This window comes from Nicotiana tomentosiformis, chromosome 8 (assembly GCF_000390325.3).
Source record: "Nicotiana tomentosiformis chromosome 8, ASM39032v3, whole genome shotgun sequence".
Lineage (NCBI taxonomy): Eukaryota > Viridiplantae > Streptophyta > Magnoliopsida > Solanales > Solanaceae > Nicotiana > Nicotiana tomentosiformis.
In genome coordinates, this window is record NC_090819.1 from 123,332,181 (window position 1) to 123,393,128 (window position 60,948).

The 60,948-nt window shown below is 34.6% G+C and overlaps 3 protein-coding genes across 4 annotated transcripts; all 3 read left to right on the plus strand.

Annotated features, from left to right (window-relative positions):
- The first annotated feature begins 3,577 nt into the window (after window positions 1-3,577).
- Window positions 3,578-10,165, plus strand: LOC104117283 (probable trehalose-phosphate phosphatase F). Of its 2 annotated transcripts, XM_070182741.1 has the most exons (15): window positions 3,578-3,695; window positions 3,798-3,852; window positions 5,619-5,670; window positions 7,257-7,336; window positions 7,410-7,892; window positions 7,996-8,136; window positions 8,209-8,280; window positions 8,377-8,502; window positions 8,628-8,684; window positions 8,775-8,876; window positions 8,983-9,060; window positions 9,164-9,233; window positions 9,411-9,481; window positions 9,659-9,751; window positions 9,837-10,165. In XM_070182741.1, exons 5-15 carry the CDS (start codon window positions 7,602-7,604, stop codon window positions 9,888-9,890), a joined length of 1,155 nt encoding a protein of 384 aa, XP_070038842.1. In that variant the 5' UTR covers window positions 3,578-3,695; window positions 3,798-3,852; window positions 5,619-5,670; window positions 7,257-7,336; window positions 7,410-7,601; the 3' UTR covers window positions 9,891-10,165. The 2 variants fall into 2 exon arrangements, with proteins under 2 accessions (XP_070038842.1, XP_009626608.1); XM_009628313.4 differs by lacking the exon at window positions 5,619-5,670 and having other exon boundaries at window positions 3,798-3,856.
- A 12,645-nt stretch (window positions 10,166-22,810) lies between these two features.
- LOC104117284 (uncharacterized) lies at window positions 22,811-29,944 on the plus strand. The gene is made up of 13 exons (XM_009628319.4): window positions 22,811-22,969; window positions 23,054-23,168; window positions 23,277-23,355; window positions 23,450-23,525; window positions 23,910-23,993; window positions 24,082-24,186; window positions 26,777-26,857; window positions 26,994-27,058; window positions 27,664-27,733; window positions 27,816-27,893; window positions 28,401-28,498; window positions 28,585-28,720; window positions 29,563-29,944. Exons 1-13 carry the CDS (start codon window positions 22,910-22,912, stop codon window positions 29,707-29,709), a joined length of 1,194 nt encoding a protein of 397 aa, XP_009626614.1. The 5' UTR covers window positions 22,811-22,909; the 3' UTR covers window positions 29,710-29,944.
- A 24,491-nt stretch (window positions 29,945-54,435) lies between these two features.
- LOC104120469 (acid beta-fructofuranosidase 2, vacuolar) lies at window positions 54,436-60,691 on the plus strand. Its single transcript, XM_009632222.4, has 7 exons — window positions 54,436-55,002; window positions 55,496-55,504; window positions 57,670-58,526; window positions 58,870-59,031; window positions 59,170-59,405; window positions 60,098-60,185; window positions 60,299-60,691. The coding sequence occupies exons 1-7, from the start codon at window positions 54,582-54,584 to the stop codon at window positions 60,482-60,484; spliced, it is 1,959 nt and encodes a 652-aa protein (XP_009630517.1). The 5' UTR covers window positions 54,436-54,581; the 3' UTR covers window positions 60,485-60,691.
- Window positions 60,692-60,948: the final 257 nt, after the last annotated feature.

The following is a 60,948-nucleotide window of genomic DNA, read 5'->3' on the forward strand; positions in this document are numbered from 1 at the left end:
AATCAGTGGTGCTTCTTTTCTATTTTTATTAATTAATTATTTCATAACAAATATTATTTCATAACAAGCACCTCTGTTAAAATAGTGGTGTTTCTTTTATATTTTTATTAATTAATTATTTCATAACAAATATTATTTTATAACAAGCACCACTGAGAAAAATAAAAATAGATGGTAAAATAATTGAAGAAAACACAAACGAATTTGAATATTATATTATTAAAATAATAAATAAATATCAATTACTACTTTTAGTAGGATTACTTCCCGAAATGATGTATAAAAAAAAAAATCGATTATTAAATTACTCAAATAATAAATATGATTATCACACAATTTCTCAATCAAACAAAAATATTATATCAAAAAATATATTTGAAATAAGGGTGGGTCGGGTCCTAATGAATTGGGTCAGCAGATTTTGGTTGGGTTCGATTATTAATTATTTAAAAAAGACAAAATAGTGGTTCCGTTAAACTAAGGGCATGAATGAACAAGTATTGGACGGATTGAGCATATTTGTGCCAAACTATTAACGACGGGCATATCTGTCCTAATTCGCATAGTTCAATAGCATATATGATCCTTTTCTGTAGTATAAATTCGAGAAAAAATGACTTCTTACATTTTTGCAACATTATTTTTTAAAAAATACATTCAATAGTCAAAATTATTACTACTCATTATAAATCGTGGAATCTAAAGACATAAGAGTTGATCAAATAAACTATTCTGCTAATCTTAAATGGTCGAAGATCAAATTTATATTTTTTATTTTTAGAGATAGATGCATTATTAAGATACATACTAAAAAGTGAATTATATTTCAAGTTTAATCAAGAAAATTATAACCACAAGATCAACTTGAATCTTACGAAAAAATAAAATAAAATTAGATCTGGTTGACACGTGAGAATCAGGGATAGAGAGAGCTAAAATAAAAGGAGCATGACTTTTTTGTTTTTAGGAGGATGAGGCCAAAAACTGGGAAATAATTATAAAAAACAGTGGAATCCAACAGCGCGCCACATCATCAACCTCCACGTGTCATATATGCAGCATGGCACAGCCACGTGTCGTTGACGGCAATCCACGTGGCACAGCCGCGCATTCGGCCTTAAACTAAACGCTGTTGTGTGATCAAATCGTATGTCGACGTAACAATTGCGTATGTATTGACGTATCATTTTCGCGTATTTTTTTTTTTTCCTTCCCTCCATTTGTATGTTATAACATAATTATATTGTAATTACTATTTTTTTTTAATTATTTAGTTGTGTCTTCTAGAAAAGAAAAAGGAACCCTTAACTTATGGTTCTCGTCTTTCTTCTTTACTTTCTGTTTTGCCCAAATGATGTAATGGTACTTTCATAGTTTTCTATTTGTTGGATAAAAAGTCATGTATCAGACTTATTAATTTTAGGAAGTTACAAAGAAAATGAGTTTAATGTTACTTTTTCTCGGATGACACATTGTTGTATATTTTTCTTCCAGTTCTCTACCCTACTAGTCTTCATTTAAAAACCATTAAGTATTTACCATACCTTTCCATTGACATTATTTTAATAGTAATACAATTAGTAATAATAGCGACTGTCGACATTGACATAGTGACATTCAGAACAATAACAATACTATTATCCTCTGTACTTTTTGATTTTACGGTAATAGAGCAACATATTAATATCAATCAAAAGTATTAAAACCTGAAAAATTCAATAGAACTACGAGATTTGAGAACTGCGAGAGGCTATTCGAAGTAAAATTCAACATTCTTATTAAACTATAACGAGACAAGTTCTTGAATTTGAATTTCAATGACTCTTAATTACTACATTCTAATTAAACTTTCACAATATGTTGTTAATGTTGCAATAGAGTGTAATAGTCGACGGACTTGGTAAAAGGAAATAATCTCTAGAAGGTATACTTCAAATGAAAATAAATCTTAGTCAAACCAAAACTTAAGAAGAATTCTCACAACTCAACTGGCCTCCAACCAAAAACATCATTCGTTGCCTTTTATGGTAGACTTCAGATAGAAATTAAAGTAAGTTGTCTTCATCAAAAGAAAAGTTATAGTTCGCAACATTCACAACTCAATCATCCAACGAACAACTTACAAGTTATAATACCTATACAGTCAAATTCGAAGAAACATTAAATCACTAATTAATAAAATAATTTAGTACAACTTTCATAACTCGTCCTCTTATTAAATAACATCTCTATATTTAGTTGGTAAAATTCGAAGATAATTTAAAGAGTTCTAATCAACGCGAAATTAAGCACTATCTAACAACCCAATGATCAACGACATTCATTATCTATGGAAGGTATAATTCAAACAAAAATCATATCGTCTTAAGGAAAAGTTATGCACAACTTTTGGAACTCAACCTTCAAATGAACGACCGCCATTCACTTGCTTTGCACGATAAACTTATTTTAAAAAAATCAATTTAAGCACAATTCCACAACTCAACTCTCCAACAATATTAATCAATATCTAGATTATGAAGTCAAACAAACAATTAATTCAGTAACAATTAAACATACCCCTCTACAACTCATCAGTTCAACAAACAACAGTATTCATAACTTCATAGGTGAAATATATCTACGTACAGTTGATAGTGTAGCTAAGAATACGAGGAAATAAAATTAATTTCACTAGATGTTATATAAATATACAATTACGTTCACTAACTTTTGTGTATACATTAATAACTGTTTTGGAACAAAAAAAATAGATTTTAGAAAATCTAGGTTACTTTATTTTTTTTAATTTTTGGATACCAAATCTGTAATGATTGACATGGCATGTACGTGCAATGCACGTGCAACGTAACTAGTAATAGTAAATATTAAGTTGTCCGATAATTTCTTTTTTATTTTGGGCATTTTATAGATTTACTTATTGTAAAGTTCAATCAGAGTTGTGAGATTTGATAATCTTCAACGGACAACTGTATTTATTATTTTTGTGCGGTAAAACTTGAACAAAAGTAACTCATTTAATAAAATAAAGTTCAAGTTACATATTTATGACTCAACTTTCTAACGTACAACTGTATATGTATCTCGAGAGGATAGAAGTCAAACGAAAATTAATGTTCGTAATTCATACAAAAATAGGCAAAACTTTCACATTTCAACCGTTCAACAAACAACTATATTCGTACTTGGACAGTGAAATTCTAACAAAGTCAAAATCATATTAACTATATCTAAAACTTAATTTTCCCTTCAAAACATAAAAGGGGGGAATATAAAGAATATACTCCCAAGAAAAAGGTAAACTTAAAGGACTAATTCATCAAATCATATACTATTGAGGTAACTTAAAATAAGGGGATTTGGCTTTTGAAGTGTGGTGAGTGTTAGTGGTCGGAGGTACGAGTAAAATTTGGCGAAAAAAGAGAGTAAATGTTAGCAGCCTAATAATTCTATAATGGTAATTAATTAATTAATGGTGTAAAATTGTGTTTCCTGATTCAACAACCGAAGGAAGAGGTTTCCTTGTTTGGCACGTCTTTTTGGGGCTATCATAACTCTATATAAACTTAGGTTTCTCCACCTCTAATTCCCTCTTTTTCCCTTCATTTTTCTCTCTCTTTATCTTCCGTTACATTTCCTCCTCCATTTTTAGGGTTTTCTTTTTCAATTTTCTCCACCTGCCGTTTTTCCCAAAGGTAGATTATTCTTTTTCGCTTTTCTCCTCCATTTGCCGTTACTCTTTTTCTTCACTTCTTCTTTGAATCTGATGTGATATGTTTTGTGTACAATTCTTTTAGGCCTTTGAATTGGATTTTCAAGATTGGTTCTAAGGTCTAAGATATAAGTTCTCAGGCAGGTATTTTTTTGGCATTTTAGCTTGATTTTTGTTGATTCAAGATTGTCCTTTTTTCCCTCCTCATGCAATGCTGTTGGAATTTTATCTGTTTTTGGAAACTCTTATGGATACCCATTTTGATTCTATGGTTCTTTTCCATTGTGGAGCATGCAAAAGGTGTAAACTTTGGCCATTTTTTGTTTTGGGTTTTCTGCAAAGAATCATTTATGAGCTAAAAAGTTTGGTCCTTTCTGTAATTTTCTTTTCTTTTAGTATCTTTAAAACCTCCATGAAAGGTGTTTCTGGCTTTCTGCAGATTAGATTTGTGAGTCCTGTACAATCATAAATTTAGTTGTTGCTTTTATTGGTTAATAATTGATTTGACAGCACCAAATAAAAGTACTTAATTTAGCTTTGTCGTGTAATTTAAATTATTTTATTTTGTCGGTTGCTGTAAGATGTTGAAATGTATTGATTATGTGTCATTATCACTTTTCGTGGTTTACCCGCGGAAAATGGAACTAAGCAGTAAGCATACATTTTTTTAAAGTCAGCTGATTCCTTATGTAGTTATTAACGCCCTCGTATAAGTTACTTACTAACTGTTCATATTATTTTTTTTAAAATTTTGATTCAAGTCAACATGGCGTTTGGGGATCTTTTAGGCCAACTTATGGACAATCCTTAAGAATTTTTGGCTACTATTTTGCATGTTATTTTTCTTTTCTTTAGTTTTTCTTTTTTTCGAAAGACCTACAAATTCTTGAATAATCAATGTGTAGACTTATAAAGATGGGACACAATGAAAGAAAAAGATATATATATATATATATATATATATGTGTGTGTGTGTGTGTGTGTGTGTGAGAGAGAGAGAGAGAGAGAGAGAGAGAGAGAGAGAGAGAGAGATCTAATAGTTGGAATAGGTTTTTTCTGGCTAGAGAACTTCTAATATTATTGTTATTACTATTAATAATATATATTTAACCTTTTGTTCACTTTTATTTTATTTGGTATGATAATGACATGAGTTAAGTTTAAATGGAGAAATGATAAATCATATAGCCAAACTAGCTTGTTTGGGACTGGGTCATTGTAGTAGTAGTTGTAGTAATCTTTTCTCCTTTCTAGAATTTTATTATGCTATAAGGTTCAGTTATTTGTTGGGACTAAGGCTCACAAAAAATACCTTAAATTTGAAAGATTTGGCTTAAGATATGCCATTACATAGGTTTAATTAAGTACTCCCTCCATTTCAATTTATGTGAACCTATTTGACTGGGCACGAAGTTTAAGAAAAGAGAGAAAACTTTTGAACGTGTGACGTAAAATGAGGCACATATATTTTGTGTGGCTATAAATCATTGCATAAAGGTAAATTGTTTCCAAATAAGGAAAGTGGTCATTCTTTTTGGCACGGACTAAAAAGGAAATAGATTCACATAAATTGAAACGGAGGGACTATATTATAACAACAACAACAACAACCCAGTATAATCCCACTTGTGGGGTCTGGGGAGGGTAATGTGTACGCAGACCTTACCCCTACCCTGAGGTAGAGAGGCTGTTTCCGATAGACCCTCGGCTCCCTCCCTCCAAGAACTCCCCACCTTACTCTTGGGGTGACTGGAACTCACAACCTCTTGGTTGGAAGTGGAAGGTGCTTACCACTAGAGCAACACACTCTTGTCAAGGGAGTATATTATAAGTTCCTTATATTAGAGCTTTATATTTCACTTAATTTTTTTCATGGTAGGGCTAAAGTAGGTTGTCTTACATGTAGGTTGGGAAGTCATATCATTGCAAGTACAAAAATGGCGTTACTTGAATCAATAGTAAGACTTTTCTTATTTTCAACTTTTGGGTTGGCTTTCAGATCTGAGCTTTTAGTTGGAATAGGTAAAAATCATGCAGGGTACGTTGAGATGTTAAGTCTTTCAGCTTGTCATTGATTACTTGGGGGATGTACTATTGCTGAAAAAGGGTTTTGTTCTTTTCTGCTACAATGACAAAAAAGCAAAAATGAAAGAAAAGAAAAGTTTGGTAGCCCATAAGCTTTTCACTTAATACAGCAGCCTTATATCTCAGTTCCATCTAGTAGAAGTAATACTATGATAAACAAACTTTAAGCTTAGTAATAATTACGGAGTGCTTCATAATTAAGCCAGATCATACTATTTGCCTCTTTTGGTAGATAAATAACTAAGCCAGATCATACTAATTTGCCCTTTTGGTAGATAAAAGATATTAAACGAGGGTATATCGAAAATAGTCTTTCTTTCATTCCAGGGTAGGGGTAAGACTGCGTACATCCTACCCGGGAATCCACTGGGTTGTCGTTGTTGGTAGATAAAAAATAAAAGGGGTTCAAGATATAGTCGATGGTGTGACAAGATCTAGCCTTGTTGATACATCTTTTGTATATCTTGGCATTTATTTTGATATCAGTTCTCTTTTAAATTTTGACTGTCATCCCATAAGATTTACCAAAAGATAGTGATTTTTATATTCTCTTTTTTCCCCTTTCCTTTGAAGTGAAAGGTTTGAATGGAATGGTGACAGGAAAGTAAATGAAAACCACCTTCTAGCTGTTGGAAAAGAGTGAACAAATTTGGTGGTTTTCTTTTGGTCCCTTTTAGTGAGTACAAAGAGAGAGTTGGAAAGTTTTGTTTGTTATGTGTGAGCTGTAAGCTTAAAAAGTTGTAATGTACCTGTTTCTCTTCCATATTAACATTCACCAGAACTTAGGCTGAAACAGTAGGTCCTTTAATGTGTACTCATATATCCTTCCAAGAGGAAACTGTGGATCCTGAGTTTCTATTACCAAGAAGCCAATTGGGGAGGTCGATATCGAATTTTAAGTTAGCAGATGTAGAATACCACTTTATGCACTACTCTTTGGTGGTAATAGAAGCAAACTTAATATAAAGAGACGTATCTTAACAATTTTCGACTGCATATACATTTTTAGAGGTAAAGGCAGTTGGTGCACCCGCACCTGACTTCTCCCCACATGTCCGCCTCTAGCCAAATGTATGCTTTTTCTGGTCATGGTTGTTTTTACTACCTTTTTGTAGAAATTTATGGAAGATGAATTTGTTACTTGTTGAGAAATTCCAAAGAAGAGTCCTTGTTATTTTGGCTTTCACACCCTTCTCTGCAAAGAAAAAAATAACATTTTGATCTTAATGTAGAACGGCTTTTGTCCAAACTTTAGGGAGAATGGATTGTCGTAAGTGAGCGAAATAAGGTGTTGTATCTATCTTGGAGTCTACTGTTTTCTTCAAATGGAAATGCATTTAAATCCAACTTAATACATCAATCTGTAAGGATTCAAATTAAAATTTCTCCTGTTAACATTAAATGATTCCTTTTCTTTGTTTGCTCCACGTTGTTTTGATGCAAACGTAACTTGTTCCAGGTACACGTGAGATTAGACTAAATTGTGCGAGCCAAAATGTTCTGTTTCTAGTGTAAATGCAGTGTGGTTCAGGAGATGAGGTATAGATTTCTGTCATGGTCTAAATCAGACTACCAATTTCAGAATCTGCTTTGACACTTCCGACTTGTCCAGATTGCAGGAAGCCCGTACTTAATGGACTCTATTCCCAGCAGTAGTGATAAGAAAACTTTGAAGAGGTGGTTTTTCATTGACAAAAGGGTTGGTTAAAAGATTCGGCACTCTTATACATCCACTAGTAAAAAAAGTCCCAACTGCATTTCTGTCAATTGCAAAGTCAATATCAGCCAAATCCATATTGTTTCAATGGACTTGAATTCGACGAAAGCCTCTCCAGTTCTTACGGATCCTTCACCATTGAACAAGTCCAGATTGGGGATCCATTCTAGTTTGTTGCCTTACTCACAATCTGGGCCTTCATTCTCCACTAGCGTGCTAACAATTCCTAGAAAGAAGCCAGCGAAGCTTGATGATGTTCGATCCAATGGTTGGCTCGACGCAATGATGTCTTCTTCACCTCCTAGGAAGAAGATTCTGAAGGAAGTAAACATTGATGTTTCTTCCGATGATGCTGATGTTACTCACCTTTCTTGGATGGTATGTTAAACTTTCACGAATGCACACTGGTCTATTTGTTTAGATGCAATGAATTCTATATCTTTGCGTAATGATAATAATCGAAGCTTCTTTGTTTGTCCAGATCAAGTATCCGTCAGCTCTCAACTCCTTTCAGCAAATTATGAGGCAAGCAAGGAATAAACAGATAGTCATCTTCTTAGATTATGATGGGACTCTTTCTCCTATTGTTGATGACCCTGACCGTGCTTTTATGTCCAATGAGGTAAATCCAGCTTTCATATGAAATTAAGATGCTCATCTGTAGACATTCACACAAAAATAATATACTCTGCAGATGCGCTCCGCTGTCAGGAATGTTGCAAAGTATTTCCCAACAGCCATCATAAGTGGAAGAAGACGTGATAAGGTAAATTTTTAGTTAACTAGTAATTCAGGTTTTAACCATGTACTTTTTATATCTCTCTTCATTTGCAGAAGTGATTTCTGATCTTTATCATTTCAGGTTTATGAGCTGGTAGGTCTAACTGAACTTTATTATGCCGGTAGCCATGGTATGGACATCATGTTGCCAGTCAAAAATATGTCGTCTACTAACGATTCTAAGTGTATTAAATCTACTGATCAGCAGGTATTACATTAGATGCTTTATCAGATTTTGTCCTCATTCATTCCCTTGTAAACATTGTTATCTAGTTCAATTTCTGACTTACTTTCCTAATTTCCTTACTACTTTTGCAAAACAATTTTGAGCAGGGCAAGGAAGTTAATCTGTTCCAGCCTGCTCGTAAATTTTTACCTATGATTGATGAGGTAGGTGCTTTAGATGACTCTTTCTTTCAGCCAGAAATGAAAAAAAAGGTAATTTAAGACGTGAACTTAACTTGTTTGACTACTTTGCAGGTTTTTAAAACCCTTGTCGAGAAAACTAAAGACATTAAGGGTGCAAAGGTTGAGCACCATAAGTTTTGTGCCTCTGTACATTACCGTAATGTAGATGAAAATGTGAGTGCCAACTTTTCTTGTTGCTTTTTCTTAATGTCAACTGGATGCTGGAGTTGCCCATGCTAACAAATGAACGGACATCTAATGATCTTCATTTTGACCACAGAATTGGCCAGTCGTTGCACAATATGTCCATGATGTCTTGAAAGACTACCCTCGACTACGGCTAACTCATGGGCGGAAGGTAACTTCATGCATCTATCTTAGTCTCTGTTTCAATTCCTTTCCACTGGAACTATAGTAATGATATAGTTAACGCTATACCTGTGCTTTTCTTTGCTGAATAGGTTTTAGAGCTCCGTCCTGTAATTGATTGGCACAAAGGAAAAGCAGTTGAATTCCTGCTGGAATCACTGGGTATATAGCTCCTTCCATCTGATTTTATTGATCCCTTCCTCCTCATCCCTCGCCGAACCCCCTAAGAGATCGAAGTAATGGCGGTAGTGGACTGTGAATTAGATAAGTCAGGGTCCTCAGAGGGCCCTTTAAGTTACAGAATTCCGCACTTAACTAAATTCGCATGCAATCATGCAGGTTTTAGTAACAGCAATGACGTGCTCCCGATATATATTGGAGATGACAGCACAGACGAAGATGCATTCAAGGTAATACACGACATTGTGTATGAATACATTGTTTTTTCTGTTTCTAATCTTAACTCGACATTGTGTATGAATACACAATGTCATGAATACATTGTTTTTTCTGTTTCTAATCTTAAGTTGATGTGTACATTGTTATTTTGTCTCATATCTTAATTTGATGAGTATATTTTGTTTCAGGCATTGAGAGGGAAATATCAAGGTTATGGAATTCTTGTTTCAACTATCCCAAAAGAGAGCAATGCTTTCTTCTCTCTCAGGGATCCTTCAGAGGTATGTTGCGAAATCATTCTTGATGTTAAGTGCCTTATTTTTTCCGTGATTATAATCTAAACACAGAAATTGAATTGATGCACAGGTCAAAGAATTCTTGGAATCTCTTGCAAGGACAATGGAGGATAAAGCTATATAAAAAGCATGAGAGGGGAGCTGAGGGAAATAGTATAGTTTTTTTGGTTTAAAAAACTGCTATTACTAGGTTTCTACAGTTTTTCATGAATAAGCTGAAGTCATTTTCTCAATCTTTGTTTTAGTATGTTATGAAGGTAGAAATTTTGGAAGTTGTTTTCTTTCTTTGGTTTGTTTTTATTTTCTTTAGTTTATCCTGTTTTTGGAAATGGAAGGTCTTCAAAGGACGTCCTTTCGCTTTTGAGTTAGTAGTAATCAGATGAAATGTTTTTGAACCAATACCTGGCTTTGTGTGTGATTTTCAGTAAGACTTCAGAGAGCTCTGTACTTCTAAAAGTGATTAAAGAGTGGGTTGAGTAAAGTGAAGTAACATATACTCGTATGTTTTTAGTAATAACTTTCTGTGTAATCTCATCAAATAACTGGAAGCAACTAATCAATATTTCACCAAAGAAGCAAATTATTTCACACGTCTTTCCCACATAACCTTTCCCTTGGAACAGAATGCGGTGTGTGAAAAAATTTGCTTACATTCCGTGTCTGTACCAACTCAATAAACAAATGATATGTTTTAAGATAACTACTCTTATTACTAAACTATAGTTAATTAATAAGCATAATTAGGCAAATAATAGGACAAATGATATGTTTCATATACTATTCTTATTACTAAATTATAGTTAATTAATTAGCCAAAGTAGTTGTGCTTGTGGTGGACAATGTTACCGGTATCTTTCTAAATTTTAATGAACAGAGTTATACGTATTTGTGCTTGTGGGAGAAAACATATACCAATGGAGTAGACCGTACACATCACCATCATAAAAAATAAAAATGAAAATTCAAATAGGAGTAACAAATATGGCTAGGTCATAGTCTTTCTGATATACATATTTACGCAGATTTTGTCAAAAATTCTATAATATGCATGCCATCCTCGAAGCCGAAAGCCGTCACTTTCAAGTTGTCCGACACTCTGCAATCTGCATTATCCCTTCGATATTGTCAATAAACTCCTAATCCTATTACAATATTTTATAAAACATACATAGCAAACTAGAAATAAATATACTCCTAGTACCTAAAAGAATCCTAGTTGGTCTATGCTATGACCTAGCCATACATGTTTTGTTTCATAACATCTCCCATGTTTTTAAAGGCTACCTCAATTTGAAAAATAATTTCTTTAACCTCTCATCTTTATCTGTTCGTTTTTTTGTGTGGTTATTTTGCAAAAGAACCACTAAAATTATTACTATTGATTAGAGCTGGAACACAAAAAGGGACATTCTTGAGGTGGTAATTTGTTTTTAAGAATTTTATTATGTCAATTGCTCGTTCTGGAAATTATTCGCAAATTGAAGCATAGCCCACAATAAATGAGGGAAAAACTAGCTTTTTGGTTGCTCTACGTCAGATGTGATTACTCTGTGTCGCACCCCTTTTCTATCCCAAAAGATATATGTGTTATGGATCGTTGTGGGTTAAAGAGTTTTTTCAATTAAAGTGATAAATTTGAACAGGGATTATTTTACTTACAGAGTCGCCACTTAGAATTTATTTTTTGGGTGTTCCAAGTCACCTTTTATTTGAATCCCTAGTCAAAGGAAGTTTTGACTCTATTATTATTGGTCTACGAAAATAAAGTCCGGGTAAGGAATTCTGTTGACCGGGGAGAAGGTGTAAGGCATTCCCCGAGTCTCGTGGTTCTAGCACGGTCACTTTATTGACTACAACTTGGCTTGAATTAATTTTAGATAAACTGTGATTTATTGATTTCCATGTTTTATCTATCCGCTTTTATATTAAAATATCGAATTATCTTTAAAACGAATCACGTGTGTGAATCTGTTTTATTTATTGTGCCAAAATCATGCCACGTGTACGTGTACGTAATTAATAGCATTTTTATTATATTTAAGGTTGTTTCACCCCAAAGTTGCGCGAACACATACTTTGATTTTAGTTTTGGGAATCATAATTATGTCACGCAAATGTATACATAATCACGATGATTCAATTAATTAAGAGTACGCCTAAAGCATTCTAGCGCATTCATGATTTGTTTCTTTCCTAAGTTTGAGATTATTGTGAAGGTCATTAATTATGGAATTACTTGTGAAAGAAATGTATGATTTTAGATATTTGAATAAATAAACCATCATATACCAATACCCTACAACCCAGCAATTGAAGCCCAAACTCATTAGGGTCCAAATCTTCCCAACTTTAAAAGCAAGTTTGAATACCATATTTCCAAAAACATGATTAAGCATATAGCATTTAAGGACTAACTTATATTATTATTTATAAAGTTTAAAGGCAAATAAATAAAATCATATGAAATAAGATAAAAAGAAAAAAGGGAAGAATAAACCTTTAATGCAAAATTTCCAAATAAATGAGTCCCCAAGAACATGTACATTAACTCAGACGAACGTCGAACAATCATAAGCGACGAATAACATCAAACCAAGTGAACGGAGCTCCAACGGAATCTTCGACCTTAACTATTAACTCCATTGTTTAGCGTGTAAAAAGAGATGTTATGAAGTATTTTTATTGGGTTTTGGGTGATGACTTGCTGGATTTTTCGGGAAAAAAAAAAGACGAAGAAAGAATGACACGAGTAGAAATTCTCTTAGCATAGAAGAAGAAAAATAATTTCTCTCAATTTCCTCCTCTCTTTTTTTCTTCTCTTTCTCCTTTTTTTCTTCTCACATTTCTCTTCTATTTATAGGAAAAAAATTCGTAATTTTTTCAGATTTATTTTTATTTTTTTTATTTTTTTTTAATTTAAAAGAATTCCCACTTCCCATTTTTCTTCTTTTTAAAAAAAAAATAATTTTTCACTTTTCTTTACTTTTATTTTTTAATTTTCCACTTTTTTTTACTTTACTTTTTATTTTATTTTCCACTTATTTTACTTTTCTTTTTTTAATTTCCACTTATTTTACTTTTCTTTTTTTAAATTACCACTTTCTTTTACTTTTTTTTTAAAAATAAATTTTCAGCTATCTTTACTTTTATTTTTTAATTTCATCTTTATTTTACTTTTTATTTTTTTAAATTTTCACATTCTTTTACTTTTATTTTTTAAATTTTCCACTTTCTTTTACTTTTAAAAAAAAACATCCACCTACTTTTACTTTTAATTTTTTTATTCCATACTTTTAATTTTTTTATTATTTTATTCCCATCCGAAAATTTAAAAAAATTATTTATTATTTATTATTTTTTAAATTTATTTTATTTTAAACTAAAGATAAAAAATAAAAATAAAACTAAAAATAATAATTTGACCTTTTTAATTATTTTTAATTCTTACCCTATATTAAAAAAATATAACAAAGCTAAAATATATATATATTATATTTCTAAAAATATTTACATAGTAGAAGGTGGTAAAAATTCAAATATAGTCAATAATTAGGTGCTCACATCTGCCCCTCTTTGCTTGAAAACATGAAGAGTTTTCAGACAAAGACTAGGTGAGACATGTGACTAATTTTTGATCAAACCGTTATTCAAAAGAAAAAGAAATAAAAGATAGGGTGTAACCGAGTCCTGGTTTTGGACTACCTACATATCCCGGGTTATAGGGAAATCAGGTCACGTGTAGTTCAAGGAGAATGGTGGAATGATGAATTGAGGAGTCGAGTGAGGTTTTGTCGAGGCTCTGGTCCGCGATCCTGCTATTATAAAAAAAAAAACTAAACAAACCTATCAGCTATGAGTTACAAGATTCCTATCTATGAGTCTTCTTAAACTTGATCTTGAGTCTTTACTGGTTCTTCATGCAGACTCTGATCTAAACCTTGATGCTCGCTAGTTGTAGGTGCTAGTTCATTGTTCTATTGCTTCTTCTAATCAAAACGGGACTCCAATACTCGTGGCTTCAATCATGTCTTGAGCATTCCACATCTTTTCAACTGCTTTTGCATTTTGGATTCACCTATTTTTTCTTTTCTTTTATTATGAATTAAGACTTCTTCTTTTGGCCATCTCGAACCCTGTGCCTTGAGGTAAAACCTACTGAGACACCAAAACAAACAAACGAACGAAATTTTTCTACCCAAGTTTGCACTAGGAAAATTTTGTGAGCTATTGTAATTAAATTCTAAACTTGTTCTTTATTGAAAGCAATAAAAGGTCGGGAATGGTGTACCCAAAAAAAAAATAGAGACTAGGAAATGGAGACCCTATGTCTAAAATAAAAGAAACTAAGGAGTGAAGATCCTATATTGAAAAAGCGACTAGGGATTGGTGTACCCTGATACTGGTAAGTAAATGTAACAAGGAGTTGATACCCTATATTATGGAAAAAGAATGTAATCAGGAGTTGATACCCTGTATTACTGAAAGGAATTATAACCAGGGGATGGCACCATGCATTACGGAAAAGAAATGTAACCAGGGGTTGGTGCCATGTATTACTGAAATGAAAATAAATCCCCTGGGCGAAAAGGTTCTATCTGGGTTAAACTGTGAAAAGCGAGCCTGGGCGAAAATTACTTCTACCCAGAATATGAGCTGGATTCCACTAGGCGAAAAGTTTCTACCTGGGTTAAGCTACGTAAAACAACCTGAGCAAAGAGTACTTCTACCCGGAACTATGAGCTGGATCCCCATAAGCGAAAATGTTCTACCTGGGTTAAGCTATGTAAAACAACCTGAGCGAAGAGTATTTCTACCCGGAAACTATGAGCTGGATCCCCCTAGGCGAAAAGGTTATACCTGGGTTAATCTACGAAAAATATCCTGAGCGAAGAGTACTTCTACCTGGAACTATGAGGTGGATCCCACTTGGCAAAAAGGTTCTACCTCGGTTAAGCTACGTAAAACAGCCTGGGCGAAGAGTACTTCTACCCGAAAACTATGAGCTGGATCCCCCTAGGCGAAAAGGTTCTACCTGGGTTAAGCTACGAAAAACAACCTGGGCGAAGATTACTTCTACCCGAAACTATGAGCTGGATGCCCCTAGACGAAAGGGTTCTACCTGGGTTAAGCTACGTAAAACATCTTAAGCGAAGAGTACTTCTTCCCGGAACTATGAGCTGGATCTCCCTAGGCGAAAAGGTTCTACCTTGGTTAAGCTACGTAAAATAACCTGAGTGAAGAGTACTTCTATACGAAAATTATGAGTTGGATCCCCCTAGGCAAAAAGGTTCTACCTGGGTTAAGCTACGAAAAACATCCTGAGTGAAGAGTACTTCTACCCGGAACTATGAGCTGGATCCCCCTAGGAGAAAAGGTTCTACCTGGGTTAAGCTACATAAAACAACCTGAGCGAAGAGTACTTCTACCCGAAAACTATGAGCTGAATCCCCCTAGGCGAAAAGGTTCTACCTGGGTTAAGCTACGAAAAACAGCATAGGCGAATAGTACTTCTACCCGGAACTATGAGCTGGATCCCCCTAGGCGAAAAGGTTCTACCTAGGTTAAGCTACGAAAAAAAGCCTGGCGAAGAGTACTTCTACCCGAAGCTATGAGCTGGATCTCCCTAAGCGAAAAGGTTCTACCTGGGTTAAGCTACGTAAAACAACCTGAGCGAAGAGTACTTCTACCCGAAAACTATGAGCTGGATCCCCCTAGGAGAAAAGGTTATACATAGGTTAAGCTACGAAAAACATCCTGAGCGAAGAGTACTTCTACCCGGAATTATGAGCTGGATACCCCTAGGCGAAAAGGTTCTACCGGGGTTAAGCTACGTAAAACAGCCTGGGCAAAGAGTACTTCTACCCGGAACTATGAGCTAGATCCCCCTAGGCGAAAAGGTTCTACTTGGGTTAAGCTACGTAAAACATCCTAAGCGAAGAATACTTCTACCCGGAACTATGATCTGGATCTTTCTAGGCGAAAAGGTTCTACCTGGGTTAAGCTACGTAAAACAGCCTGGGCGAAGAGTACTTCTACCCGAAACTATGAGCTGGATCCCCCTAAGCAAAAAGATTCTACCTGGGTTAAGCTACCTAAATAATCTGTAATAGTGATGTATGCTGAAAATAAAAGAAAATAGAGATTTCGCGAAACTCACCTTTGGTGACATTCATCCTTTAGGAATCGCCATTCTGCACTGCTTTGTTCCTAATTTAAACAAAGAAAAATTGTGTGTTTTAAAAGTGGTGGTCGGTTTGTGGCCTTGATGTCTTTGGCATCTTGACTTTGTGCCCATCTTTATTTTGATGATGATTTCAACCTGCCACTAGATGTCTCGTGAATACCACTTGCATTTCTAGCCCCAGAGAGACTTTGACTTTTGAAACTTTTACATGACGGTTGGTCGCGTAGAACTTAACCTTTTCAACTTTATTTTGCCTTTGTGTCATTTCACTTTCGACATCTTTCCTCCAAAACTTTCAATTTCAGAGCATTGGGGAACTTTTGGCTTTTTAAACTTTGCCAAAACGGTTAGCCACTTGGGACTTAACCTATTAAACTTCATTTCGCATTGTAGGCATTTTCAATTTGATTTCCTCCTTACAAGAGTTTTTGATTTCTAAGCATCGGCCGCCATGGCCAGTCGGGGTCGACTTGATGCTCCTGTCGAGTCTGGGTGCCTTTTTTGCACATTAGCTTGTATCAAACGAAATCAGTCTTACTATCCCTTCTTTGCCTTAGTTTTGGAACAGAGTTAGACCGAAATGGATTCAAAGAACAACAAACAATGAAATGGATAATGAATTTAGACAAGAGATATCCCTTTCGGGGGAAGGAAAGAAAGACTTATCTGGAGTATATGCGGACATCAATGAACATGACATGCCTTTTGGACTGGATGCCCGATCTGTGTCCACTGTACGATTCTCAGAAATTCATCACAACTTTTGCCTTGAAACCGAGAAACCTTGCCTAAGACTGTGTCAATGCTAATGGGTGTGAGGATACTCTTTTCGATCAGTGGCGCCCTTTGCGGGTTTTCACCAACTGACCTCTCTTATTTCTCTTCTCGCCATCGCCTTATAGTGTACTTTGTGAGTTTTCACTAACAAGACTCTCATTTTGGTGTCTTTACTCACCATCGCCTTGTAGTGCCCGTGAGGTTTTTTACCAATAAGACTCTCTCATTTTACTTCTCTTATTTTGTTGTATCGGATCCAAATAACTGTATCCTCCAATTCTTGAACATTCTCGTTGATTGATCGGAAGGACTTGAAAAAGATTTGGATTGAATTACAACTTTGGAACATTTCAGGCGAAACCATCGCCGAACCATTGTAACATCTGCCCCAATTTCAACTTTTGGAAAAATGTGAATTTTTGTTTTGGTGTGACTGAACCCCAGAGAGAGGCTGCCTACATATCCTTTCGGAATCAAGTCGAACGTAGTTCAAGGTAACATGAACTGTTTTTTTTCTTTTGTCTTTCTGTCTGCTTTGTTTTCTTTCTCTTTCCTTTTCCTTTTTTTTTCTTCTTTTTTTTTCTTTCTTGTTTTTTTTTTCTTTTTAATAATTCCTTCAGGTTCCAAAGAGGGTAATCAAATAAAGGTAACCGGCTCAAAGGGTTGGCAAAAAGGGCTAATGGTGTTTGGGTGGCGAGAATGAAAGCCTTCGTCATCTCAATCAAAGAGCGTTAAAGGTGCGTGAAGGGTCAAACATAGTACCTTTTTGACTACATGAATTTGGAGCCAATTTCATTTAGCTTATTCATGATGCGGGAGGATACATCTCAGAACGAGTTGCTCCACTTCAAATTTTTTGGGCCGCACTTTCTTGTTGTAGGCACTAGCCATTTTTTGTTGGTACAACTGCTCGTGACAAACTGCGGCCAATCATTTTTCATCAATCAGTGTCAATTATTCCAATCAATTCTTGACCCAATCATTCAGTCTTGGCCTAGGCCTACCGTTCCAATTCTTTGTTTATTTTCTCACAAGCCTTACCTTCAGCACATTCTGCTTCTTGATTCATTATTTCGAGGTCTTACAACATTTTAGGATCTAGGCATGAAGTCCGCAAATATGTCATGTTATTAAAATCTGCATTAACAGAACTGAAAAGAGAATAAGAAAGGTGACAAGATTAAGAAAAGAGACATTCAATGAAATATTAATTTCATTTGATTTGATTTTTTTTTTTTTTAAAAAAAATTAGAAATAAAAGGGTTTACATCAAAAAGTAAGACAATAAAAGTAAAGCGTCCGTATTATACCCTGAAATAATCTGGACGCAGAAAAGATAACAAGACCGCCTACCGAGACTCCCATCTGACAGAGAACTTTTCAGGTTTGGCGCCCGTTTTTAGGTTTCTCTTCTGCCGCGGAAATGGCTACTGTGGCTTTCAGTGCTAGATCAAATTCCTCATCTTCACAGATCATTCCGACTGCTGGCCCATTAGTGTGAGTAGGCAGAGGATTGTTTATCATATTAGGGGTCTCTTCATCCCTAAGCACTATTTCCTTGACCTCGATGAGGTCTTCCACTGCTCTCTTAAGAATCCAACAGTCTTCTGTATCATGTCCCACTGTTCAAGAGTGGTATTCACATCTAGCATTAGCCCGATGCGCCGGTTCGGGGCTACTGGCTGCAGTAGACCTAGCCTGAATAACTTTTTGGAACAAGCTCGAGTATGATTCACCAACACGGGTGAACTTATTCCTTCTCGGGAGGCTCTCCTTTTTTTTGATTTTTTTTTTCCATAACTTGATTTCTTTTTTCTTTCTCTTTTTGTTGTTTTTCGCTCTTTGTTTTTCTTTGTTATTTTTTTGTCACTCTTTTCTTTCTTTTTCACTCAATTTTTATCTTTTTTTTTTCGATTTATTTTTTCACTCAATTTGTTTATGGCTATGATCGAATCCGATGGGGATTGCCTACGTATCATAACGCCGCATGAATCAGATCATTACGTAGTTCAGGGAGATAGGGAATAGACTGACCCATTTATTTTTTATTTATATAATGACTTTTAAATATATTTTTTTGAGTTTTTTTTTCTTTTTATGGAATTTTGGATTTTTTTTTTTTAAAAGAAGGAATTCTAAAGAAGGAAGAAAATATTTTGGATTTTGATTTGAAAATTGTTTTTGTTCTTTTTGTTTCGAATGAAAGACTTCGGAAAAGAAGGAAAATATTTTTGGATTTTTTTTTTTTTGGATTTTCTAAGAAATAAATTCTAGAGAGGGAATCAAGGAAAGGGAAACTATTTTTAAATTTTTCTTTTTTTAAAAATTAGGGCCGGAACCGATCTACGTATCTTACATCTGGTGAGAATCAGACCCGCGTAGTTCAGTCGGTTTTGATACGACACGAAAAATATGATTTTTTGACTCATTTTGAAATGAATTTTCTTTTCTCTTTTTTTTTTTCAAAATTTCGGCAGAATTTCTAGATTTTTCAAATACCAGGATTTTTGGAAACCGGATGAATTTTCTCTCTCCTATTTTTTTCCTTCTAATTTTCTCTCAATTCTTATTTTTATGTTTTAGAAGCCGGTGAACATGCAAAAACCGAATCAAACATAATGTACATGTAGCACATAAGATGCATCAGGATGGTCTTGTAATTATCGGTTACATCTGTCTTACACGGACCCAACCTATATGTTGAGTCCCCAAAGTCAAATGCACGTGATGCAAAAAAACGTTCCTACTAGGGATCCGACATGAGGCTATGTTATTCTAGGTTTAAATTTCTGGGGGAAGTATTTTAGACCTGGCTTACCCAAGCGGACAGCTCGAGCCGAGGTGGGGGCAACATACCGAGAGCACAAAAGTCTACCCGGCCTAGTTACTGATCCAGCCTCGTTCTATTTGGTATGACTCTAACAGAAAAGTGGGCCACGCGCACGTGTGCACCATAAATTCAGAAGAGTCAGAAGGGAGGCGTAAGAAGGCAGCTTATATAGTTCAAATAATATCAAAGCGGTAAATGAACGGCAATTAGCACATTAAGCCCACAAACACAGTAATATCAACAATCAAGAAAGCTAAGTATAGATCACATTACAAGCTCGATTTCTGAACCCTGAACCAGAAGTTCTGGGTTCTTTTCCCTAGCAGAGTCGCCAGAGCTGTCATACACCTTTTCTATCCCAAAAGATATATGTGTTATGGATCGTTGTGGGTTAAGAGTTTTTTTAATTAAAGTGACAAATTTGAACAGAGATTATTTTACTTACAGAGTCACCACTTGGAATTGATTTTTTGGGTATTCCAAGTCACCTTTTATTTGAATCCCTAGTCAAAGGAAGGTTTGACTCTATTATTATTGGTCTGCAAAAATAAAGTCCGGGTAAGAAATTCTGTTGACCGGGGAGAAGGTGTAAGGCATTCTCCGAGTCCCGTAGTTCTAGCACGGTCGCTTTATTGACTACAACTTGGCTTGAATTAATTTTAGATAAACTGTGATTTATTGATTTCCATGTTTTATCTATCCGCTTTTATATTAAAAATATCGAATTATCTTTGAAACGAATCACGTGAGTGAATCCGTTTTGTTTATTGTGCCAAAATCATGTCACATGTACGTGTACGCAATTAATAGCATTTTTATTATATTTAAGGTTGTTTCACCCCAAAGTTGCACGAACGCATACTTTGATTTTAGTTTTGGGAATCGTAATTATGTCACGCGAACGTATACATAATCACGATGATTCAATTAATTAAGAGTACGCCTAAAGCATTCTAGCGCATTCATGATTTGTTTCTTTCCTAATTTTGAGATTATTGCGAAGGTCATGAATTATGGAATTACTTGTGGAAGAAATGTATGATTTTAAATATTTGAATAAATAAACCATCATATACCAATACCCTACAACCCAACAATTGAAGCCCAAACTCATTAGGGTCTAAATTTTCCCAACTTTAAAAGCAAGTTTGAATACCATATTTTCAAAAATATGATTAAGCATATAGCATTTAAGGACTAACTTACATTATTATTTATCAAGTTTAAAGGCAAATAAATAAAATCACATGAAATAAGATAAAAAGAACAAAGGGAAGAATAAACCTTTAATGCAAATTTTCCAAATAAATGAGTTCCCAAGAACAGGTACATTAACTCAGACGAACGTCGAACAATCATAAGCGACGAATAACATCAAACCAAGTGAACGGAGCTCCAATGGAATCTTCGACCTCAACTATTAACTCCATTGTTTAGCGTGTAAAAAGAGATGTTATGAAGTATTTTTATTGGGTTTTGGGTGATGACTTGTTGGATTTTTCGAAAAAAAAAAAGACGAAGAAAGAATGACACGAGTAGAAATTCCCTTAGCATAGAAGAAGAAAAATAATTTCTCTCAATTTCCTCCTCTCTTTTTTTCTTCTCACATTTCTCTTCTATTTATAGGGGAAAAAAATCGGAATTATTTCAGATTTATTTTTTTATTATTTAATTTTTTATTTTTTATTATTTTTTAATTAAAAAGAATTCCTACTTCCCATTTTTCTTCTTTTAAAAAAAAATATAAAATTCTCCACTTTCCTTTACTTTTATTTTTTAATTTCTCACTTTTTTACTTTACTTTTTTTTTTTTTTTCACTTATTTTACTTTTCTTTTTTTAAATTTCCACTTTCTTTTACTTTTTTTTTTTAAAAAAAAAATCAGCTACCTTTACTTTTTTTTTTTTAATTTTATCTTTCTTTTACTTTTTATTTTTTTAAATTTTCACATTCTTTTACTTTTATTTTTTTAATTTTTCACTTTCTTTTACTTTTAAAAAAAATAAAATAATTTCCACCTACTTTTACTTTTACTTTTTTATTCTATACTTTATATTTTCTTATTATTTTATTCCCATCCGAAAATTTAAAAAAATATTTATTTTTTTGGGTTTTTTAATTTATTTTATTTTAAAATAAATATAAAAAATAAAAATAATACTAAAAATAATAATTTGACCTTTTTAATTATTTTTAATTCTTACCCTATATTAAAAAAAATATAACAAAGCTAAAAAAAAATATATATTACATTTCTAAAAATATTTACATAGTAGAAGATGGTAAAAATTTAAATATAATCAAAAATTAGGTGCTCACACTTTGTACTTTCAACAAAATAGCAAGTTATAGTTTATTAATTGAAACACCCCCTTCTTAACTCAAGAACCAAAAAGGGTAGTTTTATGTATACCAATATACTATAAAAGTAGAAATAAAGGGTTGTATTATGAACTTTTGAAGTGGAAATTATACGGGCTAGCCAGTTTTTGGACTGGTAATTGAAAAATAGCCAGCATATGTAAAGTCATTGAAAAATAGCCATTATTTTGCTGAAACACGGAAAGTTCTAGCATAATATACTGGATTATAGAGCACTTGCGTATAAACTTCTAGCATATTATGTTGGAACTCCAGCACACGGAAAGTTCCAGCATAATATACCGGATTATGGAGCTCCTACGTATAAACTTGCAGCATATTATGTTGGAACTCCAACACATTATGAAATTCCAGCACATTATGATGAAGCTCATATGTAAAAAATTCGAACTCCAACATATTATGCTGAAATTTTTTCAAATTTTAAGGGTATTTTTGTTTTTATCTTTACAGGAAAAAATGAATAAATTCCAATTATTTTTGAAATTGTGGCTATTTTTCAACTACAAGTTGCAAATATGACTATTTGTGATTTCCACTGCTTTTGAATGTAACAAGCTCATATGATTATTAAAGCCCGAATCTTTCTTGAAGTTTGAATTCATCATATCTAAAATTTGAGAACAATAGATATGTCATTTAATAAGGCAAGAAAGAAAATAATTAAATGTTTATTATTATATTAACTACAATAAATCTTACAGTTAAATTTGGTAATTTTAGCCATAAATCAAATTTAAGAATACTAATGTTATGAATATCTCCTTTATCCATTCCGTTGTACGTGTACCTAGATAATAAGTTCAATTTCCCAGGTGGAATTGCCACTTCAGAAAGCAGCATATTGAACTATACCTTACGCATAAACAGTTGTACATCCTCAGATTTGTTCTAGTTGTACATATATCCTTATGTTCACTTCCCTCAATTCAATCAACACACACTCTCTCTCCCTCTCCCTGGGTTGAAAATGTCATCCTCTTTGCATTCTCCGCTATACTCTTCTCTCTCCTCTTCCTCAGCTCTTCAGGTATGTGTCACTATGTGTGTGTGTGTGTTTGAGTGTAATGTGCATACGCGTATGTTTCAGTGATTTGTGTATGTAATCGAACAGGAAAAAAAGCTGAGAAATGCAGTTAATTTGTCGAAATCAACTCTGACTTTCAAGCCTCGTCGATACTTTCCGCTCATCCGAGCTTCTACTGGCTTCTCCTCTTCTCTCGATACCGGTACTGTATGATTTTCGATATGTATAATTAAGTTCTGATTTTTCAGTTAAGTTGATTTGATTATGATGTAGATGAGTGAAATCGGTGAATTTCTTATGATGATTTTAGGTTTGAGTACTGAGTTGGATGCTGTAACAAGTCATAGCGAGATCGTTCCAGATACTGTCATTTTCGATGATTTCGAGAAGTTAGTATTGCGCTTTGGTTTTGCTTCGTTTCTTCTTTACTTGAACCATTTTCATTTGATGTAACTATTTATTTGTTGTGTTTCGGATTTATAGATTTCCACCTACTGCTGCTACTGTAAGCTCTTCTCTGCTCTTAGGCATATGCGGTCTTCCGGACACCAAATTTAAGGTAATAATTATTATTAACTCTTAGAAATACTTTTGAATATACACTTTTTTCTATAAATCAAGTAAATATCACGCAAAGATATAGTCAAAATGTTATATGGATTTACCTTATATGCTCCGACGGTTTATTGAATTTTTTACACTATCAATGCAATTTAACCTGTTATAATAGGTTACTTATCATTTGTTAAAGATTACATGTCAATGCTATTAAATAGAGTTACCTGTAAAATCATAGTATTATATACCATATGGATGTACATCTTCCTGAGTATTTAAAACAGAGCTTGGCACCAGTTCATGTAAATAAATTTTAAAAGCATGAGCCCAATTGATGCTACTTGGATTCATGTTTTGCTGACCTAAGTGCATATATTTGATATAGAGTGCTGTAGACAGAGCTTTAGCAGATTCTGAGTGTTATGGATTGGAGAATTCTGATCTTCAGATGTCTTGTTTCTTCAACAAGGTTGGTGCGCTTTTTATGTTAGCTAGGTGTATTTCAGTTTCTTTTGTAGTTGATGATTATCTCAAACTATTGTTCATTGTGATTACAGGCTTTAGCACACGTTGGTGGTGATCTAGCAAAGCTGGTGCCTGGTCGAGTTTCTACTGAAGTGGATGCTCGCCTCGCATATGACACACATGGCATTGTGCGAAAGGTAGAAATGTGTAAAATCTGATCACCTGTTAGGTTTATTTTTTCAGTAATTTAGTCTTCATTAGGTAATGCGGATGGAGCCTATGCTCAATGGTTCAAGTGAACCTAATATTTTCTACACGGAACACACACACACACACATATATACACACACACCAACAACTAAAATTGCTACAAATATCAAATTCTGAACCATAATTTCAGAGTATAATTGAGTTCAATGCTAAAAACCTTAAAGGTTGAGGCCATTAAGTTTAAAATTTGGATCCGCCTTCGTGCTAGGATTCATCTATTTAGGACTAGTTCTTTCACTGGCATTAACATCTTCTATAGTCAAATATTTTTGTATATTTTACATAGTGTGTGTAATTGTAACGGTTCATATTAGCATCTCCCTTTGTCTATATTAGAGTAATTTTTTTTTGGAAGAAGCTCTCAGTTTTATTTTTGGGCGAGCATCAATTTAGGAAGTTGAAAGAAATTACTAGTTGGAAACTGAATTAATGAGAGAAATTAGTGGTAAGGATCGTCCACCTTCAACTATAAGGTTGAGGCTCGGGTCACCAAGGGAGAAAACGTTGGAGCAACCACTATTCTGCTGTTTGGTAGAGGGGAAAATAATGAAAAGAATTACTCTTGTTGGAAAATTTGCTAGTCATGTAATATCCCTTAGTTCCATTTTTTGACTTAGTCATTGATAAAGGATCAACAACATTCTTCTCCAACCACATTTATTAAAAAAAACATTCTTCTCCAACCAACAACAACAAACCCAGTATATTTTCACAGGTGAGGTCTGAGGTCTAGGGAGGGTAGTGTGTACGCAGACCTTACCCCTATCTAGTGAAGGTAGAGGCAACATTCTTCTCCAACCATGTTCTATTAATTGTTTATTTATATATCATTTTACTGTTTAGAAATTGGTATGTGGAGTTTAAGTTATTGATTTGACCCGTTTTTATATAATTTAGTTGTGGAAAAAGAATTAATATAATAGCTAATGCTAGTTTGAATGAGAAATCATTATACCAAATTCTAGTTAAATTGATTTAAGTTCTAGAAACTTGTGAAAATAGTATAATATAATATCATTAATATAATGGTTTTAAACATTTTAGAGCGCCTCAAAATGGAAAGATTGTCATAGAAATTGCGATGGATTGGATGGGTCATGCCTTCTTGTGGATTCCTGGTCTTTTTAATTTCATGAAAAGGCAATTGACGTCCAATGGTAGACAAAAAGTTAAATTTGAACTAGATCATGCAAGTTGGACGGAGATAGAATATTAAATTTGATGGTGGCGGGTTCTATTTTATTTTTTACTGGTATATGAGTGCTTGGGATATAAAATTTGATTCAATTCTTTTGCTGCTATAAGACCCGCAAGTTGGTGATGGTTTGAGAAATATGATAACGTTTTTCCCCCTCTTTAGCTTAAACTTCCATTGTTACTGTGAAACGGTCAAAATATACTAAATCCCAATACAGTCATCTCTCCGTCATTATCTATCTGTCACAGTACAACAACAACAACAACAACAACCCAGTATAATCCCACTAGTGGGGTCTGGGGAGGGTAGTGTGTACGCAGACCTTACCCCTACCCTGGGGTAGAGAGGCTGTTTCCAATAGACCCTCGGCATCCTTTCCTCCAAGAACTCCCCACCTTGCTCTTGGGGTGACTCGAACTCACAACCTCTTGGTTGGAAGTGGAGGGTGCTTACCATCAGAGCAACACTGTCACAGTACAAGTGTTGTCTTATTTTTATTTTTATGCTTTTTATCCAGTAATGTATATCGATTTTTAGCTTCCTCTTTTAATTTGAACACAGTTCTTGCGGTAGTAGTTAAAGTTCTATTGTGTTTGATTGAAATGTGTTCAAAACTGGGAATAAAGCTCACCTTTTCGATATTCTTTTCTTCTTATGTGAAAATGTGTCTTCTGAAACTTTTCCTTTTTTGGCAAAATACATTGAAGATTGTTGTGAAAAGGCTTCAATTTCAAGAAAAGCAACCCAATTTTCAGACAACCAGAAATAGAAATTAGGACAGTTTAAGGAAGTATGTTTCTTGGCAGCACAAGGATTTCGTTGCTATTCCCTGTGGAAGCAGGAAAATAGCATGTCTAAGTCCCTTTATGTAGGCAGAACTTTCCAGATGTAACCTGGTGATTTATATGTGACTTATGGGATGCTCGAAAATTGATATAACAAGGCTTGCCCCAGTCAATAGAGTGGCATGACAGTGACTGAGTTACTTCAATGCAGTAGAAGTTGAGTCATTCTTCCAATAAGAAGGTTTTAAGCTTAGAAAATATTTCAAATTAGAACCACTCTTACCAGCTTTAATCTTGGCTTGAAGTTTTAATCTCAAAATACCCAGAGATCAGAATCACCTAATGGTTGCATATTACAAGCCCTTTTATGGGGAATTTTCTATGTCTAAATGGTAACATGATATAAAAATGTCATTTCATGTTTTGGAAATATAAAATCGCACCCTGTTACCACCAAATCACATTCTCTATCATTCTTGAGGCAAGATCTTTTTTTTGGGTTGTATTTGAGGTGTTTCAACTTTAACTTTTCAGGTGCATGACCTTTTGAAAGCCTACAACGAAATTGAAGTGCCTCCAGAGCGATTGCTGTTCAAGATTCCTGCAACTTGGCAAGTGAGTGCCATAAGACAATTATAATTGTTTGGGTCTCCCATAGAACAACTGATGTTGAATCTAACTGTGTCTCCGAAAGTTCTGATTCTTCTGAAGTTCATCCTTTCTCATTTGTCAGTTTTTATCTTTCTTTTAGGGAATTGAGGCATCAAGGGTGCTGGAAGCTGAGGGCATTCAGACTCATTTGACTTTTGTTTACAGGTATAAACTTTCATAAGATTGACAAAGAGCTCGTGTTCATATTCTGTAAAGGACTCTAATTTTTCAGCGCCTTCTTCCCCTGCTACCTCCTCCTTCCATAGCATGTCTACCATGATAGATAGTACATTATTCTTTATGGACAACGAAAACCTATATGTTCTGTTGGTTTGCATTGTGCATGTTCCTTTGTTAGCATGTCGCTTAATTCGTTATTGATGATAGTTTGTGCTGCTCATTCATCCTACAGAACTATGAATTAAGATAATTCTCATTAATCCTCGATAAAGTCTTTCAGTTATTTAGCTTTTGATTGTTAGACAGACGCTTCAAGTTTTGTTTGCCAGTTTGTTACTTGTTCATGAAACATATACCTTGGTGTTATCTTGAGCTTCATGAGAAAACAAAGGTGGTTCAATTGCTGATGCATGCCAAGCTTAACGAAATTTGTTGTTCTGACATTCTTCTCCCTCATTCTTTCTCTAATATAGACATAAACCTTGAAATGGTTCCTTTTTTTCAAAGTCCACATGCAACGTATTATGTAGGCGAGTTCTTGGAATTTGCTTTTCTCATCTATGTTGGAAACTTTTATCATGACTTCTCAGCTTTTGTCAAGCTGCTGCTGCAGCTCAAGCTGGTACTTCTGTCATTCAGATTTTTGTTGGTCGCCTAAGGGTAAATTCTTTTGTCTTATATGAAAATATGTGTTTTGGATTTATTTAGCTCTGTTGGCATAATATTTTATCACTCTTTTCAGGATTGGTCTCGCAATCACACTGGTGACTCTGAAATTGAAAGTGCTCTTAAAAGAGGAGAAGATCCTGGGATGGCTTTGGTTAGTTTTACCACATGCTGCTTCTTCCTTTTATTTTTCCCAAGTGCATTTATATTCTTCTCAACTTTTTTAAGTATTACATGGGGGGCTTGGACGCTTTTACTAATTTTCACTAGGTTTTCAAATCTGGATGGTTTGAGAATAGCATATTGATAGGTAAAACCTAGGAGCTTCCAACCATCATATGTATGTTCTTGTACCATAACAACTTTAGAACTCAAGCTCCAGAAGTATTGAAAGCTATTTTCAACCTGGGGTTGTTACCTTAAGGCAAGATATCTCTTTTCTTTTCTGATCCTCAGGGATGTCCTGAATGCCTCCCTAGATTTCGTTTCGTTTTGATCAATTATATTTTTCGATTTGTTATTGGTGCCAAGTTGTCATTGAATGTATCTTTTCTGTCATCTTTGAACAACAATCCTGGAACTGAGATATAAATATGTCTTTTCCCGGGGCATCTTGCAGCCACATTATCTGAAGTGCTGAGTGTTCTTTGCATCTTTTCAGGTAACCAAAGCTTATAACTACATCCACAAGTATGGGCACAAATCAAAGCTGATGGCTGCAGCAGTGCGGAACAAGCAGGATGTCTTCAACCTTTTGGGGTAATTTAACTGTACCTCAAACTTGTGAAATTTTGTCGCGTCTAAATGTTCCATTTGTGGTGCTAAAACTTTGGTAACAACGTCAGGGTGGATTACATTATCACCCCACTGAAGGTATTGCAATCTCTTAAAGAATCTGTGACCCCACCTGATGAGAAGTACTCATTTATAAGAAGGTTATCCCCACAATCAGCTGCTGCCTTCAACTTCACCCAAGACGAGGTTTGGTCTCGAATCCATGTCCCATCTTTCATTCTCATGAGCCTATTTTCAATGGTGAAAGGGAAATTATGGGTGTATGATGACCACTATTTGATGGGGAAAACAGATGGATTTGATGCAATATATTCATTTTTACTATCTGATTCTTGCCTTTATGTAACAACTCGGGGGGGGGGGGGGGGGGGGCTATCCTATAAATGAGCTGCAAATATATCTTTGCTGCCAGTGGAATTTAATAATTACATCTCTTTCACTCGGTAGAATTACAAAAGTGCTTGGTGTCATCTTAGAAAAACATGGAAAGAAAGTGACATTTAATTTTGAAGGACAAAATAAAATCAAGATAGGTAAAGAAGAAGAAGAGGAAGAGAAAAGGCCAGAGTGCATATTGGAATGTTGAGAGGGGCAAATGTTGTGGTTCTGACGGATAAAAGATGGTAGTGAGGTGCGAGGAACGGTTGGGAATTGGGAAGGTAGGCAGAAGATGGAGCAGTAGCAGGAACTTGCCACTGAATGCATCTATTTATATATCTAAAATAGACTTTGTTTCCTGAAGTCCTCAAGTAAATGAAACAAAAATAGTGATGAAACACGTATTATAGAAGTACTCGAAAGAAGGAAGAAGTTACCAAACAACATTCTCTTGTCCTAGTTAAAAAGAAAAACAGAAAGGTTGAGGAGGAGGAATGTTTCTTCTCATAAAATATTTGGGCTCTTAGCATTGTCTTATTGGAAGTTGTATCTACTTCTTCTGCAACTTCTAACCAATTCTAGCTTCTCAATACAATTTACTACCAATACAATGATATCATGCTCAGTAGATGATTTGCTGTCCATCTCAGCTTCAAAAATGGGATCAGTATAGCTTTTCCTCGGCCATGGGTCCTGCAGCGGTGGAGCTCCTCAGTATTGGAATGGATGGCTATATTAATCAGGCTAAGCGGGTTGAGGAACTGTTTGGCAAGATATGGCCACCACCAAACGTATGAAAATGCGACATGCAACAGCAGGATGTTCTTTTTTTCGTGAAATGATATCTCAGATTTTCTTAGTCTTGAACCAACCTAGCATTAAGGCTTGCCGTCTAATGGTAGGTGAGAATCTCATACAAGATATGTGTGTTTGATTCTCAGTGTCCCACTTCCTGCATCTTCACTGATTCCCTTATGTAATAAAAATAAATTTAACCCATCTAGCTTTCGAGATTTCCCTTTTCGCTTCCAATACTGTGTCAATCCTTCTTGACGTTGTTCTGTTTTAGCGACTGTGAGAAAACTTTTTTGGTATAGCCACGTCTTATCATGTGATACGGAAATGAAGAAAAAAGGAAGAAAAATGATAATGTACTTTCGAATTAATAGTGCTGGCATTGAGTGAAGTTCTCCGTTTTGATTTTGGGAGTTCATTGGAAGGTTATAGCCTATAGGCATACCGATGAGTGAATGTCAAGACAAGGTCGCAGTCATTTATGGAGTCCATTAGTCTATTAGTATATGTCGTTTTCAGCATCTCTGTTTTGAATAATCGCCATCATTTGTTTGAAATTTAATAGAATTGGCCTTTGCATACGTTCACACGGGATATTCACCTTATTCTTCGAAACAATCTGCCAGATAATCAGGTGAATGGTACTAAGAGGCTGTTTGGCTAAGTTTATAAGCCGGTCAAACTAGTTTATAAATACTTTTCGGTTTATCTACGCATTTGGTAAAGTTAAAAGTGCTTATAATCCAAGTGCTTATAAGTCAAAAATAAGCCATAAGCTGGTCACTCCCAATTTATAAATTTTTAGCTTATAAGCACTTTAAGTTTGACAAATTTTTTTACTATTTTATCCTTAAAATGTTCTTTTTTAGAACAAAACTCTTACATCGATATTCACTGCCTCAAGTACTATTTCAACCTACCCCTCTCCCCCCCCCCCCCGTCCTCCTGCCTTTTCAAGTCTGCAATGCTCATTGACTATTTAAGATAAGTAAATTTTCTATTCCTTTGCATATTTATATCTATGTGATTGTGTATTAATCTTTGAACTGTATGCAATAAATAAGGACATATCAAATTTTTGGTGTATTGCTTTCTAAGTGTTGTGGTGATAAAGACAGTGTTTGTTTCTCTTCAAATATTTTGTCCTATTTACGTTTATTTTGTACTGAGAAACTTTTATCAATTTATTAATTATTATAACTTATGATTATATGCTTATCATAAAATAAATTATATTTATCATAAAAGTTATCTTATCTAAGCACCGTTGTATTTAAAATAAAATGACAAATTGAATATTTTGTATTTGGATCGATTTGGAATCTAAAATTTTGCCCTTATAAGTGTAAACACTTCTAAGGTTATTTAAGTCATTTTAACAGAAAAAGAGCTTATAAACATTTTTTTATCAAATACTGTAGTAGTTTTTTTTATCAATTTCATCATTTGTATCCAAACACGTAACTGCTTATTTATTAAATCAATTTTAGCACTTAAAAGTGTTTTTCAGCACCTAATGCTTATAAGCTATTTCAAATCAGCTAATCCAAACGGGCTCTAAACCGTCTAGTTTAAAATCCAAAATACCCAAAATTTAGAAGCGAGAAGGAAAACAAGCTCGGGAGGAATGGTGGTTTATGCTTATAATAAAAGGCAAAGAACCTTTAATTAGGGGTGTACAAAAAAAACCGATAAACCGCACCAAACCGATAATCCGAGTCAAAAAAAAAATCCGATGTGGTTTGGTTTGATTTGGTTTGGTATTGGAAAATAAAACCCGACTATAATTAGTTTGGTTTGGTTTTAACTAAAAAACGTCAACCCGAAACCAAACCAACCCAATAATACATTTATATAATTTTTAAAAATATTTTATACATATAAATATTTATTGTAATGTAATTTATAAATATTTCTTAAACTTTTTCACAATTTTATCTTTTTAACGTATTATTTCAAGTTTAGACTTAATATTCTTGAATGGTAAATAAATTTTATAACTCATAAATGTAGTAACTCAAACAAAGTTCAAATAAATACTAATGCTAATAAAAGAAATTCAATTCAATACTAGGAATGGCGATGGTGTTGGATAATTATTTTAGTTTTACATTGGTTTATAATGAAAATGCATAACTTAATTTATCTTTTTCTTTATTGCTTAGTTATGTAATTAATATTAGTATTTATTAGCTATACTTATTTTAGCATGACCTATATAGTATTTTTAGATTATGTTAATTTTTATTATGGCTTATTAATTAGCAATATTTATTTTATGTAATTTTATTATTTATCTTTGTTATTGAATATTTTAGTATAATGCTATGACTTATCTCATATTATTGTGTTAGTTTCTTGGAAAACACATTATACAGTTGTATTTTACTAGAACTTAAGAAATATTTGGAGCACAAGTTACATATTTTATGCTATGAAGACTTTACCGAAAAAACCCAAAAAATCTGAGAAAAATCGAGATTGAAAAACCTGACTTTGTTGGTTTGGTTTGGTTTATAAATTTAAAAACTCGACACCATTGATTTGATTTGATAATTAAAAAATCCGAACCAATCCGACATATGTACACCTCTTCCTTTAATTAGACAACCCCAATGGAGTAGCAAACAACTTCTAACAACATTAAACATCAGAACTCAATCTACCTTCAATAAAGCCATTTGTTCTCTTCTAGGGATAAAAATCTAAACCTTTCCGTTTCCTAAACATACAAAAATATTTCTTTCGTGTTTTAAAAATTGTTAGGAGAGGATAAATTACTTTAAATAATAATATCTTCGGCATTTATTATATCGATGTTCTAACGTGTACATAATAGACAAAATATGTCTTTTCCATCAATATACTAGTGACATTAATTTTTGAATTTCTAAAATGTTTGTTCCTCAGTCTCAATTTTGCCGTGAACAAAAGAAATGAGCCACAAACAAGTGCAAATAAACAATCAAAAGAAATGAGCCACAAACAAATGCCAATGTAAAGAATACAGTTGATAAAATTTTCAGCTTTAGTCTAATCAATCAAATAAAAAATAACTTCAACAATAACAGGGTCAGAAAGGAAAAATTAAAAGTAATATAAAAAAGCTGAGCAAGTATAGAGAATAGAGAACACTTGAGATACGTTTAAACAACAACAACAATAATAAATCCAGTATATTCCTACAAGTGAGATTTGGAAAGGGTAGTGTGTACTGATCTATCGCGCAATGCACACCTCAAAACAAGGTATGACACGGTCGATTGCAATTATAGTAACTCAACGAAAAGTCGGGATCGAATCCACAGGGAGCTAGATGGGAGTTACGAGTATATATTCTAATGCGTGAATTTGAACTATCTTAATTTGCACTTCCACAAAATGGTTCTGATGCTATTTCTATTTCAAAGCTAAAGATTGCAAAGAAAATAAATAAGACTAGGATAATTGTTTTTGTTGTTTTTCAAGTTTATAAAAAGCCTAGGGCTATGACCATCGCCTAGGTGTTCGCCTAATGGGATATAAAATTTAATGCTTGTTTTGTTGTTCGGGTATATTATAGCCATCAACTCTCAATTACTCACTCAATACCTCTCGGTCAAGGAGTGGTTTTGCCCAATTTGGCTTTCTCAAGTCCAAATGGATATCACACAAAACGGTTGATAAAAGCTCAAGTCGTGTTATTACTATCTCTAGGTTGAACCCTTTAATTGGGTTAATCAATCTCTCGATTGACCCAATTTCTTGTTAGCCAAGTTTTCCTAGATTAAGTCTCTCTTTCTCAAGTAGAGACTAAGTCAAATAGGCATGAACTAATGTTTGCAACCATTAATTTCAAAAATTAAAGCATGAACAAGGCTAAATAATAAATACTCAATCATAAACAAGCACTAAATTAGACACCCATAAGATTTACACACTAGGGTTGGGTCACAACCCTAGTAAACATCTAGCTACTCATGCTTGGAATTGAAGAAATAGAAAAAGAAATACTAATTAAACTCATATTGTAAAGTTAAAATGATAAAATCTATAGTAAAATACTCCAAAATATAGGAGGCAAAGAAAAACGGCTATAGGACTTGCTGATGTCAAAAGTTGACCTAATTTTGTGAAACTCGTCTATTTATACAGGGCTGAAAATTTCGAACAAAAATGCCCTTCGGGAGGTTCTGCGGCCGCACAATTCCATGTGCGATCTGCAGAATTCTTCATCTTGCAGGTGCTGGGATTCTGCGCCGCACAATTCTCAACTGCGGCCGCGAGGCAATGTTTTTGCGATCCGCAGATTTATTACTGCAGCCGCAATCTGGTCTTCTGCAGTCCGCATCTTTACTTCTACGGCCGCACAATTCTTGTGCGGTCCGCAATTCTGAGGAACTTGGACTTTGAAAATTTGCACACCCTCTGAAGTTGATCTCCAGCTCTTCATTTGGGGCCGCACAACTCCTGTGCGGTCCGCAGTTTGCTAGAAAGCCTGCATGGATTTTCTTCATTATTTGCGGCCGCAGATGGAATTCTGTGGTCCGCACTTTGTGAGCTTTTATGCCTTTTATTGCCTTATGTTTAGATTACTCCTTTTTGAGTCGGATTTCATCTCGGGAGTCCAACTTCCAACATTCCTGTAATTTTGCACATTTCATCAGTTTCGGAAACACAATTCAACGCTTTTAGAATAAAACAAAAGCTAAAAAGCGCTAATAAGTAGTCAAAATCCCTACTTATCATGTACGCAGACATTACCCCTACTTTTAAGAAGGCAAAAATGTTGTTTTAGGAAACAAGAATTTAAAAGTATAGGTCACAATCGAGGAGCTAAACCAATTGCCTAATGTCACTGAAGTTCAACCTAGTCCCTTTATATCAATAGGAAATATCCGAATGAAGAGAAGTCAATACAGTTCACAAATAAATCTTAGCTACTTTGAGTTATTTAGTACATGTTAACTTTATGAATGATTGTCGAATTACTAAACATTGATCATGGAGGTTACACAAGAACCTCATTGCATGAAAAGTTTGCTACATTGAAAAATGAGTTCAAATCTTGTAATTTAATGCACTTAGATATAGAAGAGGGTGAATTGTGTCTTGCCCGATTTTTGCATACCAAAAAATATGATTCTCTCACTTAAATATTCTAATACAAAACTGAAAGTGAAGTGCGAAATTTAAAGTACATAAGCAATTTTACGTGGAAAACCTCCTTGATCAAGGGAATAAAAATTAAGACTTACTCTCATAAGATTTGCCTCAAAACTTTACTAACTTCAAAGAGTAGTTTTAGGTTACAACTCAATAACCAAAGGGACGATAAACTATAGTACCTTAATCATCATAATCAATCCAATTATAGCTAAGTTTTAGGTTACAACTTTATAACCAAAGGAACTAACTCTGGTACCTTAAACCTCTATAATCAACCCAATTGTAGCCATCTTTTTCTAAATTAAGTCTAGCTTAAAAAGAGAAACAAATTCTCATATTTTATTTACCTACGATTACACTTCTCAATAAACAAAAAGAACAATTGACTCAATCCGAAACAACTAAATAACTTTAGCAGCTTCGTCTTCAGGACCTGATTTCAGTTGAGCAAATTGAATCCTTAAAAGCACCTTCTTGCTATGAATGCTATTTTTCTTGAATAATTCTCTGTATTTGTGTGAAATAGCATTGACTTCAGTAGCAACAACGTGATGTTTTATATAGGAGTGAGGTTGGCCCAATCCTTTTTAAATTTTAGCTCCAAAACCTAAAATAATTCGGTTACCTCTTAAGAAAAAAAATCCTCAAAAGATTACGACTTGTTTCCTTAAAAGACTCATTCACACGATTTTTATTTTTATTCAAGTATTCCCAAAATTAATGAATCCTTATTGACGATGAATTTCGTTAACTAATATTTTTCTTGTTGCCCAAGAATTAATTCAACTTGCATTAGAAATTAATTAACTTTTTAGCTTTTGATCATCGCCTTCACGTAATCTGATTCTTTCGTTTTCAAATTTGTTCCTTTCGATATTTGCTTGTTACATCTGCAACTCTGTATACCAACACAGTAAATGTCTTCAAGAGATCTGGTTCGTTGTCAGTTGCTGATTAATCAACCAAACTACTTTTAAGCACATCTTTTTCAGGCCATCTACTTTAGGAGACTTGATTCTTTGTCAACTATTTATTAATCATCAAAACCAATTTAAGCTAAACTCAACACATCTAAATGTTGCCCCTTATAGCTAGATCGTGCCAAATTATCGTACACACTATTTCTATCTTCTCACATCTTTGAATTTTTGCTTACTTATTTACTTCGATAAGCAAGCAAGCTTCGGGATTCACATCTTTGGTGAACAACTCCAAAATAGAGCAATAAATTATAATTAGTTTTCTCGGATCCATTTTTGGGCATGGCTATACGCCTAGAATATTTATAAATGGGAAGGAAAAGCAAGAAAAAGAAGACCTTGGTAAATTTATATCCTGTGAGAGAGCATATTTTTATTTAATCTTATATCTACACCCCTCATATGCCGGCTACTCTTTTTACGATTGGTGGGTAGTGATTAGACTTAAAATCAGGACCTTTGTCTACTCTAATACAGTGTTGAATTAAATGACCATCTTATTTAATACTATGATGTGTAGCGATTAGGCATAATTAATTATGTCTTCAACCAAGAGTGAAACAGTAACTACAAACTTCAATTATTCCGATCTCCATCTAGACTTGTTTCGATAATGATTGATATCATATGGACCAATGTCCACAATAATTGATATTCCAAACTATAATATACTTAAAAAACAACACACAAAGAAAGATAGAAGGAAGGCAAAATACTTCGTTATGTCTTTTTAATAAAAATCAGCAGCCACACCAAGTGAGGGAGTAAAACAAATCATTGTAAAAAAAAAAAAAAAAAAAAAATAACGTTTAACCACTGGAATCAAAAGAACCAAGACACCAAATCGGTGGATCCAATTTTATGGTAGTAAATGCATGTGAAAGATATGTCAAATCTCATACACACCATGTGCATTTGGTAAGTAACTCCAAATTGGTTTCATGTGGAAGCATGGACAATCATATTATATATAATAATTATTCAATATAATGTATCCGATGTCATGTTTTTAATTTTTTTTTCTCCACCTACAGGCTAATAACACACTAGTATGATTGACTTAGATATATAGTCCATCAGACAAAACAGCAATAACATTAGGCTCAATGCATGTGGTCAAGCTCAAGCACATGCTTTTTCAGATATTTTTTGTTGTTCGTTTCTCTTTCTTGGTACTTGGCCCAATTCAATTAGGAGAAGATGCAATTGGTTCCTTGATATCTTTTTTTTAAAATTTCACAATGTGGAGATATGCTTGCTCCCGATGAAAGAAAAGAAGATCGAAAAAGATAATGAATTGCATTAATAGTCTATCGCATCCTGATTGCAGTTTGAATCTTGAAATCTAATTATGTCCATTTTGTATGTTTTATCTAAATATATCAATTTAATATAAATCTAATTTTAACATACTTATTGTAAAGTTAAAATTTAATTATCATTTACATTAACTTAATTATTCTTGATTTTAGTATGTTAATAAATGAAAACCTCAATAAGGCATTGCTCAGTATATGGAAATAAATACTCTTTCCGTTTCAAAAAGAATTGACATTATTTCTTCATTGTTTCATTGTAGAAAGGTTGACATATTCTCAAACTTTGTGTCAAGTCAAACTAAAACAAACAAATTAAAACAGAGAGAACTGGAATAGAAAATAGTTGACTACATCTCACCCAGCTCAAAAATTGTAACAAAAATCTATTTAACTCGGCTCGACTAGGTTAAATTTGGCTCAACACCCAAGCCTTTTTACAAGACCAAAACCAACTTGCTTTTGATTCAAAACCATGTGTACTGACTCTATTTTAGCTATTCTAGCTAGAACAATATCTAGTTTTCGTACTGACTCTCTTTAATTCCAATAACTAATTAACCCTCATTAGTTTTAAAAAAAAATCTACTAGAACCAAATTTAACATGTATTGTTTTCCAAATACCATATCAAAAATCCATATCAAGACCATTTTCAAACCCCCGTAATTCACATAGTCAGATATTATTTTCATGCCAGCTTGAGTTAATAAGACGACTAACACCTCCCAGCAATTACTGTGTCCTTTTCCATTCATACTCTGAATCTCCTTGGCTATTTGGTTCTTTTTTCAAGGTGTAAAGCCTTTTCTCCTCTTAATGATAATAAATTAAATAAATAACTACTTGTAGCTTTTTAGTTATCAAAACAAAAAAAAAAATTTAAACAATCTGGCTAAACTAGCTTTTAACTCTTCAAGTTTGGAGTTTTTCTTTTGCACTTGTAATGAAAAATGTTACCAAGCAATATTAGTCCCGTCAATATTGTTGTATTTGTAAATAATAATTCTGCAAAATATAAGTTATCGTAATGAAACAGTAATTAATTCGAGCCCACTGAATTCACAGTGTTTTCTTAAGGAATTTAATCCCCTCCTAGTACCCAAGGTAATTGATTATTTCCTCCCAGGATAGAACGAATCACACACTGGTGTAGCGGTTCTTCAAACCCCAGTGTTTCAGCGAACACAAAGTTTGGTAGCAAATCACACTTACAGTTGCTTTGTTTGAAGTTAAAAACAATGCAGAACGAAGGAGTAGAAACTCAGAAAATCATATGGAAATGATAAGAGGAAGGAGTGCAATGTATAGCCAAATCTGTTGAGCGATTTCAGTTCGTGTCTTGTGTATTGTATGTCTTTCTTCAACAGCTACTGCACATATATATAGCAGCCAGTGTTGAAGAAGAACAATCGTCCACCCTCCATGGTGGAGCAAGCATTAGCTTGTTTGTGGAGCAAGCACAATCATGGTGGAAAGAGCATTAGGCGGCTGCCTTGTGGTCAATACACGGATTGAAAAATATCCGTTACAAATGCGGATAATCTTACGTTAATATTTACTATTAACAAATAAATTTGGTCCAAAAAATTAATCAATCAATCGATCATTTGACCAAATCCAAATCCAAATCCAAATCCAAATCCAAATCCGAATCCGAATCCGAATCCAAATCCGAATCCGAAGCCGAATCCGAAGCCGAAGCCGTAGCCGTAGCCGTAGCCGAACCGATCGAGCGACGACGACGACGGCGCGAAGCTTGCTTTCTTCTTAACTCTTTAAGAGCTACAAGAAGAGCAATTATATATACCCACCAAAAATCTTTTCCTCTTCCAATATGGAACAATGTCTCATTGTCAAGAGGGGAAAACTTAAAATTTTACTCAAAAATTTTATTTTTTCTCCATTTCCCATTCACCCTCATTTTAAAATTATTTCATCTTAAAAACAAAACCTCAACAATCCCCCACATGAATGGGGAATGGCTATATCACGGAAGTATGCATGAAAAAACTGTGTGATTTACAAGCAAGGATTAGTCGCATCTGGATAAGTAGGTTTCCCTTTGAACTTTTCGTAGTAAACTTATGTCGGATATACTCGATCAATCGGTAGATTTGATATCTTTGAACCGTCGATCTTTGGTGTATACCTAGACAACCATAAGTCACACAATCAACCCTTAACCGTCTTTGGTTCTCATTGTTGTGTTCGTTTCAGCCATGAACACCGCCTGGTTTCATAAGTGCGTAGAGAACTGGCCTTACAAAGTTCTCCTTGAAGCGGCTAACACTTCACACTTACATAGGTGATTCCTAAACGTGTCATCCTGTAGATACACTATTTGATATACCCCGTATCAAATTTAGAAATCATTAAAAAGCCTTAATGCTTTATCCTTGGTACTGAACATTGTCTCATCACGAGAACGGACTAAAATTTTATTTGACAATGTTGAACCGTCATTAATGACTTTGTTTGATCTCCTTGAACCTAGATCTTGGGATCTCCAGTCTTCTAGGTAGAGTTACCGCCACAATGACTTGTTCTCGGCCATAGCCCCATTCCCCTTGATGATTTCTCAACTACCTCTCTAGTTAGGCCTTTTGTAAGTGGATCCGACACATTATCACTTGACTTTACATAGTCAATTGTGATAATTCCTCTAGAGAGTAATTGCCTAACGGTTTTATGTCTTCGTCGTATATGACGAGATTTACCGTTATACATAACGCTCCCAGCCCTTCCAATTGCCGCTTGACTATCACAATGTATGCATATTGGTACCAATGGTTGTTGAGGTTTTATTTTTTAAGATGTAATATTCTTAAAATGAGGGTGAATGGGAAATGGAGGGAAAATGAAATTTTGAGTAAAATTTTAAGTTTCCCCCTCTTAACAATGAGACATTGTCCCATATTGAAAGTGGAAGACATTTTTGGTGGGTATATATATAATTGCTCTTCTTGTAGCTCTTAAAGAGTTAAGAAGAAAGCAAGCCTCGCGCCGTCGTCATCGCTCGCTCGCTCGGCTCGGCTTCGGCTACGGCTACGGCTACGGCTTCGGCTTCGGCTTCGGATTCGGATTCGGATTTGGATTTGGATTTGGATTTGGATTTGGTCAAATGATCGATTGATTGATTAATTTTTTGGACCAAATTTATTTGTTAATAGTAAATATTAACGTAAGATTATCCGTATTTGTAAACGGATATTTTCCAATCCGTGTATTGATAATTTGGCAGCCGGATAATGGTCTTCCCACCATGAAGTGCTTGCTCCACAAATATGAAGTGCTTGCTCCACAAATATGTAATGCTTGATCCACCATGAAGGGTGGACGTTTGGTCTTGCACTCCTTCTTGGCTGCTATATATATGAGCAGCAAATGTTGAAGAAAGATACCAAAAAAAAAAACTCAACATACAATTCGCTCAACAAATTGGCTATACATTGCATTCCTTCCTCTCAGAACTTCCATACGTTTTTCTGAGTATATACTCCTTCGTTCTGCATTGTTTTTAACTTCAAACAAAGCAACTGTAAGTGTGATTTGCTACCGAACTTTGTGTTCGCCGAAACACTGGGGTTTGAAGTACCGCTACACCAGTGTGTTATTCGTTCTATCCTGGGAGGAAATAATCCATTACCTTGGGTACTAGGAGGGGATTAAATTCCTTAAGGAAACACTGTGAATTCAGTGGGCTCGAATTTATTATTATTGTTTCATTACGTTAACTTATATTTTGCAGAATTAATATTTACAAATACAGCAATATTGACCGGGAATAACAATCTTAAGGAATTTAATATTTATTTCTGTACTTGTGTTATTCTTATTATTCTGCAAACTAAAACCTTTGTGGTTTGTGTACTCCCGTTTTGGAGAGTTAAGCCTTCGTGGCGTTTTGTTGGATATTAAAATCTACGTGATTTTTACTCCAGTTTGAAAACGTGTATTAAACGTTTGTTTGTGTCATTCTTTTCTGTAAAAGATGATGACTGAAAACGAAAACCAAGCTGTTCCGATGGCGACTGCCAACGCAACGACAAGCCGAACACCGGCGTTGGCACCGGCAGAAAAACCCGGAAAATTTTCCGAGATTGATTTCAAACGCTGGCAGCAGAAGATGTTCTTCTACTTAACTACGTTATGTCTACAGAAGTTCATCAAGGAAGATGTTCCTGATCTGCCGGATAAAACTCCAGATAATGAACGCTTTCTCGTGATTGAAGCGTGGAAGCATTCTGATTTTTTATGCAAGAATTATATTCTTAGCGGACTGGATGATAATCTGTATAATGTATACAGTAGCATGGAGACATCCAAAGAATTGTGGAATGCGCTTGAAAAGAAATATAAGACTGAAGATGCCGGGATGAAGAAATTTGTTGCCGCAAAATTTCTGGACTACAAAATGATAGATAGCAAGTCTGTTATTACTCAAGTCCAGGAATTGCAAGTGATTATTCATGATCTACTTGCTGAAGGTCTTGTAATCAACGAAGCATTCCAAGTAGCAGCAATGATTGAGAAGTTGCCTCCGTTGTGGAAGGACTTCAAAAATTATTTGAAACACAAACGAAAGGAAATGTCCCTTGAAGATCTCATTGTTCGGTTGAGAATCGAAGAGGACAATAAAGCTGCTGAAAGGAGAGGCCGTGGAAATTCAACAATAATGGGAGCAAATATTGTTGAAGCTAACAAAAAGAGGAAGAAGGCTTCTGGTCCGAAATACAACCCAAGCAAGAAGCGGTTCAGTGGAAACTGCTACAACTGTGGGAAAACCGGACATAAATCTACGGAGTGTCGTGCTCCGAAGAAAGACAAGAAAAGGGGTCAAGCAAACATGGTAGTAAACCATGATGATGTTGATAACTTGTGTGCCATGCTCTCTGAATGTAACTTGGTGGGAAATCCTAAACTGTGGTGGTTTGATTCAGGAGCCACTCGCCATGTTTGTGCAGTTAGAGAGGCTTTTGCTACCTATGCTCTTGCTGAACCCGGAGAGACAGTTTATATGGGAAATGCTTCAACAGCAAAAGTTGAAGGATATGGGAAGGTATTTCTAAAAATGACTTCTGGCAAGGTCATGACTTTGAACAATGTCCTTCATGTTCCCGAAATGAGAAAGAATTTAGTCTCTACTGGACTTCTTGTTAAGCACGGTTTTAAGTGCGTTTTTGTATCCAACAAGGTTGTAATTAGTAAGAATGAAATATTTGTGGGAAAAGGTTACCTCACCGAGGGCCTTTTCAACCTAAATGTAATGGTTGTTGAAAATAATAATAATATTTCAGCTTCTTCTTACTTACTTGAGTCAAATGATTTATGGCATGTACGTTTGGGTCATGTCAATTATAAAACCTTGCGGAAAATGATTAACTTGGAAGTACTGCCCAAGTTTGAATGCGAAAAATCAAAATGTCAAACATGTGTGGAATCTAAGTATGTTAAACATCCTTATAAGTCAGTTGAAAGGAATTCAAATCCTTTAGACTTAATTCACACAGATATTTGTGACATGAAGTCAATACCATCTCGCGGTGGAAAGAAGTATTTCATAACTTTTATTGACGATGGTACTCGATATTGCTATGTTTACTTACTGAATAGTAAAGATGAAGCAATAGACGCATTCAGGCAATACAAAAATGAAGTTGAAACGCAACTTAACAAGAAAGTAAAAATGATAAGAAGTGATAGGGGTGGTGAATATGAATCTCCTTTTGAAGAAATATGTTTAGAATATGGAATTATTCATCAAACAACAGCCCCTTACACGCCCCAATCTAATGGGATTGCGGAAAGAAAGAATCGCACATTAAAGGAGATGATGAATGCGTTGTTGATAAGTTCTGGTTTGCCACAGAACTTGTGGGGGAAGCCATTCTTACGGCTAATCGAATATTAAATCGAGTGCCCCATAGCAAAACACAATCCATTCCTTATGAACAATGGAAAGGAAGGAAGCCCAACTTGAATTATTTTAAAGTGTGGGGGTGTTTGGCAAAAGTGCAAGTTCCTAAACCCAAAAGGGTAAAGATAGGACCGAAAACCGTTGATTGTGTTTTCATAGGATATGCGACAAATAGTAAAGCATATCGATTTCTGGTTCATAAATCAGAAAATCCCGACATTCATAATAATACGGTTATAGAATCAGATAATGCTGAGTTTTTTGAAAATATATATCCGTATAAAAAGGAATGTGAATCGTTTGGTGAAGGATCTAAACGACCTCGGGAAGAAACAAAAGAAAGTACATGTAATCAGGAGAATCCAAGACGTAGTAAACGTCAAAGAACGTCTACTTCATTTGGACCAGATTTTGTGACTTTCTTATTGGAGAATGAGCCTCAAACATTTAAAGAAGCTATGACTTCTTCGGAATCATTGTTTTGGAAAGAGGCAGTCAATAGTGAAATAGAATCCATATTGAACAACCATACATGGGAATTGGTTGATCTTCCTCCTGGAAATAAACCTTTGGGTTCTAAATGGATTTTTAAGAGAAAAATCAAAGATGATGGCACTATTGATAAATTCAAGGCAAGGCTCGTAGTCAAAGGGTATAGACAACGAGAAGGTCTAGACTACTTTGATACATACTCTCCAGTTACAAGAATTACGTCCATACGGATGTTAGTAGCATTAGCTGCAGTGTATGGTCTTGAAATTCATCAAATGGATGTTAAGACGGCCTTCTTAAATGGAGAGTTGGAGGAAGAAATTTACATGGAACAACCTGAAGGGTTTGTGGTTCCAGGTAAAGAAAAGAAGGTATGTAGACTTGTTAAGTCTCTTTACGGACTAAAACAAGCACCCAAACAATGGCATGCGAAATTTGACCAAACAATGTTGTCAAATGGTTTTAAGATAAATGAATGTGATAAATGCGTGTACATTAAAAATGTTCCAAATCACATAGTCATTGTTTGCCTATATGTGGATGATATGTTGATAATGAGTAATGACATTGCCAACATAAATGCTACTAAGCGTATGCTCAATAGCAAGTTTGATATGAAAGACTTGGGAGTTGCTGATTTAATTCTGGGAATTAAGATCAATAAGACTCCTCAAGGTCTGGCATTGTCACAATCTCATTATATTAAGACAGTACTTGAAAAATTCAAGCACTTGGGCTTTAAAGTTGCAAAGACTCCAATTGACGTGAATCTTGCATTAGCAAAGAACAAAGGCCAAAGCATATCACAATTGGATTATGCTCGTGTATTGGGATGCTTAATGTATATCATGAATTGTACACGACCAGACATAGCTTGTGCTATAAGTAAACTGAGTCGATATACGAGCAATCCAGGCCAATCTCATTGGATGGCAATGAAACGAGTTTTGGGATATTTAGAACATACCCAGAACTTTGAATTGCACTACAGTAATTTCCCTGCGGTGATTGAGGGATACTGTGATGCAAATTGGATCACCGGTTCAACTGATTCTAAGTCCACGAGTGGATATGTATTCACTATTGGTGGAGGAGCGGTATCTTGGAAGTCGTCCAAACAAACATGTATTGCCCGCTCTACAATGGAGGCTGAATTCATAGCCTTAGATAAAGCCGGTGAAGAAGCTGAATGGCTCCGGAATTTCTTGGAAGACATTCCATTTTGGCCCAAACCGTTGGCACCAATATGCATACATTGTGATAGTCAAGCGGCAATTGGAAGGGCTGGGAGCGTCATGTATAACGGTAAATCTCGTCATATACGACGAAGACATAAAACCGTTAGGCAATTACTCTCTAGAGGAATTATCACAATTGACTATGTAAAGTCAAGTGATAATGTGTCGGATCCACTTACAAAAGGCCTAACTAGAGAGGTAGTTGAGAAATCATCAAGGGGAATGGGGCTATGGCCGAGAACAAGTCATTGTGGCGGTAACTCTACCTAGAAGACTGGAGATCCCAAGATCTAGGTTCAAAGAGATCAAACAAAGTCATTAATGACGGTTCAACATTGTCAAATAAAATTTTAGTCCATTCTCGTGATGAGACAATGTTCAGTACCAAGGATAAAGCATTAAGGCTTTTTAATGATTTCTAAATTTGATACGGGGTATATCAAATAGTGTATCTACAGGATGACACGTTTAGGAATCACCTATTTAAGTGTGAAGTGTGAGCCGCTTCAAGGAGAACTTTGTAAGGCCAGTTCTCTACGCACTTATGAAACCAGGCGGTGTTCATGGCTGAAACGAACACAACAATGAGAACCAAAGACGGTTAAGGGTTGATTGTGTGACTTATGGTTGTCTAGGTATACACCAAAGATCGACGGTTCAAAGATATCAAATCTACCGATTGACCGAGTATATCCGACATAAGTTTACTACGGAAAGTTCAAAGGGAAACCTACTTATCCAGATGCAATTAATCCTTGCTTGTAAATCACACAGTTTTTCATGCATACTTCCGTGATATAGCCATTCCCCATTCATGTGGGGGATTGTTGAGGTTTTATTTTTTAAGATGTAATATTCTTAAAATGAGGGTGAATGGGAAATGGAGGAAAAATGAAATTTTGAGTAAAATTTTAAGTTTCCCCCTCTTAACAATGAGACATTGTCCCATATTGGAAGTGGAAGACATTTTTGGTGGGTATATATATAATTGCTCTTCTTGTAGCTCTTAAAGAGTTAAGAAGAAAGCAAGCCTCGCGCCATCGTCGTCGCTCGCTCGCTCGGCTCGGCTTCGGCTACGGCTACGGCTTCGGCTTCGGATTCGGATTCGGATTCGGATTTGGATTTGGATTTGGATTTGGTCAAATGATCGATTGATTGATTAATTTTTTGGACCAAATTTATTTGTTAATAGTAAATATTAACGTAAGATTATCCGTATTTGTAAACGGATATTTTCCAATCCGTGTATTGATAATTTGGCAGCCGGATAATGGTCTTCCCACCATGAAGTGCTTGCTCCACAAATATGAAGTGCTTGCTCCACAAATATGTAATGCTTGATCCACCATGAAGGGTGGACGTTTGGTCTTGCACTCCTTCTTGGCTGCTATATATATGAGCAGCAAATGTTGAAGAAAGATACCAAAAAAAAACTCAACATACAATTCGCTCAACAAATTGGCTATACATTGCATTCCTTCCTCTCAGAACTTCCATACGTTTTTCTGAGTATATACTCCTTCGTTCTGCATTGTTTTTAACTTCAAACAAAGCAACTGTAAGTGTGATTTGCTACCGAACTTTGTGTTCGCCGAAACACTGGGGTTTGAAGTACCGCTACACCAGTGTATTATTCGTTCTATCCTGGGAGGAAATAATCCATTACCTTGGGTACTAGGAGGGGATTAAATTCCTTAAGGAAACACTGTGAATTCAGTGGGCTCGAATTTATTATTATTGTTTCATTACGTTAACTTATATTTTGCAGAATTAATATTTACAAATACAGCAATATTGACCGGGAATAACAATCTTAACAATGGTTTGGGCCAAAATGGAATGTCTTCCAAGAAATTCCGGAGCCATTCAGCTTCTTCACCGGCTTTATCTAAGGCTATGAATTCAGCCTCCATTGTAGAGCGGGCAATACATGTTTGTTTGGACGACTTCCAAGATACCGCTCCTCCACCAATAGTGAATACATATCCACTTGTGGACTTAGAATCAGTTGAACCGGTGATTCAATTTGCATCACACTATCCCTCAATCACCGCAGGAAAATTACTATAGTGCAATTCAAAGTTCTGGGTATGTTCTAAATATTCCAAAACTCGTTTCATTGCCATCCAATGAGATTGGCCTGGATTGCTCGTATATCGACTCAGTTTACTTATAGCACAAGCTATATCTGGTCGTGTACAATTCATGATATACATTAAGCATCCCAACACACGAGCATAATCCAATTATGATATGCTTTGGCCTTTATTCTTTGCTAATGCAAGATTCACGTCAATTGGAGTCTTTGCAACTTTAAAGCCCAAGTGATTGAATTTTTCAAGTACTGTCTTAATATAATGAGATTGTGACAATGCCAGACCTTGAGGAGTCTTATGGATCTTAATTCCCAGAATTAAATCAGCAACTCCCAAGTCTTTCATATCAAACTTGCTATTGAGCATACGCTTAGTAGTATTTATGTTGGCAATGTCATTACTCATTATCAGCATATCATCCACATATAGGCAAACAATGACTATGTGATTTGGAACATTTTTAATGTACACACATTTATCACATTCATTTATCTTAAACCATTTGACAACATTGTTTGGTCAAATTTCGCATGCCATTGTTTGGGTGCTTGTTTTAGTCCGTAAAGAGACTTAACAAGTACAAATACCTTCTTTTCTTTACCTGGAACCACAAACCCTTGAGGTTGTTCCATGTAAATTTCTTCCTCCAACTCTCCATTTAAGAAGGCCGTCTTAACATCGATTTGATGAATTTCAAGACCATACACTGCAGCTAATGCTACTAACATCCGTATGGACGTAATTCTTATAACTGGAGAGTATGTATCAAAGTAGTCTAGACCTTCTCGTTGTCTATACCCTTTGACTACGAGTCTTGCCTTGAATTTATCAATAGTGCCATCATCTTTGATTTTTCTCTTAAAAATCCATTTAGAACCCAAAGGTTTATTTCCAGGAGGAAGATCAACCAATTCCCATGTATGGTTGTTCAATATGGATTCTATTTCACTATTGACTGCCTCTTTCCAAAACAATGATTCCGAAGAAGTCATAGCTTCTTTAAATGTTTGAGGCTCATTCTCCAATAAGAAAGTCACAAAATCTGGTCCAAATGAAGTAGACGTTCTTTGACGTTTACTACGTCTTGGATCCTCCTGATTACATGTACTTTCTTTTGTTTCTTCCCGAGGTCGTTTAGATCCTTCACCAAATGACTCACATTCCTTTTTATTCGGATATATATTCTCAAAAAACTCAGCATTAGCTGATTCTATAACCGTATTATTATGAATGTCGGGATTTTCTGATTTATGAACCAGAAATCGATATGCTTTACTATTTGTCGCATATCCTATGAAAACACAATCAACAGTTTTCGGTCCTATCTTTACCCTTTTGGGTTTAGGAACTTGCACTTTTGCCAAACCCCCCCACATTTTAAAATAATTCAAGTTGGGCTTCCTTCCTTTCCATTTTTCATATGGAATGGATTGTGTTTTGCTATGGGGCACTCGATTTAATATTCGATTAGCCGTAAGAATGGCTTCCCCCCACAAGTTCTGTAGCAAACGAGAACTTATCAACAACGCATTCATCATCTCCTTTAATGTGCGATTCTTTCTTTCCGCAATCCCATTAGATTGGGGCGTGTAAGGGGCTGTTGTTTGATGAATAATTCCATATTCTAAATATATTTCTTCAAAAGGAGATTCATATTCACCACCCCTATCACTTCTTATCATTTTTACTTTCTTGTTAAGTTGCGTTTCAACTTCACTTTTTGTATTGCCTGAATGCGTCTATTGCTTCATCTTTACTATTCAGTAAGTAAACATAGCAATATCGAGTACCATCGTCAATAAAAGTTATGAAATACTTTTTTTCACCGCGAGATGGTATTGACTTCATGTCACAAATATCTGTGTGAATTAAGTCTAAAGGATTTGAATTCCTTTCAACTGACTTATAAGGATGTTTAACATACTTAGATTACACACATGCTTGACATTTTGATTTTTCGCATTCAAACTTAGACAGTACTTCCAAGTTAATCATTTTCCGTAAGGTTTTATAATTGACATGACCCAAACGTACATGCCATAAATTATTTGACTTAAGTAAGTAAGAAGAAGCTGAAATATTATTATTGTTTTCCACAACCATTACATTCAGATTGAAAAGGCCCTCGGTGAGGTAACCTTTTCCTACAAATATTTTATTCTTACTAATGACAACCTTGTTGGACACAAAAATACACTTAAAACCGTGCTTAACAAGAAGTCTAGTAGAGACTAAATTCTTTCTCATTTCGGGAACATGAAGGATATTGTTCAAAGTCATGACCTTGCCAGAAGTCATTTTCAGAAATATCTTCCCATATCCTTCAACTTTTGCTGTTGAAGCATTTCCCATATAAACTGTCTCTCCGGGTCCAGCAGGAGCATAAGTAGCAAAAGCTTCTCTAACTGCACAAACATGGCGAGTGGCTCCTGAATCAAACCACCACAGTTTAGGATTTCCCACCAAGTTACATTCAGAAAGCATGGCACACAAGTTATCAACATCATCATGGTTTACTACCATGTTTGCTTGACCCCTTTTCTTGTCTTTCTTCGGAGCACGACACTCCGTAGATTTGTGTCCGGTTTTCCCACAGTTGTAGCAGTTTCCACTGAACCGCTTCTTGCTTGGGTTGTATTTCGGACCAGAAGCCTTCTTCCTCTTTTTGTTAGCTTCAACAATATTTGCTCCCATTATTGTTGAATTTCCACGGCCTCTCCTTTCAGCAGCTTTATTGTCCTCTTCGATTCTCAACCGAACAATGAGATCTTCAAGGGACATTTCCTTTCGTTTGTGTTTCAAATAATTTTTGAAGTCCTTCCACAACGGAGGCAACTTCTCAATCATTGCTGCTACTTGGAATGCTTCGTTGATGATAAGACCTTCAGCAAGTAGATCATGAATACTCACTTGCAATTCCTGGACTTGGGTAATAACAGACTTGCTATCTACCATTTTGTAGTCCAAAAATTTTGCGGCAACGAATTTCTTCATCCCGGCATCTTCAGTTTTATATTTCTTTTCAAGCGCATTCCACAATTCTTTTGACGTCTCCACGCTACTGTATACATTATACAGATTATCATCCAGTCCGCTAAGAATATAATTCTTGCATAAAAAATCAGAATGCTTCCACGCTTCAATCACGAGAAAGCGTTCATTCTCTGGAGTTTTATCTGGCAGATCAGGAACATCTTCCTTGATGAACTTCTGTAGACATAACGTAGTTAAGTAGAAGAACATCTTCTGCTGCCAGCGCTTGAAATCAATCCCGGAAAATTTTCTGGGTTTTTCTGCCGGTGCCAACGCCGGTGTTCGGCTTGTCGATGCGTTGGCAGTCACCATCGGAACAGCTTGATTTTCGCTTTCAGTCGTCATTTTTTCTGTAAAAGAATGACACAAACAAACGTTTAATACACGTTTTCAAACTGGAGTAAAAATCACGTAGATTTTAATCTCCAACAAAACGCCACGAAGGCTTTACTCTCCAAAACGAGAGTACACAAACCACAAAGGTTTTAGTTTGCAGAATAATAAGAATAACACAAATACAGAAATAAATATTAAATTCCTTAAGTTTGTTAGTCCCGTCAATATTGTTGTATTTGTAAATAATAATTCTGCAAAATATAAGTTATCGTAATGAAACAGTAATTAATTCGAGCCCATTGAATTCACAGTGTTTCCTTAAGGAATTTAATCCCCTCCTAGTACCCAAGGTAATGGATTATTTCCTCCCAGGATAGAACGAATCACACACTGGTGTAGCGGTACTTCAAACCCCAGTGTTTCAGCGAACACAAAGTTCGGTAGCAAATCACACTTACAGTTGCTTTGTTTGAAGTTAAAAACAATGCAGAACGAAGGAGTAGAAACTCAGAAAATCGTATGGAAATGCTGAGAGGAAGGAGTGCAATGTATAGCCAAATCTGTTGAGCGATTTCAGTTCGTGTCGTGTGTCTTTCTTCAACAGCTGTTGCACATATATATTGCAGCCAGTGTTGAAGAAGAACAATCGTCCACCCTCCATGGTGGAGCAAGCATTAGCTTGTTTGTGGAGCAAGCACAATCATGGTGGGAAGAGCATTAGGCGGCTGCCTTGTGGTCAATACACAGATTGGAAAATATCCGTTACAAATGCGGATAATCTTACGCTAATATTTACTATTAACAAATAAATTTGGATCCGAAGCCGTAGCCGAGCCGAGCGACGACGACGACGGCGCGAGGCTTGCTTTCTTCTTAACTCTTTAAGAGCTACAAGAAGAGCAATTATATATATACCCACCAAAAATCTTTTCCTCTTCCAATATGGGACAATGTCTCATTGTCAAGAGGGAGAAACTTAAAATTTTATTCAAAAATTTCATTTTCCCTCCATTTCCCATTCACCCTCATTTTAAGACTATTTTATCTTAAAAACAAAACCTCAACAAGCAATTCAAAGTTATTCGTGTTAACATTACTCTTTCGAGTTGTACCCTACAGGGGGATTGACCGTTAAGTAAAAAGGAGAATTTCTCAAACTTTGAGCTAATTGCAAGAAAAACCACTCATAGTTTGGTATTCGTATGGTGAAAAAAGAAAACAATCTTTCATATGCCTGAAAAACAACGATGTTTACGGCAACTCGATAATTAGCGTTTTTTGAACGTTGAATTGAGTGCAGACATTAAATTGTCAAGTTATTATCAAAAAAGACGAATATAAAAGTAAATATTTTGAACTTTAATATTAGGGGCGGCAAACGGTCGAGTCGGGTCATATATAAACGGGTTGAAAATGGGTAATACAAAAATAAATAAATTATTTAACCCTACCATATTTAATATGGTTAGAAAATGACTGTAGGGTTGAAGGTACTAGAGGAGCTTGAGGCAGGTAGTACTGGAGCTTGCATTCTCAGCCTAGTGCTGTTTTCTTATGTAGTTATTTGGAGCAGTAAATAACCACAATTTTGAAATATAAAATTCAATAATTTGATCAAAAAAAGAAAATGGATTATCAGCGGATAATATAGATATCTATATTATTCATGATTTTTTAAATATTATTACTTTTGGGAGAATTCATAATCTCACAAACTTGAGGAATCTTGACGGTAAGTTATAATCACGTATTTTGGCCATAGTTTGCACTCCAATTACTATATTTTACTTGTGTTTGAGCTTGAATGTTAGTTATTACACTTATTATGTGTTTTATGTCTTGCAAGAAGTAACTTCGAGTTAAAAAGATATTTGGGAGCTAAATTGAACAAGTTGGAGCTTTAAAGTCTGAGTAAAGCCCAGGGGATTAACCGGAGATCGTGTCCGGGAGGCAGGAACCAAGTCTGGATATCAAAAATCGAAGAAAAATATTTCACTCTGGAAAATCTTCATTGCCACGCCGCATGGGGTGGCACGGCAGTGTATTTCTGATGCTGCCCGTCAAAACCTGCTCTCTGAACTTTCCCACAGACGCCCCGCATGAGGCGGCGCGCCTGTGCAATTTTCTCAGAGTATTTATCATGTTTTGGCTAGGAAAAGGTAATTTCGCCTGGGCCCATTCCTACAGGGTAGGGGTGTACAAACCGAACCGAAAAACCGCACCAAACCTAAAAGTCAAACCAAACCGATTAAAAAACCCGACTTGGTTTGGTTTGATTTGGTTTGGTATTGAGTAAAAAAATTCGAGCCAACCCGACATATAAATATATAATTTTTATATATACTTTTAAGATTTTATATAGAATTTTCTTTAAAAAATGTCTAAAAATATTTGGGATTCTCTTGCGGGATATAAATTTTAATAGAATATGAACTGCTCAATATTTATTAACCTTAAATAATGGGTTGTATGATCACTTTCTTATCAAGTGTTAGTGAAATGCGTCTATGTCTTTGTTCTTCCATATTCATATCATATATTAAGATCTATTAAATTCTTATATCTTTTTCGAATGTGAAGTGATTATAAATATTTATGTATCATATTAATTTTTATGTTTAATTACTAAATTCGGTTAACTTGAAATTGTACATCAACGAAAAATTATTGTCAAACAACAAAAAAATAACTATTATGTGTTACTAATAGAATTCTGCCATAAGAATATTTTAATCGATAATATATTTGTCAATTTTTTTATATTTTTACTAAATATATATTTACTTATCAAATATTTAACAAAGTAAGATTGAAATAATATTTAAGTAACAAAAAATCCGAAAAACCTGACAAAACCGAACCAATCCAAACCGATATAGTTGGTTTGGTTTGGTTTTGATAAAACCGAACCAACCCGGTCCATGTATACCTCTACTACAGGGTATAAATACACCAAAAAAAATATTTTTGAAGGAATTTTTGACCTTGGAAGCTTGAGGAGAGCATTGGAGGCTACAAGACACGGAATTTCATCATCTTTCCATCAATTCAATATGGGAGTTTGGATTGTAACGTTAGATTGATATTTTTTTATTCTTTAATTATATTTGTGATGACTTCTTCCATGATTATGGAGTAGTTTCCCTTAGGGTTTGACGGATATGGTGTTTTGATAAATATATGTGAATTTTAACTCTAGTTCATGCTTGAATTCGTTTATGGAGTTTTGAATTGTTGAAACTGTATTATATACTTAAATATATGTGGATTTTAACTCTAGTTCAATTGTCAATTGCTCTATTTTAGTAGCTAAACTTAGTTTATAATATTTTAATTCAAGTGTTGATTCTCCTGAATAGCAATTAAACCAAAAATTACTCGAACATTGTTTAAAACCATTCCTTGTGGATACGATATTATACTATACTATCTTTGATTAGCGAGCATCAATTTCCTGTTATGTTTTGCGCTCGTCAAATCTCTAATTTGAGTTTACAAATTTAAAAGTTAAATTCATCGGTTGTCCATTTCTAAGTCGATAATATGGTTCTTATCCATATTTGACCCGTTTTTATTTTTTGGTAACCATTGTCTAATTACCAATAACTCCAAAAAACCACTACAATATAAAGAGCACCTCCTTTTAAAAAGTTTATTATCTAACCCATTTTTTAGTGGATAATATGAGTGGGATAACTAATTTTTTAGGGGGGTTTTCACTTTTGACATGCGCCAAAAACTATTTACATTCGGTAGCCGAAAAAATGTAAAAATTTGTATAATTGTTGTATATAACATACAGAATGTATATATATACAAAAAAAATATTTTTTCGGCTATAATTTTCAGAGCGGCACAATATCATTTTTTTCTTCTTTTTTTTTCCTTTTTGCCACCATTATTTAATATTTTAAAGAAACCCGCTAAAGCAAATTTCTCAATTTTTCTCAATCCAGGCAACCTTTTAACCAAGTTGTGTGATCCACTCTAAGTAGGGAAAGCAATTAAGGAAACCTAATATTAATATATTTAGTAAATCCCAAAATCAACCTTTTTCCTATTAAAACAGAAACAACTTTAGCCTTCCAATCTCCTCGTTTAAAGTTGTTTCCTTTTGTTTTAATCAAAAGGTTAGTGCAGAGAATAATTTTTATATTTCTACTCCTCTCTAGGCATTGTAAAGAAGAAAAGACAATAAAGAAGTACAAAAAACAATTATATTCTCCACCGTCAGTTTTTGCAAAGAAAAAAGAAAAGGAGAAGTAGGGAAATTTGTACTGCTATAAAAGGCTCGTAAAAGTAGTTTGTCCATCACCATGCAAAAGATGGCGGAAACAAACAATAGCGTTCCTTACACCCAATTACCGGCGGAGGACAATAACACCTCCAGTAATTCTCCGGCCAAATGCCGGCGACGACCCAAAAGAGTGTCGTTCATAGTATTAACAGGGCTGGTGGCAGCTTTGTTACTTTTTGTGGCAGTGAAATATGGGAATAACGAGGCGGAGGATGTAAATCCAGGGCCAGTACCACCACAAGAAACCGTGTGTAACATGCTTGGTTCTAATCTAATGCCGCTGACCACCATGAGGACGGTGGCGCGTGGGGTGGCAGAAGGTGTCTCCGCCAAGTCACGCGGTCGTTTCTTGGGATTACGGCCGTTTCCATGGACCAAACAAATGTTGGCTTGGCAAAGAACATCCTTCCACTTTCAACCTAAGAAGAATTGGATGAATGGTTAGTAATTCTTTTTCTCTTATGTTATTTTCATAAATCAGCTTTGTTTTTATTAAACAATAAATCAACAGCTTATTGATAATTTTAAACATAAAACCGCCTTATGCTTGACGAGATTAACTAGAACTTTAGGTACAATGAATGGTTATCTCCATTCCATTACATGCCCATGAATTTTATGTGTCTTAATTTAAAGATTTGACAGGACATTACATTACGTTTATAGTTTAAGAAAAGCTTGGTATTGATATAAAAAAAACCATTACAGCTTCGAATATGGGATACCTTGTCTTTTTCTTTGCCTAAGATGGATCTTTGATTGCAAGAACAGAGTTTGAATTACTCAGGAAAAATATGAAATCGTTTTGGAACTTATTTGCTTATTTATTATTTTTTGAGGTGAACATTAATGATTTATTCTTATTTGGCATGTGTTGGATTCTTTGGCTTTGGACTGCGTTGCTCACGGAAATTACCTGATTCTGTTCGTCAGATCCTAATGGTAAGTCCATATTTTCTGCCGGTATTATTATTATTATTATTATTATTATTATTATTGTTATTGTTATTATTATTATTATTATTATTAATTTGTTTTGATATATTGGAAACCATCGACAAAACGGGGACCTCAAAACATACTAGTCGGGGTAGTTTGTAAGTAGACAGATTGACAATATGATGAAGACAGTTGTCTTTAGACAATTGCATGTGAATTTTGTAGGAGCAAACACAAATTCCTAGAATGGTATACAACTTCAATCCTGTCTGTCCAATTATAACCTCGCTACTTTTGATCCACTACACCTTTTTCGATCAACAGGGGATCACTTATTTAATTATACGGAACCCTTTATATAACAATCATATTTGTTCCCGTATTTTTTAGGTTTTATATTGAGTGGTTGTTATGCAAATATTACAGGATTTGACGTTTAAATATTTTTTTGGTTGTTATAGATAAAAATTATCTATAAATAAATAATTATTCCTTTTTTCATGTTACATATAAAAAATAAGGAAATTATTTAAATTTAAAATCTCACAAGCTATGCATATTTCACTAATTAAATATTGAAGAAAGTTAATACATTATTAATAAATTCATAACTAAAAATATAAAGATTTAAACTCTAAGGCAGACATTTTAAGGCTACCAAAAAAATATTTTTTTTCAAGATTGATGGAAGTGGAACAACTTTGTAATTGTAGCTTGTTTCGTAGATTTCATTCTCTTACTAGCGATATAACACTTGAATTGGCAAAGATCCGTGTCTAAATTTTCAGCAAAAAGGTATCCAATAGTTTTTCCTTGAATACAATCTAAGAGTTTAACCGTTAAATTTTCTATCTAAGTATTTTTTAAATTTGTCCAATAAAAAAGATATCATGTGCAAATCTATAAATCTTATATTTTATGCAAGATAGAAACTTTATTTATTTTTAGAATTATTATTAGCAATCTTAAAGATTTTATATGGCTGTTATAGAGGGGTAATTTTACAAAAAGCGTTCTGCTATAAATATGGTTGTTGCTGTTATAGGTAAAAAGTTGTTATAAAATTGTTTATGAAAGTCACTTTACTTTGTTTTTTAACTGAAAAGTCACTATACTTTGCACATTGTAACTCAAAAGTCAATCAACACTTTTAGGGCGTTATTAAACATTATTTTTCATATTTCTTTTCAGCCCAACCATTTAAAAAATAAAAAAAAACATTTAAATCATGACTCGACGTTTCCATGACCTGACCCATTTTCTCTTATTTATGTTATAAAAAACGTAAATATTACTTTGTTGTAGTGTATTATATTGGTTCTCAATATAGTTATACTAAATGTATACATTGGTTTAAGCAAAGTATTAAATAGAGAATAAGGAATTAATCTTAACAAACTAGAGGAGTTAGATTTGAAACTGAAACAAGAAAATTAGTAGCGTTGAAGTGAAAAAAAATAAAAAGGAGGAAGGAAAAATAAAAAAAGTATTTATGCTTGAAATTTTGACTGAGAAATATTAATATAAGAGTAAATTAAAAGACAATATCCTTGATGTTTTAGAACAAGAACGCGCATTTTAGTAAAGATAATGTTATTAGACGACCATTTCTAGTCGAACTAATTTAATACTTTGCTTAAATCAATATGTTGAAAATCAAGACAATTAACAGTAAAGTAATATTTACGTTTTTTGTAACAAAAATAAGAGAGTGGGTCGAGTTAAAGAGCGGGTTGAGTCACGGTTTAAATGGGTATTTTTTTATTGTTTAAATGATTGAGTTAAAAAAAATATGAAAAAAAATATTTAATATGGCCTAAATGTATTGAGTGACTTTTGAGTTACAATGTGTAAAGTATGATGACTTTCCTTTTACAAAACAAAGTAAAGTGACTTTCATAAACAATTTCCATTAGTTCAATGACTTCTGAGAAATGGACTCCTTAAAAAATTGATTCTGAAGAAAACTTGGTTTTTACGGTGAATGACTTGTTATATATGAATGTTGTTATCGAAATGTCTGACTGTATGTGACCTAGTTTATTGAGACGTTTTTACATTAAAGCCCTTTCGTATTTACACTTCAATATGCATCATACAAAAAATATGTGCTTCATAATTATACATTACATTCATTTCTAACTCCACTTTTACAAAAAATATTTTAGGTCCATTATTCTACAAAGGATGGTACCATTTGTTCTATCAATACAATCCAGAGGCTGCAGTATGGGGAAATATTGTATGGGGCCATGCAGTTTCAAGAGACTTAATTCACTGGCAACACCTTCCAGTTGCTATGGTTGCGGATCAATGGTACGACATTAACGGTGTATGGACCGGATCCGCAACCATTTTACCCGATGGTAAACTCGTCATGTTATATACCGGGTCAACCAACGAGTCAGTACAGGTTCAAAATCTAGCGTACCCGGCTGACCCATCGGATCCTCTCCTAAGAAAATGGGTCAAATATGAGGGCAACCCGGTACTTGTACCACCACCCGGAATTGCTACTAAAGATTTTCGTGACCCCACCACTGCATGGACCACACCACAAGGCAAATGGAGGATTACTATTGGTTCAAAGGTTAATAAAACTGGAATTTCATTGGTCTATGACACTATTGATTTTAAGAAATTTGAGTTGTTGGATGGGGTGCTCCATGGTGTACCGGGTACGGGTATGTGGGAATGTGTGGACTTTTACCCGGTTTCGAAAGTTGTTGAAAATGGGCTTGACACATCAGATAATGGGCCTGCAGTAAAACATGTGTTAAAGTCCAGTCTAGATGATGATAGAAATGATTATTATGCACTTGGAACTTATGATGCAGTGGCTGGTAAATGGATTCCTGATAATCCCACAATTGATGTTGGTATTGGATTAAGATATGATTATGGAAATTTTTACGCATCAAAAACATTTTATGACCAAGAAAAAAAGAGAAGAGTCCTTTGGGCTTGGATTACTGAAGGTGATAGTGAAGCTGCTGATATTTGCAAAGGTTGGGCATCACTTCAGGTACAATTCAATTGTGTCGAAGACAATTTAGCTAGTGTTGGGATATAGATTTGGTTGAAACTTAAAAAAAAAAATATTTAAAATTATGGACATGTATTTTATTTGAAAAAAATTAAAATTCTGTGAGTGGAAGAAAACTTTTTACCCAAAAACTACCCTAAACCAGATTTTGGGAATGTAAAAAAAAGAATCAGATCATATTCTATGAACAAACAATATTATCAAAAGTTTTTTAAAAACAATTTTCAAAATCTATGGTCAATTTCCTCTTTTATTTTACTTCATTTTGTCATATTTGAATTTTGGTCTCATTTAACACTTGGTAACGTGTGATGTAAAACAGCCTATTCCAAGGACTATAAAATATGACAAGAAGACAGGAAGCAACATAATTACTTGGCCAGTGGCGGAGGTTGAGAATTTGAGATTAAACAGTAAGGAATTCGACAAGGTGGAGGTAAAACCAGGGTCAGTTTTTCCACTAGAAGTTGGCACTGCCACTCAGGTTTGTTGATTGAATTTAACTATACACGTGTAAAAGAATTTCTTTACGTTATCGGTCTATTTTAAACTATTATAGCACGTAACATGCTAATATTCGATAAGTTTAACTTACTATAATTTGAACTGTTGATGATTACAGTTGGACATAATGGCTGAGTTTGAAGTAGACCCTAAGGTCTTGGAAAGATTAGAAGGAAATAATGCTACGTATGAGTGCAGAAGCAGTGGGGGATCTGCTGAACGTGGTGCCTTAGGGCCATTTGGTTTATTGGTTTTAACAGATAAGGGCTTGTCTGAGCAAACTCCAATTTACTTCTACATTGCAAAAGACGCTGCTGGAAATTTCACCACATTCTTCTGCAATGATCTTACCAGGTTCTAATTTCTCCTCTCTTGCATTTTCATCTCATCAATGAAGTTTTAGCCCCTCCCCCCCACCAAAACCAAACTAAGAAATTGGAGAAAAACCTTTATTGGTTCACTGCTTAATAGCAGTACGGAATTCAGGATTTTGAGTCATTAGGTTCTGCTCTATATATATATAATAATATTTTTCTACACATATATATAGTTCGAGCTAAACATAATGAGTTCCGTCGAACTTGTTGCATCTAGTCTGAATCCGCCACTGCTTTAACACATCTTTCTCATAATAACCACTATTTCCAAGAGCTTAAGTATTTCTCATGTCCATACTTCTATCCACGTTTAAAAATGAAGTCAGATTTTGTTTTATATCCGAGAAATCCCGAGGGCAAGTGGCCAGTACATGGTTCGAAGCTCAATGGACACTGGCACCGCCCTTTATCGTGCTCTACTTAAATATTAAGATTTTGTCTGTTGCAGGGTTTTAACCAAGGACGTACGTTTAACCCATATATAACGAGTAGCTTTTACCACTAGACCAAAACTCGGGGCAATATATGAAGCCAGATATTTGTTGCAATTCTCTTTAATTAAATTAAAATGGTGACAAGATCCGAGACAAATCTTGGAAGTGCATTACGTAGTATTTTTAAGTAAGTATGATAATGGTGATTCTCATCTTTTTACTTCCTTTTTTTTAGGTCATCTGAAGCAACAGATGTTCGCAAACTAATCTACGGAAGCACAGTTCCAGTCCTCCAAGGGGAGAAGCTTTCTCTAAGAACACTGGTAATTTTCATTTTTCTTCTTTTTTTAATTGCTTATTCAAAATTCTTGATTATATTGCGTACACTTAAGTTTACCAAATATAAATTAATGGGGTATTTTTGTGAATGTAATAGGTGGATCATTCAATAGTAGAAAGTTTTGCACAAAGTGGAAGGACAGCAATAACGTCAAGGGTATATCCAACAAAGGCAATATATGAAGATGCTAAGCTCTACTTATTTAACAATGCTACAGATGTTAGCATTACTGCCTCACTCAAGATTTGGCAAATGAATTCTGCAAATATACAATCTAGTTAACTTCCACCCCATATGTAGATTGTAAATTAAATTTTCAAAATTGTTGATTCTTCTTTTTTGATTTTCCACCACCATTGTTTTGTGGCATTCTTTTATTTCTTTTCACTTATTGTAATTTAATTAATTTTATCTTTCCCATTCTTCCTTTTATTTTTCGCCAAGTATGTTTCTATTGGTGAGATAGAAAAAGTTTCATTTTGGATCAAAGAGATCAGTGAAGTGGGCCTTTTTTGTGTGGTGCTTTGAAAACTATTTACACAATAATGTCCATTATTGAATAATTAAAGATAAATATTTTAATAATTGTTAATCTATTATCACACGTTTAAATTAACTCCCCGCTCACACTCTAGGGGAAGGAGGGGGGAGGGGGGTCCTCTGCTCTTGTCTTCTTGGGGGATCAATAGTTGTACTTCTTTAGTTATTCCTCGTGACTCTTTTTTGTCTCTGCATTTGTGAATTAA

Coding starts and splice junctions, on each gene's coding strand:
- LOC104117283 (XM_009628313.4), top strand. CDS start 7,602: ATGGACTTGAATTCGACGAAAGCCTCTCCAGTTCTTACGGATCCTTCA. Junction 8,503..8,627: donor TTAAATCTACTGATCAGCAG/GTATTACATTAG, acceptor AATTTTGAGCAG/GGCAAGGAAGTTAATCTGTT. Junction 8,685..8,774: donor TTTTACCTATGATTGATGAG/GTAGGTGCTTTA, acceptor ACTACTTTGCAG/GTTTTTAAAACCCTTGTCGA.
- LOC104117284 (XM_009628319.4), top strand. CDS start 22,910: ATGTCATCCTCTTTGCATTCTCCGCTATACTCTTCTCTCTCCTCTTCC. Junction 23,994..24,081: donor TGTCTTGTTTCTTCAACAAG/GTTGGTGCGCTT, acceptor TTGTGATTACAG/GCTTTAGCACACGTTGGTGG. Junction 26,858..26,993: donor AGATTCCTGCAACTTGGCAA/GTGAGTGCCATA, acceptor TCTTTCTTTTAG/GGAATTGAGGCATCAAGGGT.
- LOC104120469 (XM_009632222.4), top strand. CDS start 54,582: ATGCAAAAGATGGCGGAAACAAACAATAGCGTTCCTTACACCCAATTA. Junction 58,527..58,869: donor AAGGTTGGGCATCACTTCAG/GTACAATTCAAT, acceptor GATGTAAAACAG/CCTATTCCAAGGACTATAAA. Junction 59,406..60,097: donor TTCTGCAATGATCTTACCAG/GTTCTAATTTCT, acceptor CCTTTTTTTTAG/GTCATCTGAAGCAACAGATG.